General features: G+C 34.1%; 6 protein-coding genes across 12 annotated transcripts in view; 3 read left to right on the top strand and 3 right to left on the bottom strand.

Moving 5' to 3' along the window:
- Positions 1-5012, top strand: part of LOC140772524 (uncharacterized CRM domain-containing protein At3g25440, chloroplastic) — a 5323-nt gene extending 311 nt beyond the window's left edge. The window contains exons 3-5 of one of the 3 annotated variants that reach the window (XM_073114637.1): positions 783-1095; positions 2804-3211; positions 3848-5012. In XM_073114637.1, the coding sequence (XP_072970738.1) occupies positions 783-1095; positions 2804-3211; positions 3848-4390 (1264 nt within the window). In that variant the 3' untranslated portion in view covers positions 4391-5012. Of the gene's footprint in view, positions 1-779; positions 1096-2803; positions 3212-3847 lie in introns of all 3 variants that reach the window. The other 2 variants (XM_073114636.1, XM_073114638.1) reach the window with 2 other exon arrangements.
- Positions 5013-16235: 11223 nt separating this feature from the next.
- On the top strand, positions 16236-36540 carry LOC140771904 (tRNA (guanine(37)-N(1))-methyltransferase). Of its 3 annotated transcripts, XM_073113730.1 has the most exons (13): positions 16236-16442; positions 20827-20924; positions 21572-21676; positions 22739-22801; positions 22972-23045; positions 25168-25693; positions 25797-25880; positions 26465-26638; positions 30973-31079; positions 31819-31893; positions 33398-33455; positions 33536-33585; positions 36182-36540. In XM_073113730.1, exons 1-12 carry the CDS (start codon positions 16330-16332, stop codon positions 33559-33561), a joined length of 1503 nt encoding a protein of 500 aa, XP_072969831.1. In that variant the 5' UTR covers positions 16236-16329; the 3' UTR covers positions 33562-33585; positions 36182-36540. The 3 variants fall into 3 exon arrangements, 1 of the variants encoding a protein (XP_072969831.1); XR_012106234.1 differs by having other exon boundaries at positions 33398-33585; XR_012106235.1 differs by lacking the exon at positions 25797-25880 and having other exon boundaries at positions 33398-33585.
- A 290-nt stretch (positions 36541-36830) lies between these two features.
- LOC140771906 (transcription factor bHLH153-like) lies at positions 36831-39197 on the bottom strand. 2 transcript variants are annotated; one of them, XM_073113732.1, is made up of 6 exons: positions 39028-39197; positions 37864-38009; positions 37704-37769; positions 37557-37622; positions 37431-37478; positions 36831-37279 (listed from the first exon to the last, which is right to left on the bottom strand). In XM_073113732.1, exons 2-6 carry the CDS (start codon positions 37996-37998, stop codon positions 37148-37150), a joined length of 447 nt encoding a protein of 148 aa, XP_072969833.1. In that variant the 5' UTR covers positions 37999-38009; positions 39028-39197; the 3' UTR covers positions 36831-37147. The 2 variants fall into 2 exon arrangements, with proteins under 2 accessions (XP_072969833.1, XP_072969832.1); XM_073113731.1 differs by having other exon boundaries at positions 37864-38013; positions 39028-39194.
- Positions 39198-49816: 10619 nt separating this feature from the next.
- LOC140772290 (mannan endo-1,4-beta-mannosidase 5-like) lies at positions 49817-53950 on the bottom strand. Its single transcript, XM_073114281.1, has 5 exons — positions 53594-53950; positions 53204-53398; positions 53000-53122; positions 51785-51993; positions 49817-50910 (listed from the first exon to the last, which is right to left on the bottom strand). The coding sequence occupies exons 1-5, from the start codon at positions 53918-53920 to the stop codon at positions 50472-50474; spliced, it is 1293 nt and encodes a 430-aa protein (XP_072970382.1). The 5' UTR covers positions 53921-53950; the 3' UTR covers positions 49817-50471.
- Positions 53951-64580: 10630 nt separating this feature from the next.
- LOC140772270 (uncharacterized) lies at positions 64581-65341 on the bottom strand. Its single transcript, XM_073114255.1, has one exon. The coding sequence runs from the start codon at positions 65229-65231 to the stop codon at positions 64731-64733; it is 501 nt and encodes a 166-aa protein (XP_072970356.1). The 5' UTR covers positions 65232-65341; the 3' UTR covers positions 64581-64730.
- Positions 65342-71593: 6252 nt separating this feature from the next.
- LOC140772118 (uncharacterized) overlaps positions 71594-72089 on the top strand; it is a 6747-nt gene continuing 6251 nt past the window's right edge. The window contains exon 1 of one of the 2 annotated variants that reach the window (XR_012106247.1): positions 71594-71962. Coding sequence is in view for 1 of the 2 variants with exons in the window: in XM_073114026.1 (XP_072970127.1) it covers positions 71657-71962 (306 nt within the window). In the remaining variant the exon portion in view is untranslated. The remainder of the gene's footprint in view (positions 71963-72089) is intronic. The other variant, XM_073114026.1, reaches the window with a different exon arrangement.

Here is a 72089-nt window from a genome sequence, read left to right as displayed (position 1 = left end):
TTGCTCCTTTATTGTATTTATTGTTGTGATATGTATGTAATCTGTTTAACGTTTTGATTTTTATGTGGTTATTGGTTTTTTTTTTTGGATCATTCTGGGTTTTGGTTTTCCTTCAATTGTTCTAAAGGTTTATGGGTCTTCCTTTTTTCCTTGCTATTACTTTTGTTGATATGGCAATTGAAGGAATTGAAGCTCAATTTTGGAACTAATTTCTTGCCTTGATGCGAACTACATTTTATTTTCTCACGAGTGGTTTATATGTTTGAAGGTGTTTGTTTAAAACCATCTGTGGTATCCTATGAAGGAACTGCTGTAACCAAGAAAAAGAGATGCTACAATGTTATGTATAAGATTTTCTCAGACTCCTTTTGTCATGTGTGGCGCAGAACATATTAACATATGTGCGACTAATGAAACAAGTGCTTAGTTATTGTCTGAACAGTAACCAAAGAAAGAGGTGCTGAAGCTATATAATAATTGAATTTGATTAGTTAATGGTATGATTATGGTAAAATGCAAAATATGTATTATGTTCTGAAATTTATTTTCGTTGTTGTTTGTTTACACGGTATGAAATAGTTTGAAATATTATGGGACTTATCTGAATAAAAAGCTATTTCTTACTTCTATACTTTCTTTTCAAGTGCCATGTTTCTCTTAGCCTGTATTACTTATCTTAGTGCATGATATTTGAGGCAAAAATCATATTGAGCATTAAAGAGAGTCGTGGATTCCTTGCTTTATATTTCCATGTTCTGGGGAAAATTCTCATTTTGCAGTAGCTCTGATATTTCCTACAAGGTTTACAATCAAGGGCCTGATTTCCCCAATAGCTTGAAGCGCGCCCCTTTTAATGGGTGCTGTTATATACACACGATCCAGTCACTTAGAAGCACTTGTCAGAACGAGGTGGAGCCTCAAGAAAATACTGGAAATATGGCATCAATTGATGATTCTAGTAATGTAAAAGCAAAGAGAAAGAAGTTGAAAGGAAAAAGGGCAGTTGTAAGGTGGTTAAAGTTCTTCAGATGGAAAAAGAAAAAGGAGTATGAAAGAATGACAGCCGAGGAGAAGATTTTGTACAAATTGAAGAAAGTAAGTCAATTCTTGGCTGGGTTAGCCATTTATAATTTGTTGTCAACATTTACTTTCTATTTATTCTATGTATGAGTGATAAGTCAGTAATGTGTCTACTAGATATAATGCCTTGTTTATTTGACCAACAGATGCTTTAGGATGAATCTCTTAGAAAAAAAAAAGGGTAGAAAAAAGAAGAAGGAAAGAATCTTATTTGACACACATACACATGCCATAACTTACTATATGCCTTCATTTCTTGAACTTCCTGCTTTTTGACTGCCGTCCAGTGTTTCATGTTGTTTCCAGCAGGATTCAAATTCTTCTACCATTTTTATTATCAAACAACAAACAATCAGTATTTCTGTCCTCTGCTTGCTTCAGAATTTTTTATTGCCAAAATGGTGTGAGGTAATTTTTTTTTGTTAGCCTGATTAAGAGATTTCTTGGATTTCATCATTTGTATGTTTTCAGTTTATTATATATCTCAGAGCTCATTCCTTCACCTGATACTGAATTGGACAGAGCATTATCTTATTAGCATTTCCTTATCACCTAAGCCTTTCTTTTCCAGCAATGTGTTACCGGCTTGAGCACAAATAAGAAAGTGAGAACCCCAAAAGATTGATAAATTTTTATGTTTACATGTTAACCTAACAGGAACCTTCTGAATTTTTGCCAAATTTCTGGCTGTAACAAACTCAGAAAATAGTGGGATTCATTACAAAAGCTATATCACACTAGGCAGGGAGAATAATCTAATTTCAGCAAAGTCCGCTGGAGGTTGGAATTGTCCAGACAAGAGGAAAATGACATCTTTTGATTTAGTGACTTGCCTTCATCTCTAAGATATGGTTAAGCCGAAAAGAGTGGAATGAAGATTAATTGGAGTCTTATTAATATCTGACATGAAAAACCTTAACAGAAGTGTAGTGAAATATTTTTTGGTAGAGCATATGATGTTTATGTCTCTTCCAAGGAGTTTCTTTTCTCTTCATTGTCCTTTAGGATGTATTTGATCCCAATGTCACAATGTCTTGGATACCCTGCATTGTCATTACCCCACTTTTGAAAAGAGGAATTCATCAAGCCCATACTGGGACATAAAAAATCTAGGGGCTGAAAAGATGGATTTGCCAGTCGCTTGTGCCATGATCAGTTCTACCTCTTCTGCACAGAGAAATTGTCCCCACATGATGATATCCTTTAAAATGCCTAACAGAAAGATGCTAAGCCTTTCACCATAAGGTAGCTCTTCAGATTTGATCATTTCTATTTACCTTGCATCCTTAAATGAGTTTCTTGAGATCACATCTAGTCAGCACTAGACCTTTTTGCACCAAATTCTTTCCTTTTGTTTGTGTCTGGCATCTGCAGTGTTCAGGATTGAGACTATAATGACCACACATACTGAATACTTTTCTTGACTTGTAATAGGTTTTTCATTTCCTGAATGTGCAAGTATGTATTTCTTTATATAAAAGGATCCGGTTCATTTATCTTGATAACATTCGGGAATCATCAATTCTCAGATGTTGTACACATTGTTCATGAACTTATTTGAAACAATTGTTCCATGTTCGTTTTAGATACTGGGTTTCTTTTGTACTAAATGCTGATTCTTCTTTGGTTAATTTGTGATATGCTGCTAGATTTTGTACCTTTGGTAGGCTCTACATAGAAAACTAATACTTTGTGAATATCCCTATTTGTGGTGACCATGAAGGCCCATAGGAAAGAAGAACGAATTGTCAAGGCTTTAAAGAAAATTGAACCATCAGACTCATCGGAAACTACTCATGACCCAGAGATACTTACACCTGAAGAGCACTTTTTCTTTCTCAAGATGGGCCAGAAGTGCAAAAACTATGTGCCTGTTGGAAGGCGTGGTATTTTCCAGGGAGTGATACTGAACATGCATTTGCATTGGAAAAAGCATCAAACATTAAAGGTTGTGGTCAAGACATTCACTCCAGAGGAGGTTAAGGAAATTGCAGCAGAGTTGGCCAGATTAAGTGGAGGAATTGTGCTTGATATTCATGAAGAGAATACTATTATTATGTACAGAGGAAAGAATTATGCACAGCCACCTACAGAGATCATGTCTCCAAAGGTTACACTTTCTAGAAAGAAGGTATTTTTTTTTCTTTTCCTAACATGTTAGCTAAAAGGAATTAATTCAGTGAAGATTTATGTCATTGGGCTTACACATTTCAAATGGACATATTCATACAACATTACGACGGATATGTGTATATGTACTTGAATATATACATATAATTATCTATTTATTGCATGTATCATTTCCCTATAGTTGGGACTAGTGACTTTGACTTCTCTGAGAAAGCCAACCGTCAACTTAATTTCACCCAGTAATGGTTATTCTGTTTCTTTTTTACCTTGACAAGTCCTACAATCTCCACATAAAAAACGTGAGGAGATTTTCTTTCACTGCACAATCAGCAAATATGAGAGTGTGAAAGACCTGATCAATCGTTAAATACAGCTATACCCGTTGATAGAAAGTGGCAATTCCTTGCATTCTCATCTTTTTGTTCTTTGCTTCTTCTAGTTGTGAAACCATCATGGCAATTGGATGGCTCTTCTATTATGCTTCCTCTATTAATTATTTGGGTGGCTATAGGATGGTTAATTACTTCTAGAAGCGGTGAATAGCTTGTGGTCTACTTGTCCTTGATGGTGGTGCCTTATTCTTCTATTCCATTTTTTTAACACTAATATGTAATTTGACTCATAATCTTTTATCCAGGCGCTCGATAAATCAAAGTATAGAGAAGGCCTTCGAGGTGTTCGGAGATATATTCCACGACTTGAACATGACCTTGAAGATCTTCAAGCACAAATGAAACTAGACGGAGAGAATAAATGCAAGATAATAGCCAAAGAAGAAATTGCTAGTGCTGATGATAGAAGAACTGTGTCTGAATGCCAGTTAGAGAGCTTTGAGAAATTTGAGGGTCAAAAAGCTGAAAGGAATACACTTGATGAAGATGGGTCCTCAGCGGATTCCAGCATTTTTTCGGAGTCAGAAGATCTCTCTGACATTTTTGAGACAGATTCTGAAGGGCAGATTCAGGAGGAAACGCGGCGCCCTTTATATTTAGATATAGTGGAGAAGTTTCCATCGAAGAACAATGCAGAGCCAGAGGACTTTGAGGAGCATCTGCGTCAGATAGCTGCTGCCTCAAAGAGGGGCAATTCATCTGAGAAAGAACTAAAAGTGTCCGAGCTAGATGAGATCGACAGAATTTTCTTAAGAGCTAGCTCATTGTTGAAGAAAAGAAAACCTTAATTCTGAAAGAAACAATTGTTTCCTTTCCTTTTTAAAATCATGTAATATTGTTTAATATTGTTAGCTGTTAATCAAGATGTGTGCTCCTATTGCAGGAATTTCTCTCTCGTCTGTATTGTTTAGATAATGTAGCTGCAGTCATTTTCGCAAAACTTCTTGCACAACAATGCATGTTGTTGGCATGTTGCATTCTTTCAAAATCTGCAGCCCAAGAGAATGTAGCATCCTCCACCCACCAGAATTCATGGAGAGATAAGCTTGACGACAAGGATGACCTGAGTCGAGTAGTGTCACAATGACCGCCAGCCACCATGATCAAATCGTTCGACAAGGAAGTTGAAGACATGCTAAACACTTGCACAGTCAGTTGATGCAGTCTCATAAACTATCGAGTACTTGCTGCAATGGAGGGGTTTACCGCCAGGCGAGGCAAGATGGGAGAAGGCTGGACACTCTTGGGAGAGAATATAAACCATCACCTTACCATAGAGTATGTAATTGTTCTTTTTATTAATTAGGAATCTTTCTCTTAAATGTAACTAAGGAATTTCTGTGATCAATCTTGTAATAGCTTTTGAGATCAATGGAGGAAAAGTTTTCTACAATGAGCTTGCTTTTTTTTTTTTTCTCACTGTTGTATTTGAGAAAGTTAACTTAGTTATGTTGAGGGGATGAAAGAAGGGAATTCTTCCTAAGTTTGCTACTTGATGCTACACAAGAAAATGCTTAAGGAATTGTTTTAGTATTGCAACATTACTAGAAGAGTTCATTCTCATGAATGCCCAAGTTTAGGTTTATGTAATGCTTTAGAGGTGGAGCTTATATGGATGAGATATTTTTTTGAGATTGGATTGTTAATAAAATTTACTCTAAGTAGGTTGATGATTCTACTAAGATAAAGAATGAAATCATATGTTTCAAATTGCTTTTGAATTTTAAGGCCTACGAGCACTTTATTATTTTCTAATATGGTTGAGCAGTCAACTGTATGCCCTATTGGATCTAATATAAATCATAATGGGTTATAAATAGGCTAGGTCCTCTCTCGAAACTATAATCCTAATTTGTTTGTCCTATTGAGAGCCGACATCGAAATGGAGAAGGAGAGAAAGACCTACCTATTCTTCGTCTTTGAAGATTAATTAGAGATCAAATATATATAACACACATATTATCCCAACCTTTTTTTTGTGTTCTAGATTTTGTATATGTATTGATCCAAATAATTATTTTACATATGGTTGTGGTATCTAGATGTGTACAGAAACTTTTATTTTCTCAAGATTTATCTTTGTTTAAGTTATTAGATACTTTTTTTTTCGAATCATAAAACATAAATATTAATTTTCGTAGTTGTTAGATATTAATAAGTGAAAACATGATATGTGTGGATGAAGCAATATATGTTTGACTAATTTGACTAGGTTTAGACATATGTATGTATGTCGGATCGATATTATTTTAGATATATTAGAAATTTTATCTAATTATTTACAACTTTATTGCTCTTTAATTTTGACCTATAGATTAATTAAATATGATAAAAAAAAAGTAATTGTTAGAGTTTGAATATAACCAATAAAATGACATAAATAAAACTATACAGGGAGAAGAGGGAGGATAGGAGTGTTGAAGTGAATTTAGGTTTAACTATATAACGAGGGAGTAGTTTTCCCTTCTTCTAATGATATTTGCTTTGGTTTAGTTGTTTAATTTTATCAGACTAAGTATATCAGAATAATTTTATGTCAAAATAGTAAAACATTGAAATGTTAAGTATTTTAAAAGGAAATACTAAAAAGTCTAAGTCTTATTAAGTATTCTAATATAAATACAGAACTACTAAATGAAACACACTTTTTTGTTCAAAATAATTAGTGCATTCTCTTAAATGACCTGCAGAATAATTCTATCAAAACAATATTATGCGAAAGAGTAAAATGCTAAACTTAGTAGCATTTTTGTTTGAAATGCTGAAAAGTTTACATGAAATGCTAAACTTTTGGATGTTTTCTATTCAAAACACTTGTGTAGTTTTTTTTGCAAATGGACTATCCAACTTTTTAGCATTTTATTTTAGAGTAAATGCGCTGAAATTTTTAAGTGTTTTACTATGTAATGAAAATAGATTATCATTTTCAGTGGTTTTAGGTCAAGTTGCTGACCTAGGCAAAAACAAACCTCCATTATTAATAAGTTTGCTTCATAGTCAAGGTAGCACTAGCCAATCAAAAACTCTTTCATATTAATGTTTGGAAATAAATTATTAACATCTTCAGGAGAGTTATTTTCAAAAGTTGCTCATCCAAAATTTAGCAGGTTATGAAACACCCACCACCAAATACGTATGTCTTTCACGTGGGTAAAACCTACGTAGTTTTTACGTGACATGTTGATCAATATTTCTATACAATATACTAGAATACTTAAAATTTCTTCAAATAATACCACAAGAAAAACCACAGGCCATGATAAGCCCCCAAAATATAGATACATATACTTTAATAGAGTAAATGTCCACGTAGAGGCTACAATCTATCTGGCTTATTTACAATAATAAAATAGACAAAAGAGATTATACATAATTTTTCACTAGCTTCTCCATGGATTTGGGGTCATCTACTAATCTGAAGAATATTTTTACCAAACATGGTGAGCACAAAGCCCAGCAAGTATACACCTCTATAGTCTAAAATTAGTGTAAAGAAAGATGCCACATATATATATATGATAATAATAATAATACATCCATGCAATATATTTATCATTTCCAAATCTACAACTCATATGTAATAATAAGGGACACATATTATGTCATCGTATAAATTATCAAATTATTTCTCCTATGCTCCCACAACGCCAAAGCTATAAATTATCATTATAAGCTCATCGAGCTATTCACCACATTATAAATACATACTCATAGATAATCTCATACATCGAGGAGGGATAGACATTTAGCAATAATGTCGCTCGTACATGCTTGACGACGCTGCATATGACTAGTTATCTATGGCCAACAAATTAATGACCCTAGTCGTAAATCCATATCTCCCTCTATAAAATTATCACTACTCACAATAGAATAGTCAAGAGCACTTAGCTCATCAGTGGACAACATGACTCTGCGTTATCGGTTACCGCTAGGTCTACGATCCTTACCTTTCAATCATAGTTTTAGATCACCAGTGTCTAGTTTCTAACAAGACAATGTGATTGCTTGAATGTCACTCAGACTAATGACCTTAGGCATAGACCATTTAGTTTGTAAGCACCATATAATGAATTCTACCCTTAACCCCGGGCTATGTTAGTGGAGGGCACTATATAGTCAGAACTTAACTATGTAATAATACGTGCGAGTGGTGCAATGATCAACGTCATCAATTAATGATGTGCACATACTCAGATATGTACCAACAATCCATAAATAACTATGAAGCTGTAAAGTAAATATAATTATGCAGTAAATAAATATTTGCACACGTATAATATGCTTGTCATGAATTCATAAAGCCAAATATCAATTTAATATTACACTATTCCTAGACTACGAAAGATTCACTTGCTTGACATTATTTTCAAGTTAATCAACTCCAACTATGCCAACGATCATCCTTGCATAGTACGGAGTCCACCTTGATAATAAAAATAATAAAATATAAGTACTATAGTCATGACACTAATTAATTAAATAATCCTATTGACATCCGCAATAGTTTTGGATAGGTCCACCTAATAATTCTTATATTTATTAATCAAATAGAGTATTTAAGTTGTACTAAACTAATAGATCCTAGAAGGGCAAAATTAGAATTTAAGACAATAAACTATAAATAATCACATTAGAGGCATGAATTGGTTCAAATGCATATGTAAATGGAAATAAGTGTCTAACACTTATTTTAGACAGAAAAACTTCATATATTCTAGTATAATGTCACTGTGATAAGATGAATTTATTTTGGAAGTTTAAATGGTGAACAGATGTCTTAGCCATCATAATACTCACTAGTACACTAAGAGATATTTGTAATAGAAAAATTAAGAAATGAGAACCCAGTAGCATAAAAGGTCTTATTTACTTAGTGGAAACAAGAAAATAACATAGGAAGTTGTGTACCATAGTACAACATATTAAATTATATGATGTCAAAGGGAATTATTGTGTACAATTTGAAAGTCATGGATATGAATATTTACATACAATAACGTACGAACACTTCTACACTACCAAAGCAAAAGAAATTAAAGTTAACCTATCTGCAGTTTGCCAGGCATGAACTTATTACATCTTAATTAACCTTAGGAATCAAAAGCTAAGACACGACAAAATATAAAGAATAGGATACTAGGAAGTGTCATTCCAAACATACTATGAGGGAAGGATTATGATATTATAGATGTTTAACATTCTCAAGAGATTTTGACAGATTTAAGTGTATTAAGGATATTTAAAAGATTGTTACACTATATGAATAAAATAACATTGGAATGTCATCGCTGAAAGGAAACAACTCCTTCAAAATGGGAATAGCATAAGATTGAGTTTAAACTTTTTGAAGGCAACCCCGGCCAAAATCATTACATCGAGGCAACTTATAGCAAGCACAAGGATCCCCCTCAGCCGCGGTAACACGTAGTCTCCATATCGAGCTCAAGTGAGACAATGCGAAGAGCACAACTAGCTCGCAGCTCGCGCTACTCTCTACCTCCTCCTTCCTTACTACCATCCCACTTTTTTTCTACCCTAAACACCATCCTGCCTCCTTTGATCAATGAAGTCCTTGATCTTGAACTACATTAGAGGTGATGGATGCGTCGGAGGAGAAGCTCTCAAGCAAACGATCAATCTCAGAGAGGAACCCATTGTTGACATTGAGAGAGAGAGAAGATGGCGGTTGAGGGGTGAAACCAAAAGGAAGAAGAGGTGCAAGGAAGAAATTAGGTGATGTTGGTGAGCACGTTGTGATGCCCCCATCAAAATTTTAGTTAGAACTGAAGTGTCATAATAGTTCAAGAGCATCAGCGATGCAGTAGCAAAGCCTGACTCAAAGGACATTGCAGTATTTTGACCAGACTTGATCTTATCCACTACTGGATATGCCTCAAGCTTATCTACTATTGTATTGATAAGGACAAAAGATGACACCTTTTGATCTTATCTATTCCCTTCTAAATATCTAGGAAAGATATTTGTTAAGCTAATTTAGTAGCTAAGTTTTATTTTCTATATAAAGGGCTTGAATCCACTACTTATATTTCATCTAAAATTTGAGTAAATGAAAAGAAGTGAGACTTTATCAAGATAACTCTTCTTTAAGTGTTAGTAAATGCTTTATCTCTTTCTTACTTCTATACTGATTTTAGTTCAAGACTTACTTCATCTTGCAAAAAAGTTAGAGCGTCGTGTAGGTTTGCCAAAATGTTCAAAGATGTTAAGTTCATGACAACGTGCTCACTTAGAGCTTTTTCTTATTTTTGATTTTTTAACGGGGTGTTACAGGTTATTAATTATAAATTCTCACACTAAAAGATATGACTGACTCTCTATCTTCCTTGACAAGCATTCTTGCAGTGCCTTGTAAGAGGCCCTTAAATCGTCCAAAACCTCTTGGTGGAGACAATTCTGTCCAACCACATGCTTCTGCTGTCATTTTCTCAGAGGCAGTTAATATTGCCAAACTACCTTTCCATAAGGTAGTAAACGAGATTTTTTTTGTCTCAACATGCAAGGGTATCCTTGCCATCTAAAAGCAATGTTTTGAAAGGTGGCCGCGGATAGCGGGCGATCACCCCACCGCCTAGCACCAAGGTGGAAGGCAGGTGACAAGGCAATCTAGTATTTTTATATTAAAATAAATAAATAAATAGAATTATATATAATATATCTATAATTTTTAATACTAATTTAATATATATAAAATTTGTAATAATGCACTATGCCACAATATCAAATAATATAATCATAATTCATAATTCACAGCTATAACAAGTTCACAAATATCACAACTAAATATCCAAAACAAATAACATGATCAAAGAATAAAATTTATCAAATTAATAACAAGTTCCCAAGAATCACAAAGTCACAACCAAATATTTAAAATAAATAACATGATCAAAGATTTAGAATTATTAAATTTATAACAAATTCACAATCATCACATCCAAATATTTAAGTATCTAACAAGTTCACAATCATCATAAGAATCACATTTATAACAAGTTCACAATTATTATAAGAATCACATTCATAATAAGTTCACATTCAAAATTAGAATTCTAGTCTTCTTCACAATCTTCGGGTGGAGCTTCATTTGTCAATAAATTATCATCCAAATCATCATCAAGCTCTAGCTCAATATCATCATCATCCTCTGTTTTCTCATCTAACTGGATCAATTGCTCATCTAGAGAAGTGGAAGGAGTGCTACTAGTAGTAACTTGAGCAACTCTAGCACTCCTCCTTGATGATAAAAATTCTTTCATTTGATGCTTCTGTCACCATCTCCCAAGTTAACCCTTTACTTGGGAAGACCTTTTGCTCTTGAGGATCATTATCCAATCAATTGCATTATTTCTCTTTTGAAGCCACATGATCTTTTTCTTTTGCTATTTTTTGATCTTTCATCCTTACATTAAATTGTACATAGACTAGATCATTCAATCTCTTCACTTCGAATCTATTTTTTCTTTGAATGAATCTAAAAACAAAGACCGAATTAATATAAGTCAATTATAATTTAGAATTGACAACTTAATCAATACTATGATACATTACCCATTCAAATGAGCTCCAATTTCTTTCACACTCGGACGAGCTACATGTCAAATTAAGAATCTTAACTGTCATGTTTTTTAGGTGAGGGACGCCAGCTCCATATACACTCCACCAATGAGCTAATAACCATACAAATTAAAAAGTAATTTAGTAACATATTAACATACAAATTAGGAAGGTATATGTTAAACTATTAAATATACTTGGGTTGAATTCATCATTATTAATGTGGTCTCTCAAAAATTGTAATGTGCACTTGAATGAACAAATCTTGCCAATCTTGCTAGTGGTCTCTCAAAAATTCTAATAGCATTTTTATATGCTTTCATCTCCATATTTGTAATGTGCACTTGAATGAACAAATTTGGATAAAAGTTCTCAATACAATTATCCATTACATTTATATCACTCTTAATTTCATTACAATCTTTATAAAAGTAGTGTGGATTTAAATAATATGCAGCAACATAGAGATGTGTATCAATTTTTCTATTTATGTAGTGATCAATTGCATTGAGGAAAGACTTGGATGAAGTCTTATTATTACTGAAAATATTTTTAATTTTCTTCTTAACATCCTTCAACCCACCATATATAAATCCCATTAGTGGCTTTCTTTCATCTATCAATAACTCGAAGTAACTTCACCAAGGGAGTGAAAATTTTAACTGTTAATGACACTTGCCTCCAAAATTGATTATTGAGAATAGAATAGTAATCTCTCTTACCTTTAGCAATGTTTAACCATTTGCATGTTGAATATTCATCAGAAGTAAACATAAGTCTTAATTTTTCTTTCTTCTCCAAAAGACTCTGTAATGTGAGAAAAGAAGTGGCAAATATTGTAAACCCGGGTCTCACGATCTCTCTCTTTCTGTGTGAATTGGCCCATCATACTTAATGTCTTATGATGTCCATAAATGAATACCGTGACATCTTTTCCATGTTCAATTGCATCTTTAATCCCTCCTTCTTTGGATATCCTCACCAACATTAAATCTATATGATGGGCGGCACAAGATGTCCAATATATACGAAGATATTTATCTTTTAGCAACCGTGCAGCTACTAAATTAGTAGTAGCATTATCGGTCATAATTTGGAGAACATTCTCCTCTCCCATTTCTTTGATACCATCAACAATAATACTATAGATGTATTCACCTATGTATGAGTCTTTAGAGTAATCAACATAACGCAGAAAACTAAAGGGTGGAAGGGTGAAAGAGAAGGAGAAAGGGAAGAAGAAGAAAAAAAATCTCAGCGGGCAAGGATCATCTAAAGGGATACCTCAGTTGCCACCTTGCCAATTGCCGCTCGAAGCTATGAAGGTGAAGGCTGTGCTCGCTGCTCAGTGAAGGGAATGGCTGTGCTCGGCTGCTCACTTGCCAGCGCCGCTTGGAACCTCGATGAGACTGCGAGTAAGGAGAGAACGATGGGATTTTTAGGGCTCGAAGAGATATTGAGAGAGAGGAGGCTTCGGGAGATCGAGAGTGAGGAGAACGATGCGTTAGTTATTTAAACGATTAATGGGTTAGCCCCAAGATCCAACCCAATATTGATTTAAACCCAAAACCATTGGGCTCTCCTACAAAATGATTTAGCGGGTCGTCCAGCTCGCTACATGCCTTGGCGGACCGCCACGCCATTTGGCAGCCTGCCAAGAAGGCCTAGGCAGCCTAGCCGCCAAGCTGATGCCGCCTAGGCTATTTGTAGGGCAGCCGGCATGCTACCCCCTCCATGGAGGGCCGCCTTGGCCGTTATTTAAAACATTGTCTAAAAGTAATAAAATTGTCCCCTAAGGGGGACCAAAATGTGGAAAGAAATACTCTCATGCCAACCTCATAGGCCCAACTTTTTTAGGGATCCCAAAATATACAAGGGACATTTTCGACCTCCTCAGGTTGTAGATCTCTTCTCCAAAGACTACCAAAATCTTCTACTAACAAGGTGGATTTCAAAGGTTTTTTTTTTACATTTAAATTTTTCTTTGAGGCAAACATGATTTCATATGCTAATTGGTGGTACTTGGACTTCTCGATGGCCAGTCCTTAACCTTATGCCTTGAAGGCATAACTTGGAATCTCTTATTGAAAAGATCTAGATTACCCTAGTTTGGGTTCAAATTTATTGGTAATAGTACGACTATCAAACTCTGGACTGACCATTGAGTCTATTCAATCCCTCTTAATAAACAGAATACTTTCATAAATATTTCTTCTTATCATGACTTAAACTATATTTTAATCTTACCAAAAATAGGGTATAATAAGAAAAGTAACTATTCAAACTTTTGGGTCTGCACTATGTAAAAGAATTTTGCCATCCACCTTCTTCTAGGTGATAAATCTGATTATTGCATATGGTATCCTTATCTGATAGGTATAGCGACTGTCAAATCTATTTATTATTTTCTAAGAAGTAGCAATAGCTCTTTTTAGTCCTAGTGGAATAGTTGGATGATTCTTTGGGGTTGAGTATCCATCTAAAATTTAAAAAAAAAAATTATAGATGTTGTGCTTGGGCTGCCTGTTATGGATAGCCTTTGTAGCCTTCACTTGGGACCTGAAATAAATTGTTTGAATTGTGGGTTGGCTAATGAATCTAGTGCCTACCTCTTCTATCATTGTAATTTTGCATCTTAGCTAGTGGGGCCTAATTATATCTAACTATGATCCCTGTTAGTGATAGCATAAGAAGTGGTTGGGGCTAGCCATGGGTCTATCTGAGAAAAATTAGCTTTATTTTGAGGTTTGGTTGGCACCGCTCACTGGTCTCTCTAGGAATAAAGGAATGAGATCCTTTTTAATGCAACCTATAAAAACATTTGTGAGATATGGGCTAAAGCATTAAATCTCATCTATGAATATTTTAATCAAATTTATGTCAAGCGATAGAAACCAATCTCATTCGATCTTCAATTCAGATGAGACCTTCGTTCTAGGATCAAAGTCTATATTAATAAATCCTTTTTGGGATCCAATAAGGCTGGAGGGATTGGTTTTGCAGCTCAGAATTCTTATAATTCACCACTTATTATAGGGATTTAATGTAGATGCTTCAAGTTTGTGCAAGAAATAGAGGCTTGTAGTAAGGGAGATTTTTTGTCTTGAAAATTTTCAATATCCCTAACTTTATACTGTTAAACCAAATGGGAAGACTGGAAACCAGCACGATCTACAATTTTTTGAGCCCAGAAGGCGGGGATTGGTGGGGTGGGTGGAGGTTCCTGTGGAAAATTAGAGTGGTACCTAGGGTTCGACTATTCTATTAGAAACTAGTCTGGCAGAGAATCCCCACGACGTCCTACCTTGCGAGCCTTAATACAGGTATTAAAGATAAGTGCATGGGGGTGTGGAGGTATGTGGAGGAGGTGATGAAGTGCACGAGGGTGTTAGTTGATGTGGTGGACTAGAATGGCTCGCCAAGACCTGGCAAGGGTTGAGCTATAGTGACAGGTAGGAAAAGGAAGTGATAGTAACAATAATATGGGGCATATGGAAGCACCGCAACAGAGTCACATTTGGTGGGGATAATCTATAAGCCAAGATGGTGGCTATACAGGCGATACACCTAACTGAGGAGTATGGAGAGGATCAAAGAAAAAGCATGGTAAGAAGGAAGCGCGCCCAAGCCAAGTGGCAGCCTCCGAAGCCAGGCAGAGTCAAGCTAAACTCTTAGGGGGCCTGAGTGGCAAATAGCTGTCAGGGTTGCGTTGGGGCGGTGTTGAGGATAGATGAGGGGAGCCTTGTAGAAATTGCGTGGAAGCCAATGTCGGCAGACTCGACGCTGATGAGTGAAGCTTGGGCGCTACGCATAGGGCTGCAGATGGTTGCGGCGGCCCGTGGTTATCGTTGTTTAGAGGTGGAGAATGACTCCTCCCTTATTGTCCAATTTGCTCTAGGAAGACCGAGTGCCCATGGAGGATCAAGACGATCATCACTGGATGTATAAGGTTAGGTGAGTGTTTTACGGAGTTCAGTATGACTCATGTATACCAGGAAGGGAATAGGGTGGCAAATTGGGCTACCATCTAGGGCTTGTATGTGTCTAGATTCCGGTCGGTGGGCTTGGATGAGGATCTCGCTACCGACTTGTGTAACCTCCTCTATTCTAACAACGCGGTGGCTACAACCAACTGTGCTGTTTAATTTCAGCTGGACACAGCTTTTTTTTATCGAAAAGAAACTTTATACTGTTAAACGCTCTAAATGAAATATTTTTAGCTAAGAAACTTGGACTATTAACACCTTAGTACGGGACATTTATTTTTCTTACCAACTTTACACAAATTGTAAAGTCTCTCGTATTTACAAGCTCACCAATTGGTGTAAAACTTTTAGTTTTGGATGTTGGAAGTGTTTTTTTTCAGAGTTTTTGACCAAATTATTGTTACAATATATATATTTTCTAAAGTATGTCAGTGTTCAAACTATTTTCAAACTAGTACAATAGTGAAATTATTGTCTTAGACAATAATTTTAGTGAATTGATTAATTTTCTAATATATTAAAACACTGTAAGGAAAATTGTTGTCTTAGACAACGAATTTTTTTCCCATTGCTTTTATATTAACCGCTTTTAGAGAAAACGGTTTATATATAAATCACTTTCATGAAAAACATTTAATAAACTATTATATAACAAATTTGAAATTAAAATTTAGAGGAGTTATGATCTTTATTTTGCGATTCTAAACGCAATTGGTTAAGCGGTATCACTACATATTTCATCTAATAGATATATTCTATATCTTCACAATGATATATTTTATGTCTAAAATAGATAATCCAACGCAGAGTTACGATAATCTAAAAATTTTCTTTATATTTTACTTTATTAAAAAAATAATTAATTTACTAAGAATTATTGTTTGAGATAGTGATTTTAATATTATACTAATTTATAGAATAGTTTTATTCGGTATTCTACTTTGGAAAATTTGTTCTACAAACTCTCCTTGCAGCCGTCTTGATGCGGTGCTCTCTGCCTACGTGGATTTAATTTAATCTAATTTTTATTATAAAAAAAGAAGCAAAATTCAGCAGGTTGGTAATATTCCGCTTCGGCCCTCGCGTGAGAGAAAAACCCTAAACCCCCTTGCTTCTCTTCCCTAATCTTTACTCCCGATTCCCAAGAAGAGGGCAAGATCGCAATGGAAAAAGGCGGGGTGGTATTGGACGAGAGCAAATTCGAGCAAAAGCTGCCGCTTTTGTCCATTCGGATCCCCCGAGAGCACTCGAGCGCCGTCACTCGCCTCCTCCACGGGTAACCCGTTTGAGTACTCACCGATCTTGTAGATGATTATAGTTCGTAGATTTGAATGGAACTTGGATAGATTGATACGAGAAGCTATTTGTTTGCTACAGTGTAGATAGGGGAATTTAATGAGAATGTGGATTTTACAAATGATTTCCAATTTTAATTGGGAAGCTGCACTTACCATAATGACTCGTTTATGATTTTTTAATTTGTTTAACAGTACAATGATGAGGATTACGTAGAACCTTATATCCCGTGATATATTTAGAAAAATGAAACATATCTTAAACGGATATATAGTAACTAAAGGAATATATCCAGAAATGTTATCACCTGGTAGATATCAAGTTATCACCTTCATGAAGTATTAAAAGAACAAGAGCTAGTTAGTATTGTGGAGAGGAACCTTACAATCAGGAGGTTTTGAAGTAAGGTCTTGGAGTAGCATGTGAAGTGCAACTCTAGTGAAATTAATTTCAGAATTTAAGATAAGTTGAAGTTGGTAGTTAGTTTTGACTGAAAAACAATCTCCACCAACAATCTAGAGGTTTTAAAGTAAGGACTTGGAGTAGCATGTGAAGTGCAACTCTAATGTATCTAATTTTAAAATTGAAGATAAGTTGAAGTTGGTAGTTAGTTTTGAGTGGAAAACAATCTGCTCACTTAGCTTGGATTAGTTATTCAACAATAAGGCAAGATTAATGATGATATTTTGCGTAGAACTTCTATGTATAACGACATAATGTGAGTTCGTTTGAGGTAATTTGAGATCATGGACCAGCAATTTGCCTCAAAGTTGGGAATCCAACAAGGGTAACATGATGTAGCTGTGGGAGGATAGTCAAATTGATTTGTCATGACATAATAATTTGCTAATGCCAAGTAGAAGGTAATCTTATATTTGAGAGTAAGATGTAAAAATCAGATGCTCTAGACATTTGTGATCAAACTCAAAGCCTCATCAGGATGAACCTCCTTGGGCCATTAGGGCCCTCTTGGATTGTAAAAATCTTTGTTCCTTTCTTGACTTTGTTGTTTGGATAATCTAGCTGCTGATTGGGCAGCTAAGGCAGGAAGGAATGACAATTGCCATTTTTTTTATGTGGGGATGGGAATATACTGTTCCTATTGACCTCAATAGGTTTCTTTGTTTTGACACATTAGGGGCTATATTACCTCATAAACCTCATAAATGTAACTAAATAGCTGACCTCCTAGCTCCTTTTTAATCACAAAAAAAAAAAAGAAAAAAAGAAAAGAGAAAAGAAACTCAATCATACTGTCCGAACTCTAGATAAGAGAAGTTGAAGTTGCTACTAGGGACAAATGGAGGCAATGAAAGTTACATGATGTCAAATAGCCATGGTCATATGTATTAGTTAAAAAGGATTATGCCTATAGTACAATCAATTTTTACTAATTTCTATTTAATATTCTGTTTCTATTGTTCTCTTAACACAAGAATGGTTGTATTCTTATAAATGTATCCTACTTGGACTGCGGTAGTGTAAATTATGTATCTTGATTTTTTCTGAATTAAACATGACTCTATTAGTTAAAATTATCAAGTTCGCACCATGTTTTCATGGATGAGACAAGAGAGAAGTTGGTAGTTATAAGATGTAATGGCAAGATTCTAAGTACCGGCGTCAATATTGATCGTTAGAGGAAATATATGTATCGGCCATTTTGATTTTGGATAATTTTTTTAATTGCTTAAATGATATAAAACATAGAAATATCTTAGAAGTTGAAGAATATAAAGATAAGAAAATTTAGATTACTCAGATATAGTAGTAACAACCATGGATGGCCGTGCTGGTCCGTATTTGTCATGCCAATAATGGCACGACACTTGGCACGGGGTGTGCTAGTGGCACACCTCTATGCCTACCGGCAAGCGTGCCAAGCCATGCCGGTCCAACATGGTTGTGTGTTGTCCGGCACGGTCATGTGTCGGTCGTTGTGCCATGTGAAGTCTTTTTTAAAAAGTTTTCTTATTTTTATTGATTATTATTAAATCAACTGATCAATTGATCATTTTGAAGGCTTAGATAAAATTGATGATAATAAAACTAGAGATGGTGATCATAACAAACATTAGATAGTGATGATGGAGATGAGACATACGCTTCTATTATACAATCTTCTCAGAGAAGTATTATTTTATTATTTTTACAAAGAACTTAAGTCTGTAGGTAATAGAACATAAGGAGAGGTGCATCCATAGAATAATATGAGTTTATTATAATTACCATCATATCAATCACATCCATTATAGTTAGAATATCCTTATTATACTCTACATCCACAATCTACATATGTTTATGATGTGTTTGTGCTTATCCAGTGCCCATTCATTCCCGTGTATGTTCATTCTCCATATTATATCATATGAGAATTATAAAATTTTTATTTGTATGAAAACTATGTGAGATATTACAATGAGTAATATTATTAGTGAATGAGTTTGAAGAATATCGATAGTATTTAATGCAATATTCTTGTGTTACTTTTTTGTCGATAAATAAAGTCTTTGATCCTCCTCATTATTTTACGTTTAACTAGATATTAATTTTAATTATTAAACTATTATCAATTAATATTATGTATTCAATTATATTATGGAGTATTTAATTATATTATAATGAGTTCAATTATTAATGTTAGTTTTAATGAATGACTTCAATCATAGTATGTGTTGAATAATATTTATATTTAACTGTTGCTTTATCTTTAAGGAGAATGGTAACCCTACGATTAACAAGTTTATTTTTATTTATTAATTTATCTATTTATTTCATTGTAATAGAAATACATGTCCTATCGAGATAGAATTTGTAACTTGCTATCCATTTGCATAGCAGACAAAGATTTATCTCTGATCTACTCACATTGGATTTAGTGCTCAGATAGTTTAGCCAATAGTAGATCAAAAAATATTGAACAATGATGTGGGTGGGGTTTTCCGAGGAATACAAATAACCTTCGTTTTTTTTAAAAAAAATAGGTCATCTACAAAAATAATCTAAAGATAAAGCATTATAATGTAGGTTTTGAACTTTTAATACTTATATTTAAATCAAAAACTAAAAATTGACATATCGAAGACCCCAAAACATCTTTAAATATTCTAAAAAGTTTATTAAAAATATTACAAATGCGTGCCAATGGCACGTAGGGCGTGCCGCTTGGCACTAGAGCAGCACGCCTCGTGCCGACCGCCACGCATCGTGTTGATAGTGGCACTGCCATCATTGGTAACAGCATAATATAAAGAATGAAAATACTAATAACAATAATAACAATATTTATGGATGCATTCAGGAAATTAATGTGTTAATCACCATCATCACCTCTACAATAGAGATGGTAGAAAGCCTCCTGTAGATGAGATTGACAACCATTTTTAACAACAGAGGTGAGTGTAGGTATGTCAAAAAGAAAACAAATAAAAATGGTGGAGTGTAAGAAGAAAATAAATAGCAACAAAAAGAAAAAGAGGTGAAAATATAAAAAAATCATAAATAGTGGTGCTCAAGACATCAAGAGATCAATAATTGTTATCTCTAGTTGTATTTTGGTTAGATACAAATTACAATGCATTTCATATGTGGTCCGCATAAAAGAACCAAAAAAATCAAAATTTTGTGTTTACCACCAATATGACAGATAGTGGGTTGAAACTAAGGAAAAACTAGTTTCGGCCCAGTTTTGAATTGGGTAAGTGTCGATATTGATATGTATTTGCCGGACTATGTATCCATAGCGGCCGATACTTCGAATTATGTGTAATGTACAAGATCAACCAAGGTAGTTGGGGAGGAATTGGTCTGCTGGATTTTGGAGGTAGATATAGTTAATTAGGAGGTTTGATAAATTGGGGATGGTTAAGCGGGTAAAAATGGAGAGAAAACACGAGAGATGCAGCTCTCTATCTCTCTCCCCCCCTATCTCTCTCTTCCTTATACCTTTTCTCTTCATTCCATTACCATTTAAAGTACAGTCATTTAAGGTAATGACCAGTATATGTTTATAAAGACTAAAGATCAGGTCCTACATAGTAGCTTGATGAAATAATAAGTTTAAGAGATAAAGCAGAAACTCAGAAAGTCCTCAAAAGTCATGATTATCAAAGTCTACATAGGTGAAACTTAAAAGTTGAAATATATATGAGATTTGTTTTCCAACATTTTGTTGCCTTCATCCTGAATATGAACATGGACAACATTCTCATTTTTGCTACTGATTATTCTTGTGCATGGCACATATTAGAACTCTAGAAGAGCCCATCAAAATGTGCTTCTTATATTTAAAACTTTAGTTTTTTATTTATGTTTTACTAGTACTTGGTTTGTGTATATTCTTAAACTTGTTTTTGTATCTCCAGCTGCTTGCTGGACAAGCCTCGCATCAAACCAATAACAGAAGATCCAGAGCACCCAAAAAATCGACTTGTTCTATTATCAGAGAGGATTCAAAGCCCTGGTATGTGTGTCGTATATGGCTGAAAAGATTTTCGTAAGGCGGGAGTTTCTCTTGAGCTTCAGTTGATCCTATCAAGTATCCGATGTACTTGATATTCAGCGAAAATGATTTTTGATCCATCACCTGCACTTTTAATTGTTCCATACTTTCCCCTCTTCTGAGAAGCTAAAAGCCTATCACACTCTTCCAAAAAGAAAAAGGAAATGAAATTCTGTATGATGATTGTTCGCTCTGCTCTGTTCCCAAAAAAATTCTGGATGATGATATGACAAGCAAACAAACACCCAATTTACCAGAAGAAGATACTGAATAACACTTGCTGTTTGTGCCTATATCTCCTTTGACAGTTAAGAGCATACTTGTTTTCTTGCTATCTCATGAGAATTGATTGAAGTAATAGGTGTTCCCCTTTGCCTCTTCCTTTTTTGTCTTTCTTCAGTTATGTTATTTCTTTTTTCTGTTCTTTGTTCTTTCCAATTAACATACACTCAAAATAATAATAATAAAAAAGAGAAGAAAAAACTGAAAGGAATGGAAATTTGATATAGTATGAATTCATTAGCCTCTTGATTCTAAACTATGTATGAAGTTTGTACACTTCTTTTTATCCTGTACTTATTTGTTGTTAGTTTATACAAATGAAACAGACTTGTCTGAGATCCCAGATCAAGCTGTTCATTCACTGAAGAGGTTGTGCAACATTGAAGTTCTGCCCTATTCATTGACCCTGGGGTACTCATACTGGGGTGCAGGTTAGTTTTGCTCTTCTTTCTCCTCAACAGCTTTTCAGATGTTGATTGATTTCTGTACTCTTGTGTGTTTAGTTGTAAGTCCTTCCTTAAATGCTTTGTTATATAACAAGAAACATATTAGAATAACAGGAGATTGATTCCCAGACCTTCATCCTTGTTGAATTAGCCTTACAGTATTATGACATAGTTAACTGTAATTTAGTGTAATGACAATGACCATAACTCAGTTTCTGCACTTTCATCTTAGTTAAATTGACCTTGGTGTTTCACCTGGTTACCATTAAGGCTTAGCTGCATGTTAGTGACTCACACTTCCTATAGTTACTGAGTTTCAGTCATCCTATTTGCTTACATATAAATGGTTACCTCGAGGCTTGCTGGGCAATTTCATGCAATTCCACACTGGAAAACCTTCTACTGTATGCTAACCCAGTTGCATTCTTGATGATTTTTTATTGTATCTTACTAAGTTCTGTTATTAGGTGCATATGTTGATTATTAGTTGCATGTTTCCCAAAAAATATAAGTGGAGTTTTTGTAGATGCAAGATATCCAATTATCTTACTATTTTGTCATGAATTCTGCTCAGTGAGACCTCAATCTTTAGGACACATTGAGGAATATTTCTCGCCACTTGCCACTGCCTTCAAGATGAGCAGTTTTAATTTCTTTTAAAAAACAGAACTGTTAGTTGTAGGTTATCCATGTGGAAAGAGTCGAAAATCTACTTTATGTCTGGAAAAGGATAAAACTTCTGCAGTGCTGCCATTCTTGTTTGTGATAAATTATATGCAAATTATGTGCATCCCTTGATAATAGAATGCATGCTGAGCTGGGGCTGGCTGTTTGCCAATTTATTCAGGTCCAGTATAATAGTTCTTCTTTTGTTGTCTATACAAAATTATTAATCCAAAATTTTAGCTTTATTAGCAAAAGCAGGACCTTTTTATCATCCTTAGTATCATGGTCTATCAATCTTAAAAATTACTAGTTTTAATATATATGTTTCAAATGGCATATGTATCATCTGATGTGGTTCACCCATAACTTTCTTTCTTATAGATCATATTTTGAAGCAAATTCTGCCTGCTGGGTTGGAGGTACCTTCTTCTTTTGAAACAGTAGTTAAGTATTTGTATTCTTTGTTGCATACTGCTCCATACTTCTGTTATTTCCATTTTAATCTAGCAACAGAAGATGAAATGTTTTCCCTGAAAAGTTTATGTATGTCTTCCTACTCAACATCTAGATGCAAATTCCAAATTTACTGACGATTATGGGCTGTTGATCTGCAGGCCATATTGCTCATCTAAACATAGCTGATGACTTGCTTCCATACAAAGATGTCATAGCAAAGGTTATCTATGATGTAAGTCTGCTTCTGACTATTTCTCTTTCTTGGTCCCACCCTCTCCCCTCTACCCTCTTGCTTGGATGTTCAATTGTTCATCCATAGATGACATATGTGAGCAAATACAGATGCGCAAACATACAATGACAATTGCACATAATCATACAATAAATTTTATCTGGCACCTATATATCTTTTCAGAGAATGATATATATGATTAAACAGTGAAGAGTTGAGAGAAGGGGACTGCCATTGGAAGCACATTAAATTTGGTTAAAAATAACATGTATGACTAGTCCTGTATGATTAATATGTTGACAATCTCGATTTTGAAATTTGAACCAACGATGGTCGTGCCGACTAGCACAGCGCATGCTAGTCGGCACTTACCGTGCCAGCGGCATACTGGCACGTTGCACGAGGGATGCCACACGACACCCCTCCTAGTAGCTTCGCTACTCGTCATCAAGCTCGTCATGGAGCTCGTCGTCACCACTAGTCGCCGCTCACACCCACGTCGGGTGCCCTAGTCCGAGGAGGAAGAAATAGCGAGGTGGTCAGTTGAATAAAAATTTAAGTTGTGAATCCAATGAATTCGAAGGCAAGGTCAATGGTAAGCAGTGAAGGGTGAATGTGAGTAGTCTCCTTTTACCCTTATCTTTTTTCTCTCCCTTTTTTATGGCATGGCTAGCAAGTGTCGCGGTGTGCTGTGCCGTGCCAGCTTGAACAGCTCAAGTTGACTCAATAGGATGATAAAACCAATAGGCATTGGTCATACAAATTAGAGTTTGATAATGTATGATGCTAACACTTTTCATGATGCATGCTAATATGATATTTTTGAGTTTACTTATTGACTGTTTTTCTGGAAAAGCATGTCAATTATCAACTTCTTTTGTTGGTCTTCAGATGCTTGTTAAATGTTCTTATATTCTCTCTTTTTTCTTCTCTTCTTCTATGAGATACTTCTCTTTCAATGTTCAAATGATTGATATGCATGGAAGTAATGCTTATTGCATTGTGAATTCATTTATTTTCTGTAAGGTTCTAAATTTTTTGGTCATGATCAATACATAAAGGTGAAAACAGATCGGATATGGATCAGATAATACTCAACCCACATCTAGATCCATATTTTTTATCCGGATACTAATTCAAATACGGATATTTGACGGATAATAAAAATTAAAACCATATCCTAAGAAAACAGATGCAGATAATTTTCGAATACAAATCGGATCTTAAACGGATTATGGCTTTCCAATTTTCAATTCTCTTTGCTCCTAATACTTTAATTTTTTTCATGGCTCATTTTTGCTATCGGCTATCAAATTAAAAGACTAATTTTGCAATCTAATTGTTAGCATATCTAGAAACTCTCCCCTACTATTATTAAAAAAACACATCACACCCTTGTGCAGTGCAAAGATCAAATTATCCACAACCAATTTTGGACTTCCACTTTGAGTCAACCAAACCATTTTAAATGGAAGTTGTGCTTACCAATAATACTTGCATCAAAGCAAAACTTAACTCTTAGGTACAAAACAAGGTGATTAAACATAGGTTCAGTATATTAATTATAACACCCAAATCGATGGTGATGGCGACGGAGGAGGAGTTGAAGATGGTGATCGGTCGATCGAGTGATGGCGAGGAGAGATTTCGGTGGAGGTGGCTGTCGGTTTGGGAAAGAGATGGAGGGAGTTAGGTTAGAATCGGTGAGCTGATGGTTTGGTAACTTAGGTTATTGAATTGGTAGGGGTATTTATATTAGCGGTTAATTGGATATCCGTTATTTGAATCCGAATACATCAGTTACACCCGTATTTGTATCCGGATCTGACTTTATCTAAAAAGACGATCCGTATCCGGATCCGGATCTAGATATTTAACTAAAAGCCTATTCGTATCCGTATCCGGATCGGGATCGGATAGGATTTTTTCATCCATATCCGATCTGATCCTGATTGGGTAACAGGTCGGGTCGGACTTAAGCGACCTGTTTTCACCACTATCAGTACAATATCTAGGAGCCTTTACTTTTACATCTCAAGATGATCTTCTCTATCATCATTTAACATATCTGAGAGTTTCAAAATGACTCAATTATTTTGTCTTTTCTGGCTTCTTTGTGCAGAAAAATCAGCCAAGAATCAAAACCGTGGTGAATAAAGTTGGTACCATAACAAATGAATTCCGAGTACCAAAGTTTGAGATTTTGGCTGGAGAAGATAATATGGTGACTGAAGTTAAGCAATATGGGGCAAAATTTAGACTCGATTATAGTTTGGTCTATTGGAATTCAAGACTCGAACATGAACACATACGACTGGTTTCTCTGTTTCAGAAAGGAGAAGTTATTTCTGACATGTTTGCTGGTATTGGTCCCTTTTCAATTCCAGCAGCACAGAAAGGGTGCATTGTGTATGCAAATGACTTGAATCCTGATAGTGTTCAATACCTGAGGACTAACACGAAGATCAACAATGTAGAGGACCTTGTTTATGCATATAACATGGATGCTAGAGCATTCATGTATCATCTGATGTCAGTGTCTGATTTAGAGATTAAGTCATCAACTCAGCTTGCTGATACCAACATGTTTGAAGAAAACATGCCGCAAGCTCATGAAGAATCAGAATCAGAAAATGGATGTCTCAATGGTATTATGTTGCCTAGATCTGCAATTGGTGCATCAGTTTTTTCTACTTTGGCATACTGCAGCATTAATCTTATATTGATAGTCAATATACTAACATTTGCTAGATACTGGGGAAGACAATAAAAACTGTTCAAATGATTCAGTAGCAAATGTTGCTGTTAAAAGGCAAGCAGAGTTCTTTGAAGAAGGTAATTCTGATGAGCATGCTTGTCTAACAGTTTATTACTGCAGTCCTATAAGTCTGATATAAGTTCTCCACAGTATAAGTTGTATAATTAGTTGAAAATGTTGTAAGCATGAGTAAAGGCGATACTTTTGGAGGCAGCGGTCATAAAGATTGGTGAAATTGAGATGTCGTCCATCACATTAGTTAGTCTGTGATGCCCAATTAAGCTTGTTCTGAAATGGATTTTGGGGCATACTCAAGAGATGAGAATGTTAGGAAACCTAATTTGGCTGATTTTGGAGAGAACCGTTATCACAATTTCTCAATAAAATCTCTAGTGAACAGAGCCTTCTGGCACCTATGTAAGGAGTCTTCTTGTGTTGAATTTTAATTATTTATGCTTGCAGTAAGCAAGGAATTTCATGTATATTTGAAAGCAGACTGCTGCTTGCTCCCTCCTTAATCTGAGAATTATGCAAGTCAAAGCAACCTGTCATCAAAGACTTATATTAGGAGTAGTTATTGTATGTGTCTGGCAATTATATATGGTCTTTATTGTCCTTTTTCAAAACTTCATTTTGATTATGTTCTCTTTAAAGTTTACAGTGTTGCCTTCTGTGACAAATGGTAGCACCAAAGATGCTGATAATAATGCATCAAACAAGAGAAACAGAAACACCAACAAGAGAGTTAAAGTCTGTAGACCATCCGAAAGGAAGGCCTGGGAGCGAATCGATCATGTAATAATGAACCTCCCTGCTTCTGCTTTGCAGTTTCTTGGTAAGTTCTTGTTCCTCAATTCATATCCTCTGCTTAACTAAGATTTTAGTCACATCCATATCTGAATTGGGTTTATCGTTTTCACAGCTATGAATCTACTAATTCTTTCAGTCCTATAACTTTAAATTTGTAGCTAATTTTATCAGACTGCATCACTTGTCTGCATCTTGAAATCAAATTAGTGACATTAGCAGAAGGCAATTAATTTACTTATATGATTTCACAGTAAACTATATTCTTCTCATTGTAGGTCAAGCCAGCTTTGATACATAACATAAAGTACCTAGCATTATTTAGTGAGTTAGTTCTAAATCAAGGGATAATCTGACCTGCAAATTCTGTAAATCCATAGATGTTGCAGCTATCTTGCAGTAAAAGTTGATACATGTACTTTCAACTTTCCCTTGCAAAGATTAAATTTTCTTAAATATCTTTTGGGGGCATCTTTCAAATTATAATCATCTTTCAGAATGTTAATTTACGTAAATATGATGTATAGGAAGATCCTAGTACTGCACTTGTCCTGGCTACTTTTATCAATTTAAATGACGGCATGAAATAAGTATGTGGTAACGAAGAATTTAATAATTGAAATGCTGCTATATGCCTTATGACCTCTCTGTGAATTTTGTGTGAACATTATTACTTTTTATTGAGAGACATATACAAATGAATTGTTAATTCATTCTTCTGAAAAGAATTTAAAATTTCAAAGCAACTCTTATAAGTTTCTAAACTGGAATGTGCTAGATTTCTGCTAAAACATAGTGGCTATACATTTCAGAAATGGCTTTGAGATCTCATTTCGTTGTGCTTTTTGTGGTTACATATAGATTTCTCTTTGGAACAAAAGAGTGAAAGACTTTTAAGTGTTAGTTGTTATGGCTTCTGTTCATCTCTGTATTTGTATATTTAACCTATTTTGTGAGGTTCCCGTAAATGACTATATGCCAATGTATTCCCAATGTTCATTGTTGTATGATGACTCATGAAATCTATGGATGTCTCATCAATTCCACCTAGTGGTTTGCTACATTTTTTTGTATTGAATATAAACTGCTTCAATATTGAAAATAAACTAATGGACCCTGTCACTTTTTACGCCTAACCTCTAAACCATATTACTTAGTTAAAGCAACATAAAAAATGGCACTTTTTTCCACCATTACTACTTGGAGTCTTTCAATTCTATCTCCTTGGCTTTTAATGGCACCATAATTGCCTTAACTATTTGTGTCTTTGATAATATCTAATGGTTTTTGTAATGTTTCTGCCCGACGAGCACGTGTACACCCATGCGCTCACACATGTGCAATGCACGTGATAGGGCGGATAGGACCGTCATACAAAGATACGTCTGTACTCGCATAATTCATCTCTGAGATAAATCATACTATCAACCAAATAAACATATTAAGATATGAATATCCAAGTTCACAATAATATACACTAAACTACTAATCTTGCAGGGATCATACAGGCTAGGGCAAACCATCAAAATATAACTAAAATAACTAATACACGAGTAAAATATAATTCAACCTGTATTATACAAATTATCGTCTAATATAATAGAGTACAAATATATCCAAATAACGGACAACTCAACTTCTATATAAACTATCTTTTATATCATCTCATGTCTAACTCACCTCATTTTCGACCTACAATGTCTCTTCAAGATATATCAAGTCGCTATTAGGTACCATATATCTAGGGGGTTAGAAAAAAAAAATAGAATCATAAGTTAAAGGCTTAGTGAATAAACCTTATTTGAATCAGTAATGTAAAATAGAGAGTAAATCATGTATTGAATAATATGAATCAGAAAGGAGTATGATGTAATGTATGAGCATGTATATATATCCTCACTACTATATATAAATGTAATCAGTATTATTCCATTAATGGGTGTATTATATCCTCAATCAAATATTTCTTTTGATGAAATCATAATATAGCATCACAAAATATAACAACATATGATACATAACAATCATGATCAAGTGATAATAACTCATTAATAATGAAGCATGTCAACCACTCAATAATCATGTGTGTTAGAATGAGATATAATTTACTTATCTCTGACTATCACAATCATTAGTCTCAACTTCAATTATTATCCACCAAGTTGGACTATGGTACCCGACCCCAAAATCGATACTTCTCTTACTATTATGAGACAATTTCAACGCATATCCTGCCATATATTAAGAGTATCTTTAAAGATAATCATACCCTGCTATACGCTAAAGGTATCTTAATAATAATCATATCTTATCATACACTAAGGGTTTATCAATGATAGCTGTACCTTATCATACGTTAAAAATATGTTCTAATATCAGTCCAGACTAGATATTGTTTCAATAATCATATCACATAGATATATATATGTATACATATAATTTATGATTTTTTTTTCAAATGATAGATCTGTAACAAGTCATGCATATCATGAATTAAGATGGTAAAAAAGCCAAAGGAAATATGATACAATGTAGTCTCCAATTATATATTCATCACATGCTTACTCATGTTACAAATCAACTCGACCAATAAAATATGCCCACCTCTAATAATTTCTAAATTATCTTCAAACTCATGCCTGAGATCAACCTAATAAATAATAATAAAAATATGCTCATCAGAATCATCTTTATGTATATGATCATATAATCATGCTGGAAGCCAAAGCAGAAATGCATATATATAAATATATAAAATATCTTGATATAGGAGAATTGTCTAGAGTATAAGACTACTCACTTTTTGATCAGAAAACACAACATACGTATCCTTCACGTCTGTCAATCAAGTGGTCAATTCATCGCTAGTAGGATTCATGGGATCTTAAATAAGGGGTTCGAAATTTTAGAAATATTTAAGTTAATATAAAGTTAGCCGTTTATCCAATCTGAATAAGTGTAAAATATGATGATTTATTTGATTTAGAATTACTTCTTTTACTTTTATTAAGTAACTAAATTTACATTATAGATAAAATTTTGATACTATGGATATATTATTATTATAAAGTATTAGTTAGGAAATAAAGATAAAAATAGTTGTTCTCTTTTTAAATGAAAAGATAAAAGGCTAAATATATATGATTATAAATAAAAATATAAGTGTATTTAATTTTGTGATTCTTACCTCTTGCTTGACTAATGTGGAATTATATATAAATTAGTCTTGACTTAATTATATAAAATAAATAAATGAGCCTAGGCAGTGGTAGGCTGGCGGCGGTGGTGGCAAGTCGGTGTGGGCAAGAGGGAGAGAGAAAGAGAGAGAGATAGACTGAGAAAGAGAGAGAGAAGCTGCGATGGCGTTGGGGCCCATTGCGGCTAGCTGGCGCTGGCCGGTTGGCCAGGCCAGCCGCTGGGGGCAGGTGGTGCTCCCATGGCCCACCAAGGTTCCATGTGCACAAAGCCGACCACATTGTGATCAATGACATCATGCTCATGCAAGTTGAGTAACTGTAAATTATGGAATAAAATTATGAAACTCGTAAAAGTACAAGTGTATAATATCTACGAATTACATAAGAAAATCGTGAAATAGAAAATGTAAGTGTTCAATAACTGCGAAACTCACTAAAATAAAAGTGTTCAATAACCGTGAAACTCACTAAAATAAAAGTGTTCAATAACTGTGAATTACGTAATAAAACTACGAAACAGAAAATATAAGTGTTCAATAACTACGAATTACGTAATAAAACTATGAAACTCACAAAAATACAAATGTTTAATAACTGCAAATGCGTAATGAAAGTGTGAAACTTAAAAAAAAAAAAGAGTGTGGAAGGAAAAAACTTTAACTAGTAACATAAGAATTATGTTCAATAATCGCAAACTAGTAATTGGCTAGAAGAAGAAAGATAATTTTTAATTAATATAGAGTATTTCCATATTCAATCAGTTGTTCTTTTTAGCTGGACGAATGAGAAGAAGAGAATCTTAGATTATTATAGAATGTCATGTCTAATCGAGTGTAAGATGTATTTAATGCAGGTAGTAAATAACTTGTACAATTCTCTCTTCTCTTTATATGAGTTGAGGGCAAAATTGGAAGAAAATAATAAAAAATCTCTACCTGAGAACTTTGCACATAGTTTCTAAACACAAGCATGACCAAGGCATTTGCATCTGCTACATGAAAGGGCAAGATATTTGGCACCTCCAGAAATGAATTCCTCTCAAGAGACCTTCCTATGTGTAATTAGTTCTCTATATTACATTTATCATCTACAATTCTCTCTTATCCTAAAGTTTTCACATTTGGGTTATTATATATTGCTAAATCACCACATGCATAACTTGCAGATGTTTTCAGCGGTCTTATCCAGAAGAAATACTGGAAGGGGGTTTTACCTTGGATTCACTGTTACTGTTTCATGCGTTCAAATGAAACGGAGGAATCAATATTGACTGTGAGTCCATTTTTCTACATATATTATGTTATATCTGCTGTGTGGTGATCAATTTTGTTAAATTGCACAACAATAATTTCAATGCATTTGCCAATCTTAAACTTTTTATTGTCTTTCTGTGTAAATAGGAGTCATTGCATGTCATTTCCACACTTGACAAGGCTATTGATTTAGTATATATACAGTTGAATGGCCGACAAAGTTCAACATTTGCACCCTGTTTGGAATCACTAAATCAGTAGTAATCAATTGATTTGGAATTCTAGTTTCACTAAATCTGTTGTTTGGAATCACTAAGTGATGATAGTTCCATTTATTTCAGTATATATAATGAAATCCGATGATTATGATTTGAGGTTGGATCTCAATGGAATTTATTTGGCACTTAAACTTTTCCAAATATCAAAACCAACCATTATTTGATTACATTCTTATTGAAGCCCATGGGTAAAATAGGAAGAATGAACATAATAAAATGAATCACTACCTCATTGCAAACAACAACATTAGATGGATTTCGCAGTTTCATTATTTCCAAACATTGGAATGCAATTCCAAATGAAATCAATTGAATTCCTACTGGAATGGGTTCCAAACGCACCTTAATGGCTTGTCAATTGTATATTGTATTTGAATGAAGTCTTTATTATATGTTTATTTCTGTGGTTCCTCTTTTGTGCATATATGTTGTATTACCATCTCACCATGGGATTGCTGAAGGACTCCACTTTTTCTGTAGGAGGCAGAGTTGGCTTTAAATGCTAGGATACTAGATCCAATTTTCCATCGAGTTCGAGATGTTGCACCTAACAAGGTATGATTGTCTTTCTTTATTCCAAGTTTTTGCATATATTTAGCTACCAATAGCCAATCACCATGGTGGAAGTTACATTTCCAGTCAGCCCACATATGATCTTAGTAACCTAGGCATGGAGCTTGTTTAAACTTTCAAGTTAAAATAGTTCTCTGCATCATGTCTCTAAGCCAAATTCTCGTATAAGCTTTGTTATCTACTCTCTGCATAAGAACTTTCGTGGCTTATCACCTTCCAACTTCATATGCATAAGTCAATTCTAGGAAAATTCTACCACACACACACATTCCAGCCCAGCTGTTCCCAGAATTAGGTGACTTCCAGCTTGATGAGCTTGCTCAGTTCTTGGTCAATTTTTACGCTTAAATAGAGGTAGGTGAGCCTTATCAAGGTCTCCAAGCTAGGTGCTTGTCTCATGATTCAGAAGTGTAAATAGGATACTTGCACATAACTTCTGCTTCATTTAAACTGGACTGTGTAAATTTTACATAACTTTATGACATGTTTTGCTTCCAGGAGCTGATCAAATTAGATTTCATGAGCTGAAGCTTTGTTTTTGGTGTTCTGTTCTAGCTTCTACAGAAGTAATTTGAGCAAATTGCAGTTCCTATTGCTTACAACAATTGTTTAGACATTTGCATAGTTTGGTTCCATTAACTTGATAGACAGTCAACTAGGGTTGGGTCAGTTTGGATCAAACTATCTTTCATCAAATTGCATTTATCTCATTTTCCTGAGCTGTATACGGCTGGCGGAAACTGTCCCAGTTGACTGCTGAGTTACACCCACAGGTCACCATTCAATTTGCTTTTAATGGTTGACCATTTTGTTGCCTTCTGAATTTTGTGCTATAACCTAGATCTGGAACAAAATATTCTGTAAACATTATGTCATGCTGATAAACAGTGACCTAAAAAGCAGTCTAAGATGCATAGAAATATAGTGTGGTATCATAAAACTGAGTAATGTTTATTATGACTTGTATTAGGCTCTTTTGGGGCATATTACGTAACTACTGAATAGGATGTTACAGAGGCTATGTGACCTGAATAGTTCTGTTGTTGACATAAATAATTATTTAGACATCATAAAACTGGGATTGGTGTTCTTGTGATCGACGCTTGCTCGAACTCTGGGGGATGCAGATATTGAATCTAGTTCTGTGGTTTGCTTTTCTGTGCTGACCCAGCTGTTTGTGAGAAATTTAAAAAGAATTGTATGATCCAAACATGCCAGTTATGCAACTATGACTTCAACAGACTAGATCGCAGAAATTCATTTAACTTGGAGGAATTATTATTTTCATGAATTTTGTCTGTGGTTCTTTTATTATTGCTTTTTAGTTCTGCTACCATAGTCACTGAGTAATTTTATCAGCAGAACTGCTATTAGCTTTGATAGGAATGTTTGTGCAATCTGCCTTTATACATTATTGAAGTACAATATTATTACTTGTTTTATTAATCTGCTTTACCAGCTATACAATTTGTTTTATTACTTGCAGGCTATGTTTTGTTTGAGCTTCAAGTTGCCTGCCGAATGCTTTAAGGAGGAAGCTCAAGGTGTCCTGGAATCTGTTGATACCATGTTATAGCATCTAACAAGGTGAAAAGTTGAAAGCACTCCTAATTGTTGTGCTCAGGAGTCAGGACTACGTATTTCAAATGACTTGGGAAGAAATGCTGTATCCAGGTAGTTACAAGCACTTCTTACCCAAATTTTCATGGCCTTGCACTTGTCTTTTTCTTCTGTAATATTTCTGAATATTTGATGGACAATTACATGATACTTTGGTAAGTATCTCTGAAAATTTTAGTTTTTAAAACAAAATTAACCATACTTCATAATTTGGGGTGAAATGGGTCGAATATTATTTGATCCATCTTGGTTCATATTTGAATGATGTGGCATTACATATTAGAGTTCTTATCTAATCTATATTCAAAGACTCAGATATGGTTACAAAATCGAAAGTTCTTTTAGATTTGGATAATGTAGAATGTATCATGATAGTGATTTTGATATGGATGTCCAATTATAAGCAAGATTTTGAAACTCGGTATTGGGATCAATTGTTAGAAAAAAAATCGTTAGAAAAAATGATACTTATCGACTATATTGGTTGTATCGATCGTATTAACTGTCCGTATTGAATCAAACTATTTTTAATTATATAAAATTCTAAATATTATTTAAAACATAGAAAAATTTCTAAATATTTATAAAATAATAATAATAAATTAAGAAAATAAAAATTAGTCATATATAAAACCTAAAAACTAAAGAAAAAACTCACTTAAAACTTTATTAAATTTTGCTAAATTTAACAAATTTCTATACTCGCAAATTACTACTCAAATCAATAGTGACCGTAAAAAAAGAGGAGTTAAAAAGTGGGTGAGAAAAAGAAAAATGAATAATGAGAGGAAAAAAAACACCTACCCGAGTTCACCAAAGTGTAGAGTAACCGGTGAGGCTTACCGAATTAGCCGTTGAATGAATTCGGTGAAGTGTGAGAGTGCAAGGAGAGTGTAACAAAAAGAGGGTAAAAACAAAAATTCGAAAAAAAGACAGTTAAAGACATCAATTATTAATGTCTCCTAAGTTAGATACATTTTAAATTTGATCTGAATGTTAAAAAAATTTAGTTTCAGCTGATATTGTCGAGCTTTCGCCGATACAACCGAGTTTTATACTATTGAGTTTTGGCCGATATGATCAAAACTGGCCGATCCCAGACTGGTTTCGGGTCCTGATCGGGATCGGTCGATTTTGGATCTATGGTTAAGCATATGTACCAAATAATCTACTGTAAAAGATTCTCAAGTCCAACCCATTCAAACATAGACCTTCTCATCTTCCAGCCATAATAATCTTTGTTTAAGTGTTGCTTCATGTGTTTGTGTTGTATATTAGTCCCAAGACCAGAGTGAGGGCAGATGGAAGAGAGTTTTTGCATTGTCAACGATCTAGTTGTCAATGTCCGAATTGCTGCAAGAGAATGTGGATCTGCCACTGCGCACCAAATATCCAAAATCTGTTTGTGATTGATTTATATTCAGATCCGTTTCAGATCTGGTATATATCTGATTTATAGCAGTATCCATTTTGAACAATAAGTTAAGTTTAAGTATCATCCAACATCCATATCCATATCCAGTGTACAAATATCAATATGGATGCATATCTGATCCTTCACTCCTACTGAAATTGCTACAATCCATAACCATTGAACCAAGAAAATAGATTCTTTTTGGTATTCATGGAACAAGATGGATGTATCAGAATGAGCCTCCTGGTTTTATTCCACAATCAAATTAGTGTCAGGCTATTCTTTGCATGATTGCTTCAATAGTAAAAGAGGAATACATGATTCTACATCCAAAAGTTTAGGGAAATTTTGAGCTTGCTTATTAAGGTTCTAAGTATTACTTTCGGGATAGGATTCAACCGTTTGAAAAAGAACGATACGGCTGTATCGGTCGTCCATTTCAGACCATTCAAATCAGAGATCGGCAGTCAGTTTTAGCTTATACAGATTGGAATTGGCCGAAACTTTTTATATTGTCAATTAAGAAAATAAATTAGTACATGAAAATAGCAGGAAAATCTGGAAATTAGTTGAGGTTCCCAAAAATGATATGACAAGTTCCGCCATATTTAGAAATGTGCTTTTTAGGGTTGGTTAGTGGTTCCCCATAAGAGTATACATAATCATTATGTGCAGAAATGAAAGGAATTTGTATATTATCTGGATACAAGGATGGTCAGCAGGCCCACATCAACCATTTCTTTGCTTCTTAGAAGATCCCTCAGAATGTTATACTGGAGGAGTAAGATGTGCTGTTCATTTTTCCTTTGGCTATCTTTTGACCTCCACATTTCTTTTTCTCTTATGAATGTAGTTATTTTAACTCTCTGATTTCGTGGATCATCAACTTCTTTTATCAACGATATTTTCTGGATCAAATTATAATCTATTGGTGGATCAATTATCCTTGCAGCATTGACCTGCTCAAACCATATTCATGCAACAGAAAAATTATCAGTCAATCTGTGAGGGAAGTTATTCAGCATGTTTATCTATTTATTGCTTAACAGTATTTACATTTATGCCTGAGTAGTTTTTTCTGGTAGATGACAAGAAACCAGATCAAGAGGGGGTCCTTATTTCATTGACATACATTCAATAAGATAGTTAAAAGAAATCAATCTTCTGTAATGTATTTTGATTTTCTTATACATGTTCTATTTTTCAGTCAGGGAGTTGATATTTTTATCTTGGCAGGCGCAAATATTCAGGATGGTGGTGTTGAAGATGATTTAAAATACAGCAACTGTGGTGTAGAGGACTTCAAAAATATCCACCAGCATATTTACAGATAATTCAGTTGGCATGTTAAAATTCTGTTACAGCTATCATTTGCAGTAAAGCCAGTTTCCAGTAAATGCACTGTATTCTCCTAAATTACGCATTAGGACACTAAGATCTTTCTGGGTAGAGAAACAACTTTTTCTTTATAGAAAGGACTGATTGTTAACATCAGAACAATGTGCGATAACTTGTAACATTTCTGAAAATGTATGATTAACTTGAGTTGTCACATTATACACTGACATATTCTAATATTTTATTTTCTAGCAAAATGTTCTTAAGTGTAGTAGACTTTAACAGGCACACACCCATAAACACATGCTGTTGCACCTACTGGATTCTTGTGATGTGGTTTTATATTGAAAAGTATTGCAGGGGTTGTAAACCACAAGTATGATGAGCAAAATCCTAGGTTTGACGATCAAGTTTGGTTTGCTTATAATCAGTTGGGCTTAATTTTGAGCTTACTTTTAAGTTGAGCTGAAAAAGAGAAGATGAGCAAGTCAATCAGGATACCATTAGAGGCCGGGCTCACTTCAGTTTTTGAAGCCCTATTGAAGCAGATTATAAATAGTAACCAGGATATCATTAGACTTGCTTCATTCCAGAGGCTTACAGTATATATATATATGCCAATTAGGGCACTAATATATATGTAGATTTTGCATAAAGAGACATGAGCCAGCCCAAAGTCAACAAATTTCATGTTAGGATAGAAGATGAATTGGGTTAGGATCTTATCAAAGAACTCTCTTCCTACTTCCTAGTGCTTGTTGTAGCTTCTTCTATAGTATTGCTCTTCTCCCCTCATATATCAGATAGATTTGATACTCTAGCAAAAGATTTAATCCATTTGATCCCTGTTTTGCATTTAGTAAGTCAACGTTGCACTTGCTTCTTAGAATTGACCGGCGCCCATAGATCGGCGCCGTTGCTCCGAGCTATGTTGATTGTTGAGGCTACCGGCACGAGGCAGAGGCCGCGGCTTCGGAGGCTGTAATGCTCACTCTCCTGATTTGCATTAGAGATTCTAAGTAAGTGAAGACACTCAGGTAGAACTTGGTGGTGTTCATTTGATTAGGAAATTATGTTGCAATGAGAAATGTATTAAAAAAAATGATCTTTTCTGCTTGAGATTGTAGTTGAATGAGAAGGATCTCACCTCAACCTTTCCAGTCATTGTGGCCCGGAGATACGGAGCACTGAGAACCTGAAATCACAACAGTTCCACAATGAGAGATCAAAGAGAGAAGCAAAGAGAAGAATCTTAGACAAGAGCCACAAGAACCTGGAGTTGATCATGGAGGAATTTAATGTACCCAGATGCTTCCTGAAGAACTGAAGCAGTATCTGACTGCAATAATGGTAAAAGAAGGTGTTAATTAACAATCGAAAGAAAGGAGACGAGTGTTGCTACTTGTGAGAGTGCATTTACTTTTCCAAAAGGAGACACCAATTGCTGCAGTGCTGCAACTCTCTCTCCAATCTTATCCTTCTTCTCCTGCTTGTTAAATTCCAATGCTCATCAGATCTTATGGGTGTTCTATTCTGAGTTCTTAAGACTTGTTCATTGAAAGATAAGAGAGTAAGCAAACCTTAGGAGAAGTAGTGCCTCCTGCACTAGTCTTCATCCTCTTGGTTGTCTCACAACCATAATTGGATGTGCTGCTATGGAAATAGCTATCGTAATTTCTTCGCTTCTGATCGATAATCTCCGTCGTCATCATCATCTTCTTTCTTCCTTACTAACGAAAACAAACAAAGAAACATTTGTTATCTAAGATGAGAGAGTTTATCTGGGCCATATGCATAATTAAGTAAATCATTAGACCAATAGACAAACCAACAAGGTAATTATCAAACCCTAATCCACACCGAAGATCGTAAACTTTACGACGATCTTAATATCTTATAGCTGTTAGTTTCAGATCACAGCTAACAGCATTGGATTACTAGTTTGAATTGGTCAGCCAGTGGCATCAATGATCTTGAGGTAAGGCATGAGGTCAGCTTGCATGTTGTTTCCTCACCAAACACCCTAAAATTTCTCTTGCCTTTAAACATCTTCTGTTCACTGCTTTAGTCTGTTGGAAGTCTACTTTATTGTGCAGTTTGTCTGTGTCTGTTCTCTTTAGTAGCATCTGCATCCATCTCACTCTTCTACTACATTCTCCACTACTTTATCCTCCACCAACCATTGAAAATTAAAATAAATATAGACTTGCATATAATATCTCTTTGTTTAGCAGAATATGTCCACCTAAACAAAAGTTAATTAATCCACCATTGCTTCACTAATTTATCCTCCTCTACTACTATAACATAGCATGAGTTGAATTGAGCCTATCTGTCCATTAGAAGAATATAAGAATCTCCATTAATTTACTTCAAATCTATATCTGCTTAATCTTCTGAAGAAATGGAAACTAAATGGTGCATTCAAACATGAGAGCTTTTAACTATCTGAGTATAATTTCATTAGTTTTTTTCAAAAAAATTTAAACTTTTATAAGCTTAAATTTGAAGCCAGAAGGATTATAAAAAAGAAAAGAAAAGAAAAGAAAAGAAAAAGTGATTCTAATTCTACTCCATTTGTTAATCCTATTTACATAGTATTCTACTTTGGTACGTAACCCATCTACCACCTTATGCTTATCCAAGCCACGGATAAGCCTCCTCTCTCTCACCTATTCGGCTATTCCGACCTACCTCAGGAGAAAAGGGAAGGAGATGGATGGATGGATGGATGGATAACTTACCCGAATAAGCTGGGATCAAGCGAACAATCAACACTGGAACTTATCTCGACTGGATATCCCACTCGGATAACATGTCCGATCCGTACAGATATCTCCAGAACCCGCTATCCACCCGGAATATAGAGCGAGTTATCCAGAGAGAGAGAGAGAGAGAGAGAGAGAGAGAGGAGAGAGGGTTTAAGGATGGGAGGAGAGAGAGTGGGAAAGGATTTATAGAGGGATAAATAGAGGATAAAATAATATATGACAGCTAATATCCAACCCACGAGAAAAAGAGGGGCCCACAGACAGTGGTGACGCCACGGTTACTTATTCACAGTGGTTTGTTTCCTGGCTTTATTCGCCCGGAATTTTTATTCTCGGATAGTTCGGAAGCTTCCCGCTGTAAAATTCGGGATATCCCGGTTTTGGGGAATAGCTTCACATTTGTACAGTCCTGGGTAGTTTCTTTTTCCTATTAAATTATTAAATCACATGTATTAATAGTTGGGGAAAGTGATATAGAACATCATTCCCTCAATAAATAAATAAATAAATAATTAATTAATTAAATAGTTACAAAGCCCCCTTTATTACAAATAAAATTTTATTAAAAAAATAGCTAACTAATTAAATAGACAAAAATACCCTTACTTTTTTTTCTCTCTCTCTTATTATAAGTAGATTTTAAAGTAATTAGAGAAGATTAGTCTAGAGTTTATTATTTTGAGAAGAAGATTAAAGGATTATTTATTTATTTAGGTTACAAAATGTTATTTTCTATCTGTTGTTATAGTAATAGAACAAATTAAGTCTTTTATAGGTTTCAATTTGTGGATGGTTTAGGCTAATTAATTATGCATAACCAAAGTTTAATAGCTTTCTTTTTCCCAAGTAGTAGTATAGAGAACTGTAGATCAACAATATCTACTTACAATTTTTTAGTGAGTGAATTCCTTTGATATTGAGAGATATATATATTGGTTATGAATAATTAATTGGTCAAAAGTTAAATATAAGTTTAATCATAATTTTGAGTACTGCTAAGAGATTACCATTTTCCTTATTTTAGAACAGAAATTAAATATCAAATTATCTCTATTCCAAATTAGAAATACTATTTAAATTATTTGACACAAAAGCCTAATTATAATTTTATCCTTAATTTGATTCAATTTTAAAATTTTCCTCTCTCTCTCTCCTATTTTATTGCATACTTACAAGTTTGTTTTGCATACATACATTAAATAAGAATATTTAAATTTAAATTTATATATCAAAAGGATATTTTAGTTAATTTGTACTACTTATTTGTACTTTATGCTCACCTTATATCACTTCAAAGATAATTATTACAGTAATATTCTAGATTATATAATAAAATCACATAAAAGAAAACATTAAATATCCTATATCATAGTACAAAAGGGTCTACATTAAGATCTAGGAATCTTAATATTCTTTATAAAATCAGTGACACATATTTAACATTCTAAATTTTATTACAAAAAGGGTTGTCCAATTATGATCCACAGTATATTAGGAATATTTGATGAATATTTATTTTAAAATTAGCCATGATGGTGAAAGATTTCAATAACACTTTAATATTTTAGAGAATACAACAACAATTATGATATTAAATCATTTGTATGAAAATAATAGGCTGATTTCTTTTGTTTTACAACATTACTTATTAATTATTTTATAACTACCCAAACTATTTTTGTTACTTAGAGAATCTATAGATAGTAATTAAGGGATTTCTAACAATTGTAATCCCATAATATATAGCTTGATTTGGTCAGTTTTGCCAGTGTAAAATAAAAAATAAGTGATTTTTTAAAAATAAAGAACCATCTAAGTTTTACATGCAAATGACCTTAATTGGGGAAGCTTTGGAATCCAAAGTAGGGATCCAAAGCATCATCATAGAGATTGATTCTTCTATTAATCTTACTCCTTTCTTGGTGATTGATGAGTCCTCCTTCTAATATAAAATAAAATAAATTATAGGATACTCAGTCCGTGGTTTAGCTCGATTTCAACTTTCCGTGGTTTAGCTCGATTTCAACTTTCTCCTATCTATTTTAAACTTAAGCACTTAACATTTTTATGATTTTCATCCGCATAAGCTACTAATGTTGATGTAAGAAAAAACTTAACTACTATTTCTATTAGAAATACTAAAAGTAGTTCGATTATTTAACAACTTATAAACAATATTGATTTCAATTTTTTGCACCGTAAATTTTTGATGAAAAATCTAATGGCCGCAACCAAATCGGTTAATCCAAGAAAAATAAGAAACTAATTACACTCCTTAGATTTTTCTCTACCATATAAATCTCCTTATCTAAAAAAATTCTTATTTTAGATGGTATTCTCCATGGACAATACAAATATGTATAGAGATTGATTCTTCTATTAATTTTACTCATTTAAATAAATAAATAAATTATATGATACTCAGTCCGTGGTTTAGATCGATTTCAACTTTCTCCTATGTATTTTAAACTTAAGCACTTAACATTTTTATGATTTTCATCCGTGTAAGCTATTAGCGCTGATGTAAGAAAAACTTAACTATTATTTCTATCAAAAATATTAAAAGTAGTTCAATTATTTAACAACTTATAAACAATATTCATTTTAATTTTTTGCACCGTAAACTTTTGATGGAAAATCTAATGGTCGCAACCAAATAGGTTAATCGAAGAAAAAAAGGAAACTAATTACACTCCTTAGATTTTTTTTTTTTTCTTACCATATAAATCTCCTTGTGGACAATACAAATATGTATAGAAAAATTATATAAAGAACATTTTCCACATACACTCTTCAAAAACAAATATTTCCTTAGTTGAAAGGTCTAAGTAAATAATATATATTTTTTAGTTCATGTGGTTATATAAATAAATTAAGGAAAAAAAATAGTTCAGGATACGCAGGGAAAAAAGAAGAAGAAGAAGGGCAATTGGGTAAAACCACTCCAATGACTGCCAGGGGTCCCTATCATGACGTCACGCAGGGTTGGAAAAAAGTATATAATATATATATATATATATATATATATATATATATATCTAGATTGATAGATTTTGGCGGGAGAAGAGATCGCTTCCGATGGGCCACCACCACCGACCGGCTTCTTCTTCTTCTACTACTATCAGGTGATTGGCTGCAGGTGCGCCGGGTCCCACCGCTAACTCCAGGTAATCAAAAGTCCACACGCGTCCGGAGATTTTTCCCGTCCTCCCTCTCCACACCCTTCCCCCCACCGTGGGGTCCACGCGTTTCCTTCCCTCCTCCTTTTATCTATTATTTATTTATTATTTATTATTTATTTATTCTTTTCCTATTTTCCTTTTTTAAAATTTAATTTTAATAATTTTATTTTCCACCGCTAAAATCCTTTGGATGGCTTTCACTAAGAGTTCTTATAATATTCGTGTCATTTTCTCGGCTATTTGCTTCAACGTGGAAAAGAACTTAATTTATATATCTAAATTATATGAGAATCAAATCAACTAGAATTATATATGATTTAATTTTAGAGAAAATTAAAAGAAAACTTAAATCATCTTAGTTTGTAATTTTATTTCAACGGAATTTTATAAATTACTTGCGAAGAAAAGTATAACGGTAGATAAATAGCTTTAATCTAAAGAAGAAAATACGAAGAGTAAAAGAGCACGATCAATTTAGTGACACATTTGATTATATGTAGGTACATGAGAATCAAACTAAAGAGTTCAATTGCAATTAGAATTATATATAAAATTTTAGAGAAATTAAAAGAAAACTTAAATCATCTTAGTTTGTAATTTTATTTCAACGAAATTTTTTAAATTGCTTGCAAAGAAAAGTATAACGGTAGATAAATAACTTTAACCTAAAGAAGAAAAGATATACGTCGACACAGCTAAAAGAATTTGTTGAATGAGCACAATCAATTTATTGACACACATCTTAGTAGATACAAATCTTATTCAATTTACTACTTTTATTGTCCGAGAGAACAATTGCTTATAAATTTTTTGGATTAATTATATATATATATATACATAGTTTTTTTTTTTTGATAATTTCTTTTAACAAAAGTAGACTAATGCATAATTAATAGGAATCTGTGCATACTTGCATGTAATTATCTTTAGCCTTTTTCTTGTAATATGAGAAGCTCAAGAGTCTTCTTTTATGCAATTCACAACCTTATTCAACTCCTAAATTGGAATCCCTGCAATCTTAAAACCCTTTCGAGAAATTAATTCGGATATCATATTAGATAACTAATTAATCTAAAAATTTCAACCGTTAAATAGCGAATGCTCTATGCTTAAATGCTTGCTATCTTTTAGTTACACCTTGTTCCCAATTATAATAATTATGAATCACAACAGTGTGTCTCTACTAGGACTGTTCTTCTTGATATATTTTCTTTAAAATTCTTAGGATTGCGAAGTTTACTGTTATAACCAAGTGAAGAAGAAATTATGTAAAATAGCCGTCGCTCGGTTCTCTTGTTGCGTTGTTCATCGATTTTGCTAAAAGATTGAAAAAGAAAACAAAAAAAACAACACACAAATTGCGGTACTAATTAGTGGTCCTACCATAACAATCAAGTGGATCATTTGGATGTTTATTATCTACATTTTACTTTGTCCTTTAATGATCACTCATCATGGCTAATGATCTCCTGCCCTACCTAATTGATTTCATGCTCATATCTTTTCCCCGTAAATTTCGGTTGAAGAACTTCCAAACTGTCACCCAAAGGACAAGATTTGGCTTAAATTTGTTCGAGTCCAACGTGTGACAGGAACATCTCACCTAACTCTAATTTAGATTCAATTAAGATTTAAGATGGTTCACCATAATGTGTCATTGAATGATTAGGGCAAACCTTGGCTGGATCCCCTCAATAATTGCTAGACTATTTCTTTATTCTTTGGGTTCAAATGAATCGGACCCATTTCCAAGTTTTCTTGATCATAACCTGTCTTAAATGAATTTGTCAACACTAGATGATAAAGTTGATGAAATAAATTTCTCTCTTTTGTTAATTTATATTATTTTTAAAGCCCGCAAGTTAACGAGCAATACAAAGAGATAACCTAGTCACCGAACCCTACTTTTTTCTTTTGTAAGAGAAGTGAAAATTTAATAGTGTCTCGGTTAAACTCATATAAAAGTAGACTTAATTAAATGAATAGGTATTTTCAACTCAAAATAAGCTGTTTTGATATCGTGTTAACTCACTAATCATCTATTTAAGAAAAATTAGATTGAACTTTTCACTAGGTACTAAGGCTCAAATTCAATCAAAATACCTCAAAGCGCAAATCACCGGTAGTTCTTAAGGAAAACAAATAAGATTATATGCATGTTTCAATTCTATCAGCTTCTATCATATTAATTATCCAAAGACATTATATGTCAAGGATATTTGGAGTTTGATCTCTAATGACACTTTTTTAGACAATGATAATAATTGTGAAAATTACTTTTTATACTTGGAAATGAGTTATATATATATATATATATAAATCAAGCTGGCTCGAGCTTGTTTCGGCTCGATCGAGCTCGGCTCGAGAATAAGATGACTTGATCTTTAAATAGACTCAAAAAAAAATTTCGAGCTAAGGTTAATCATAATCCGACTCAATAAAACTCAAAATAATTAGTATATAAATAATATGAGTTCACTTTCTATACTATATTATACTGTTGTTATGTTATAAAATTTGCTTAAGTGGATTATTATATATTATGATATTATAGAGTTTAGTTCTAAATTCTAATTTAATCATATCTTTTCTAAATACATGAATAATTTTTATTAATTTATATATTTAAATTAGGCCTTATTTTAAGTTTAATTCTGGCCTAAATCAAACTTAATTTAATTTGGCTAAAAATTTGATTTGAATTGATTAAGATTTAAAATTATTTATTGATAGGCTTATTTAAGCTCGAGCTCAAGATTAGCTCAATAGTGTCTTGATTTGCAATAATTTTAATTTAAGATTGATCACAAATTAAGGCTTTATGCTGAAGGTCAAAGTGTATACAGGGATACCATTGACTGTACTTAAAATTACCTGTGGTAATGAATGCATTTTCATAACAAAAAAAATGAAAGATAAAAGGAAGAATTAAGATGGGCAATGCTAAAATACCCTAATACTAGAAGAAGAAGAAGAAAATTCAAGTTCTCTAGCCTCATACCTATCAGAGACTGACACCCTTCCAATTTCTCTTCTCCATTTCAGTGCTGTCTTTAAATCAATGCCTTTCTCTCTTTCCATTCATTATTGTCCTCTGATGATGCATACATGGAAGTTTGAAAGCCACAAGCTACAGAGAAGCAGTACAAATAATGGCAATGGCATGCTGGAATGGTGGTGATTGTATCTTTCAGCTATTAGAAGCAATTTTGTTGACAAGACTCTTGGATGATCATCTTTAGATTATAACTACAATCCTGATTCTTTTGTTAGAATTTGAAGGCTATTAACTATCATTTACACCATCCTATTATAAATATTTATTATTCAACTTTACTAAATTACACTTTTAATGCCTTAAAAGACACACTTCTTAGTTAATTTTAACCTAACAACTATTGACCTGATGGATCACACCTATTGCTTTTGAAAATAAAAAATAAATAAATTACCTCTCGTTTTCAACTTAAAATTTGATTTGATTTGGTTTATTAAAAAATATTAATGTCGCGGAGTTTTTGAGACATTAAGAGTAAAATAGCGACGGTCAAATATTATATGATAGGGTATGAATGATAATAAATGCAAAACACCTTAACACCTTATTGCTTTTCATAAATTTCCCTAGAATTAATATGAACCTTGGTCCACACACAGCTAAGTGATCATTTATTATGACCCAGATACAAACCATTGGAAGAACAATTAAGTTTTCTGTCAGGCTGGGTCTGCTACTGTTATATTGATCTTTCTTGGATATCTTTCTTGTGTCCCATAAGAGCTAGCTACCTCAAATGCCCACTGCAGGCATAACTTTGCATTTGTTGCACCTTAGAGCTACTGAACACTCCCAGAACCTGGTAGTGTTATACATTGTATCATAAATGTATCCAACCACCCAATGTGTGGTCAACTCCAGAAGAGATGAATGTGTTGCATTTGCATCAGAAAAGCCAGCACCACTGAAGCATTTTGTGTGTGTGTGTGTGTGTTTCTGGGGTGCACTAATTAGAGGAAGAGAATTGTTGTATTTTAAAAGTATATTACATTCTTGGTTGGCAGTAAAAACATCACAGTTAACTAGTCTTAAAACTCAAGTTGCAGGTTGCAAAGTCTGAACAAGGTAATTTGCAGAACATCTTCACACAAAAAAGGGAACAGAAGAACAATGCATCACTTCAATTTAGATGAATAGTTTAGTAGGAAGGAACAACTTCTAATTGTTGCAATGAGACATAGCATGCACAGAGTGTCAGTTACCTTATTGCTGACATTTTACAGAACATCATCTGAACATCACTTCACTGTATGTTATGACAATCAAATGAGCCTACTTCCTGGGCTTATGCCGTCAAGTTTGCGTATCAACAATTGCTCATTCCAATGAGTCATAGAATTTCCGTTAACTATAAATCGCTGCTAGTCTTAGCCCCAAAGAGCTACTTGATGTCCCCTGCGAGCGGCAAGCCATGTCAATTCCTCACCTCTGAAGATGTAGAGCCTGAAGCTTTTCACTCTTCAAAATTATGCATAAGCTAAAGGAATGTATCATATATTATTTCTACAACTATGATAACAATGGCTGGCAAAACAACTTGCAGTAATTCATATTATTACTACTGCCATCTCCACCAGCTCCATCTCATTCACATCATTAAATTCTTTGAAACAAATCAGGGCACTTACTTCACTTCTTGTATAAACTAATCAAGAATAAACTCTTTAACATTTATTCTTTTGGGTAGCATTTTGTTCTCCAGAAGTTAATATGGGTTATGTCCAACTCAAGTGCTTCTTCTCTGCAAAGCAGAAGAGATAGAAAACAAATCAAAAATAAAGATTAAGTAGATTGAAAAAGAAGAATGTTTAAAAGAACTAACCAAGATTGAGATGTAGAATGTTCCAAGTGGACGTTGCTAACAGAGATTTCAGTGCTATAAGCTAGTGTGCTATTCTAGATCTCTTGGAGGAATACAATAGTCGGCGTTAGGGTTTGCATTCCGCCATTGGACTAGTCTTTGATCCATGGAGTGCATATAAACTAACACCAAGTGAAATGCAAGTGTATAATTCAATTTAGTGTAAGAGGAGCAAAAAAATGATCACTTTTAACAAAGAAGAAGAAGATCCTAATTCAGCAATCAAGAGCATATATTAAATCAATTTCCAAACAATCATAAAGCGATGCTTAAAAAAGATATTATATTCACAAACCTTCCACATTACCAATGAATCAGAAAGTGATTGAAAAATCTTGTCATGATGACACAATCACTTGATACTCAAGAAAACATGCATGAATCCAACATGTCAAGCTACGAATCAACAAAATCCACATGTTGGAACATTAAGAACAAACATATTCGATTTCTTCTTCTGATGCCATATGGATCGGGTATCGGCCGACCATTGAAATCAGTTACTAGACTAGTTTCGGTCATGGATTGCCCTATCCGACTAGGGATTCACCGAAACTTAGATCCATTCTTGGAATCATATTATGAGAGATTATTAGATATATCGCCTCGGGATTAGCTAGACTTTTCACCATCATACTGAACATTTCAGCTTCCATGGCGGCGTTATATGCTTTGGTTATCGTCTACCATGTGTTTGCAAAGGAGTTGGCACCACATAATCCTCTGGCAAAGTTCCTCTGCATCAAAGGGATTGTCTTCTTCTTCTTTTGGCAGGTACTAATGTCCATTAATTCCTCAGTTTCCTTCTGTTGGCATGGCCAGTTGTTTACATCTTCTCATCATCTATCATGATCTTCTTACATTCATCTAGTGTTTGATTATTAATTGGATTTCAAGATCTAAATGAGCATATTAAGTTAAAAGATGAAGTGATCCTTGGCAAACATCACTAAGAACAAACACTGTCATGCACTATTGAAAGCTATTTCCATAGTAAGCATAAATAGAAAGAGCATGAGATTTCCACTTGCAAATAAGGGAGTTGTTAATGATTAACTATTTTAGAACCTTGGATAATTATTTCGAAAGGTGTCAAAGCTAAAATTCTTTGTCAAAATAAGTTTTATTAGATCATCAAAGAAGACTTGAGATGTTTAACTCCCCTGTGAGACTGGAAGCAAAATATCTTTCACCCCAACTTTAACTAGCTTGAACTAAACAAATCTTACAACATTAAAAACAAGAACAAAATATGAGATGTTAATTGATTCCATAAACAAGTAAATGGAGCTGTTGATGCCTTGATGATCAAATACAACATATCTACTGCAGAACAACACTCCTTTTGTTGTACAACAGATGTATGGCATATATGTTGTGCAAAATACTCAAATGGGTGAGGAAAGCATAAGCAAAAAATCTTTCACCCTCAAACAAATCCAAATAGAATAGCAATAATTTGAGAGCAAACCAAATATTAGTAAAGCTAATATTAATATCAATATGAGATTCCAAATACAAGATGCTCGTTGTAGAGAACTTTAAATACCCAAGGTAATCACAGATATAAACACCAAATCAATGCAAACCATAAAAAGAAAATAGGGAGAGACACGATTTACCGGTGATGTGCCTACGTCCACGGGCGAAGCAATCTTCAATCCACTGTGCAAATCTTCAAATACAAAGAGTTTACAATTCTAATCTCTCTCTAAACAATAGTGGCTCTCCCCTACAAGCTTTTCTCTCTTACAAAATGCCCACACAAAATTCTAAAATCCAACATTTCTATTTATAGAGCCGGTTCAGATTGGGTTTTTCCGTGTCGCGTTCGAACGCCCTCGGAGGCCCGTTCGAACACGCCCATATTAAAGCAACAGAATCAAAGGGGCGTTCAAACGCCCGTAGGGCCCGTTCGAACGCACCCATATCAAAGTAGCAGAACTAAAGAGGCGTTCGAACACCCGCGGGACCCGTTCAAACGCGCCCAATGCAAATACAGACCGGTGTTCGAACGCCTATAGAAACAGCTACTCTCGGGTTGGCTCGCGTTCGAATACGGTTGAGGCCATTCGAATGCCTACATCACAGACTGCTCTCTGTTTGGAGCCCATGTTCGAACGCCCTTAGGGCCTGTTCAGAAATACTGATATTTACTGAATTTTTTTCTGAAACTGAATTTAAGCCAATTTTTAATAATATACAGTGATTTGTTCGAAGAGAGTAATAAGGCCAGCGAGTTTTTGACTAAACTAGCTATTTTTTATATTTTATTTTGTCTATCTAAGACTATTCCTCATATTTAACAATTATTTATGACTAATATTTAAAATAATTCATTTATACAATAAGACTTAGACAGCTCGGTGGAAGTTATCCCAATAGATCAATCATGTTACTAGTTATTTTTGTCTCCTAGTCCAAGTAGAACTCTTGGGTCTTGATAAGATCATGATGCCACACACTATTGGACAAAGGAACCTGATATGATTGGCATGAGGAGATTTAACTTCACATCTAATCTAATTAAAGGAGAGCTGTGTTGATCGGAAAGATGAGAAGAACTGGAGGAATAGAGAGACAGAGGTGAACGTGTGAACTTTGAGCAGTCAAAATATTTGCAAAAAAATTATTTCCTTGCAGAATCAAAGGATTAAGAGACAGATCAAGGTGATATTATTCTAATCTCTTAAGTATTTTCTTTCTTATTTGCTAGACTTGTTCATCAGTGCTTAACTACTCCAGAGGTCCTCTGTATTGAGAATAGTATTTTATGCAGGACTATCAAAGTCCATTGTGGAAGAATCTCTTGAGGAATTGGCAATGATATATCTGATCCATGGATAATACCATGAAAAATGGATAGAAATTTTGGACCGCTACTTAGTATCAGCAATGGGTCCAAAAAAAGTATCTAAAAAAAGTGAAATTTTGAGGGGTTGTAGAAGGGATTTTGGCTCCGGTTTTAAGACCTAGTGTCGAACCACCACGTAAATCTTGTCGTTTCTGCCAGCACAACAAGTAGTATCAGAGCTCCAGGTTATTTTGAAGTATAAGGATTTGAGTTAAGTGTTCTCAAATTCTAAGGAGATGACAATATTCTCGAGTGCGAAATTCGAGGTGGAACAGTTTGATAAAATATAATGTACTTAAATTGAGAAAATAATTTTTCCAATTACTTATGAAGGAAGGTACAAATATCATTGAATTAATATAATCATTTCATAAACAAATAGATAATAAAGTTGGACGTACGTAAGAATCAATTAATCACTTCCTAATTAATATGGATCTAAACACGTACTTCCATCTTATCCTAACCATGCTGGCCACCCTTGCTGGCTTCTTGCTCATCTCCGCCGCCGCCGCCACTCTCTTCTCCCGCCGGCGGCCCGCCCAAGTTGTGCGCCAACGCCGACATCAGGCGCGATTGCCTTGAGATCACTCCCGCGGTGGAGGTGTCCTGCGACAAGATGATCTCGTAGCCGTCGTGGTACGACTCCATCCCCTCCGCCATGACCTGCCAGACCAGGCTGCCGCCCATCGACCCGCCGCCGGCCCTCGCGAGGCCGTATACGCCTCTGTAGACTGCGGCCAAGTAGGAGTCGACGCTGTCGCCTGGTGGGTCCTTCTTCGACTTCCCGAACTCCGCCAAGAGCAGTGGCTTCCGGTGGATCTTCCGCGCGTCCTCCCAGTGGCTCCACATCCACCGCAGGACGAACGCCTTCTGCGATCGATCGCTTTGCCCGGAGAGCCTGGAGAATTAAGGAGATCTTTCATTCAGTGTTTAGGGACATTACCCCATATTTATACCCCTAAGACACTATCTAACCTAATTAATGCTGACCAAATTTAATTTTCTAGAGTGCCCTTGAGGAGAATGTTCTTCAACTTTGACTTTTGTTGTAATATTTTCAATGAGAAATTTTATTCTTTCCAATTTATCCCTTGTGGTAACTATTTTTTTCAATATATTTAATCAAAGATTCTTATTAAAAAATAAAGTTACAAACAGGTCTTTGATAGATGAGTACTGGGCCACCCTTAGCCGCCTTGAGAAGTGTAAAATCTTCCATACGAGGAGAGAGGGAAACATGGTTGTTGATTGGGCAGCAAACCAGGGTAAGACATCGTCCAGGCAGATTATACTGGGGCCTGGTGTAGAGCTCCCTGTGGAGCTCCATGGGTTATTGGGTTCTGACCAACCCGAAATGGGTGTAAGCTAATTAACTTGTAGCTGCCTGCAGCTTCTTTTATATATAAAAAAAAAAGTTCTCCAATGCATCTAAAATTAATAATACCGATCGAATCCTAGATAATAAAGATATGGACAAATATATTAAACAGATTAATAATTTTATCATCTGAAATTCAATCGATATTATTTAATTTCTTATAATTTTATTTTTAATGAGTATTTTTAATTTCTAAACAAAAGTAATAGTTATAGTTCGAATATAATCATATAAAGGGAGTAAAGTAAGTGACTCAAATGAAACTATACGAGGTAAAGTGAATTTAAGCCCACTGATTAGTGTTTAGTAGTTTGTTCTAATTAATTATAACTTACAAGATGTATATATATATATTATATAAAGTAAGTAAGTAAGATGACAAATATATATATACCATATGTCAGGGTATGCATGGATGGTGGCAAAATCTATGTCTTTGATGAGATTGGCACGTATGTAGTCGGTGCCAACTTGGTAACCTGGAGGATTGAATTGCTTCTTAGCTGGGGTGGTGGAATCGCAGTAGAATCCTTCCATTCCAATCTCTAGCATGTGTTTGCTGTCTATAGATTTTGTGTAACTTGCCATCTCTTGCACCCAATCCTGTTAATTAATTGCAACAAATCAAGATTAATTAATTAACTTCTAATTAGGTCGTCATCATATGCATGGCTGAGGAACTTGTTTGATTGATACACGTAATTATTTATCAACTAACACTTACTTCCACGCAAGTAGCTAGCTTCACATCTTTGTGGGCCTCTCTCTCTCACTCACTCTCTCTCTCTCTCTCTATATATATATATACAAATAGGTTTTTATATTTTTTTAGTACAATTGGTTTTGAAAACATTTTAGAAATTAATCATAATTACCGCTAAGTTCTTTAAACTATTATAATTGCCACTAATTTTTTTTGTTTAACTCTTTCAAGATTATTATTATGGTTAGTTTTTAACGGAATGACTAAATTACCATTCTTTTTCAAAGTTTAGAGTGCGTAAATTATGCATCACCGATTCTTTTCTTATCGTAAATGAAAATAGTTTTTCTGTTTGAAGCATTTTTATACAACTTATATAAGAACAAAATAGTTTTATCCTATTTTAAGCTTAGTTTTAATTGTGATTAGTTAGATTTAATTGATGTAATGATATATTATGAAAGACCTCAATGATTTCAACGGTAATTATGATATTTTAAAATTAAGTTTTCAATAGCGATTAGGGCTTTTTAGACAATTATAACCGAATTTTTTTACCATAACATAATTGCCATTGAAATCTTTCGAATGTTTCAAACTTACTAGTATGGTTAATTTTTGAAGGAACAAGTGGTTGTTAAAATTAACAAATATTTATATAACTAAAATATCATTCTTTCTTAAAGTTTAGATAGAGAGAATTTTCTCTTCTTATACTATGATATAAGGTAACATTAGATAGCTTTGGAGCTATTTTAAATAACTTATAGTAATTAGTTAGATTTAAGGTTTGCAATCATGTAAAAATAGTCTAAGAAAATATTATATTCTATGTTCCAACATGCATGTCAAAAGAGAGGAGTTGCAAACTAAGACTTGCATCAATGAAAACTAAAACACACTAACATTAATAGTTCTTCCGGAGTAATCCGAGTGGCAACGTGGCTCATTGATAAGCTCCCATGCCATGATAGTTGGATCATCTCTATATGCCATCTTAGTGATCGTATTCACCCTTGTTAACACACTCTGCCAGAAGAAGATTTATATAATAGATTAGAATATGAATAATCTACATGAATATGGATGTATATATGTATATATACACACCTTTACGTGACTCTTGTAATAGTTCTTGACGATTGGATTTGTATAGAAATCGTCTTCGTTGTTCACGGCTTCACCTGCCTCGCGAGCCCAATCTACGTACTGTGATCTACCTCCAAAGTCTTTATAATTGTTCACCAAGCTCAAGATTAAGCGAACTCCATTCTTTTGAGCCTCCGAGATCATGAAGTCAAGGCCCTATAATCATACAAAAGTTATGTCGCTAATTAAACTTTATAGAACCCTAGTGATGATGAACCACATGCACTTAATTTCTTTCCTAAGTGCTTAATTATAGAAAGATGGGTCTGATCCTTTGGAGAAGTTTGATGAAGAAAAACTATCATTCTCTACCAGCTTAAGGTATAAAAGTATCAATTAACTGGTGATCACCTGAAACACTTGCTCGTCGTAGACACCCGGCGAGACCTGGAGAGCCCTATAGCCGCCGTCGTTGAATGCCCACGTCCGGCACACGGTGAGGCCATTGGCCACCGCTTCACGGAACACCTCGGAGACCTTGGTCCGGTCAGCGGCGTCAGCCGCAAATTGAATCATCCAGTAGGAGTTGAACCCATTGAAGAGGAAAGGCTGGCCCTTGAGCACAAACCTAATCCCTTGTGCCTTAACAAATGGATCATCTCCAAGTACTGCTTCCGCACAGGCCATTGCTAGGAGAAGTACAAGGCCAAACAAAGTGCAGAAGAGGCTCTTGATCATGGTGATGGATTGATGTGGTTTGCTACGATATCAAAGCTATTGTTTCTGGGGATGGAGATCTTTATACAGAGTTGGATATATATATAGATTTCTTCAAGGAGCAGCAAGAGATAGGTAAGAAGATGGCATGCACGCTTCTAAAAATTTAGCGTAGGGTTTTGGGAGAGTGGGGATTGAAGGGTGGAAAAAGGTGGGAGGGGGGAGTTCGTTTGCTGCGAATTGAAAAGCGTGCAAATATAAAATTGAGAGATAAAGAGATATGATGCCGATGTATGGATGACGATGATGTTGATGATGATAATGGTGGTGCTGCTGCTGCTGGTGGTGGTGGAGGCCATATGGGGCGTTTTGTGATGTCATAGAGGATTAAACGGCTAACTGTTATTCTGAACATATAATATATGCAACGAACTTGTACTACTTTTTGGTCCCTTGTACCTTTCTCTCTCTTGAAGTCGCTTCTGCACACTATGCTTGGTTTGCATAAGTTTTACGCTTTTCCGTAACTCAAAAGAGGTCAGGGAATCCACTCCAATCTTAAATAATTATTATAAATAAAATTATTTTGTAATTTAGTGGCATAATTTAATAGCTCGATTTGCTTAATGGCGTAACAATGCGGTTGACTTAGAGGTGCAACTTGGCAGCGCGAAGACGGCTTGGAGTAGGTCTCAGCGGCATTTAGTTCGGAGCAATTGTTCGGCGATGCATATGACTTGAGACCTAGACTATATAGCTTATTATAATGGCAAAAATTTAATAGAATCTAAGTGTCTTTGCATCTAGAGAGGGCGGAACCATTTTATAGCTTATATCTAGCCTTTGGATTCATGAATAATAAAAAATAGTAATTGAAGGGCATTTTCAATGCATAATCTTTCTCTCTAGAATCTAAAGGTTCTTTTAAAAACTACTTGAAATATGCACTAAAAACTCTAAATGATTATTTCGTTTCTTATATTTAGAAATATGCCTACTAAGAGATATATGTTTTTTCGATGTTGTCTAGATAAATATTTAACTTGTTTAGTTGATTATATTTTATAATGTTGTATTTGGTAAATACATGTTTGGTTAGTTACATTTTATAATGACATATTTAGTAAGCATAAGTTAGGGTTGAGGATGCAAATTAGAGGAGAGGAGAGAGACAAGATTAGGTTGGGTTGGCATAGAAATAGGGGTGAAAACGGGTCGGATTAACTCCGACCCGACCCGCTATTCGTCTAGACTCAGATCGGATTTGGATAAAAAATTTCTATCCGATTCGGATTCGGATTTGGATACGGATAGAATTTTTGAAAAAAATTCGAATACGTATTCGGATACGGGTTGGATATATTTTTCGGATTCGGATACGGATATTGGATATCTGTTTACCCGTATATTTTTTAAAATGATTTACAGTTTTTAGTTTGCTTATTTAAATAGTAAATATTAATATTATTACTAATAATACGTTATATATTATTTATAGAGATTAATTTCTCTAATTTTATATATTTGACATACAAAAAAATTATTTATTGTAAAACTCTTAATAATTTTATGTTAATTATATTTAAATAAAATATTATAATCATTTTTAATTTAATTAATATCCGTTTAAGATCCGATCCTTTATCCGAAAATTATCCGTATCCGTTTAGTTAGCATATGGTTTTAAATTTTGCTATCCGTCCAATATTCGTATCCAAACTAAAAATACGGATCCGGATATGGGTTGAGCAAAATGATAGGACGGGATGAGTCTGGATTGGGTTGGGATCGAAATGAGAGAAGAAAGATGGGTCAAATTGGGATGCCTAGATATAGTCTTTTGACATCCATTTAATCTAAGTTAATCCCTAAAGACTGTATCTAAGTCTATTTAATTTGTTTAATTTTTTGGATTTGCTGCACCAAACCAAATAATATATTTTTTTGGATTAGATACTATATTTATTAATTAATGTAATATTTAGAAAAGCTCTCAACCAAACACAGCCCTAAGAGTTTTCAATTTTGTCACTCTAACCCATTTTCAATTTCATTTTATAGATGATGTATATTTCGATTTTCCTTTCAAAGTTTATCATTAGCTATTGTGATCAACTATGCTAATATATATACATGCATACAATTATCCATATTATAAACAATACTTAAAATTACAATCTAATATATTATATGCCAATAATTTATATTTAATAAACAAACCTGAAATATTTAGCATAATGATCTAATCTTATGTCTTATGTCTTATGATTAAGCGTAGATAGAATATGTGGCGTGTTCTAAAATATTACAGATTAATTAAAGCATAAAACAGTCTGTCTTCACACTAATTAGATCACATAATCAGTGATTAGCGTAATGATAGCATTTAAAATTATAATGAAGTCACGGATCAAAAACCCGAATAAGATAAAAGCTATCAAAGTGTTGAGTGTGGATAGACAGGTCAATTAAAAAAATAATCGTGAAAATATCGAAATAATTTTAAGAAAATAAATGAGCATTCAAGCTACATGGTTTATCAAATTCGAAAAAAAAATAAGAAAATTTGCATTAAACAACATGCCTTTTTAGCAAATTTTATGCCAAACAGTTATGTTATATATATATATATATATATATATGTTGATTTAAATCCTCTCTAGGGTAATTAGGCCTCTTTAATATGATCAACACGTGATTTTTATTGGCCAAAGTAAAACACAATTAAAACTCGCTAGATAAATATTCGGGTTATTTGCATCAAGAATCCACTTCGTTCTTGATTTTACGAGGTAGGGTTATTTTTTGTTTCCTTTACACTTAAGGCTTTTTCTTTATTTTATTTTTCTAACTTTGCACTTCTATCATTTAGTATCTTATTAAATATTAAAAGGACATTATAAGAAAGAGAAATGATTCTATCATCTCCGTCTTCTTCATCTTCTACTTCATAAGTTGTTGCTAGTTATTATTATTATTCTTTTTTCTTCTTATGTTGTTGCTACTCCTTATATTTAATGTATAGAAAAAATAACGAAAGTTGTTAGAAAATAACAAAAGTTGTTATTATATTTATAAAAGTTATTAATATATTTTCTTCTTCTTCTTAATCTACTACTTTTTTCTACTTCTATCCTTAATTGTTATTTTTCTTGTACACAAGTCTATCTAATTGCTCTTTAATTAATAAAGAGTTAGGGTTCTTTTGACTCTTTTTTGAGTAGATTTGGAGTTCAAACTAAGAAGTTATGACTAAAAGGGTGATGGAAGGTTAGAATCAGACTAAGAAGTTATCTAACGTTGTGACGGTCGTCGGAGGGTTGCAGACGATCGTGGGATGGTGGGGATCGATTGTAGGATAGGGTGTCTCATGGAGAAAGAGGGTGGCTAGGGTTTGGAGGTGGAGTTAGAGTTTTTAGGCTACATCTACTCTTAGGAAAGTAAAGACTATCTAATTGTTATGATAAAATGATAAAAGTAAGGTAAATGATTAAATAAACTTGATATTTATTTTACACATAAAAATAACCTATGAACACTTCTATTTATAGGAGTAGAGTCATAGTAGATCAGATCTAATTTGTCCTATTATGCTTACATTCGCTTTAATTTAAAATTAAAAATAATAAACAAAAATTAATTCATCCTATTATGCTTATATTCGCTTTAGTTTAAAATTAAAAATTAAAAATAAAAAATAACTAACTAGATTTGACTCAAATCGACTTTACTTGATTTGACCTAACTCGACCCTCGTGGTTGAATCATGACAACATCAACATGATAGTAATCAGTGTAGCCACTCGAGCGATGATTAATATCGACAAGGGGCAAAAACGGGTTGATTTAAGTTCGACTCGACCCGCTATCAGATTTAGATCAGATTGGATATGGATAAAAATAATAGTATTCGATCTGGATCCGAATACGGATACGAGTATAGTAAAAATGTCTAAATCCGGATCTAGATACCGATAGTCTATTAAGAAAATATCTGGATTCGGATATGGATATGGGTATAACTAATATTATCGGATACGGATTCGGATAATGGATATCCATTTACCCGTTATTTAAATACCCAACTCATCTAATGACACCCTAGCCCTACCCTTTCCATCTCCCCCAAATCCCAATTGAGCTTGTAGCTGCCTCCACCCTAAATCTATAATCTCTTCTCGGCATCTGCGTCATCACCTATCACCGAATGCCATCACCTCTCAAGTCGCGGCGTCACCAACCTCGCCTCCTCTAGTCCCTCCCCAAGCTTGGTGGCTTGCCAACCTAAGCTTTCGTCACCATCGCATCTCTGTCGTGACCAAGCTCTATCTCCTCTCTCCTCGAGCTCACCTTGATCAAGCTCCATCACCATCACCACTCCATTGTCGTCACCAAGCTTCGCCTCCTTCGTCCTCGAGCTCGCTGTGACCAAGCTCCACGCCATCACCACTCCATCATCGTCACCAAGCTCTGCATCCTCCCTCCTCGAGCTCGCCAACATCACCACTCCCTCACCATCATCAAGATCCGTAGCCATCACCACTCCATCGCCATCACCAAGCTCCGTCACTACACTAATTTATAGGTAATTTGAGTTAAATTATCTATTTATAGGTGCTTTGATTTATAGATCAGAATTAAATTATCTAATTTTGCTGGTTATTTAGCAGTTTATATATTTTAATCTTCTATTTTACTTCCTTAATTAGCAATTGGTTTATTTCATTGTTTTGGGTTCAGTGCAATTATCATTCTTATTTGTAAGTTTACATCAGATTCTAATAGTAAAATTGTAAGGCTACATTCTTCTTTATTAATCTATGTGTCTGTTAAATTGTGTTTGTGTTAATTTAATTTTCTTGAAGCTCATGCTAACTTTTGTCAGGACTTTGTATTTAAATACGTGTTAATTTAATTTTCTAAAAGTTAATGTGAATGAAGTGATTGTATGATGAAGTTAATTAAAGTTTGTAAAGTTCTATTAGTATCAATAGTCAATTGAAGTGATTTATTATTTTTTTGTGTTAATTGTGTCTAAAGGAAAGGTCATAATCCGTTTAAGATACGATATGTATCTGTTTTAGATCCCACCTGTATATGAAAATTCACATGAAGGCAAGAAACTCTAATGCCACATGTAGTTAAAGTTAGATTTGGTGCATGAAAAGGGCAAATTGACATAACAATGATAAACTTAGATGACTTCCAACTCATCGTCAGTTTAGAGCTCCTTATTGCTACCAAAGTCACAATGCCACATGTTAGAGCGGTGAAGATCTTGGATGAAGCAATGTCATGTGCGGTGAGGACTAACGAATACCAAAATGAGCAAAACACTAATGACAAAAAGTGTGACTGGGACAGTCGCACATTAGATGGGGGAGAATGTGATGCTCTATTAAGATTTTGGTCGAAACCATATTAGCAAAGATGTCCAAAGGCCAAAGCGACGTTGTAGCAAAACTAGACTTAAGAGAAACTGTGGTAAATATGCAATATTGATACTTATCGACTATTGTATTATTAAACAAATTAGTGGCAGCTATTTTTGTTAACTTTGGGGAAAACCAAAGCCTCACTTATAGCCTTATCTAATTAGATGAGATATTTATAACCTTAATGTCGTCTTAAACATTCTAAATATCTAGAGAAGATATTTAGGAGCTTTGATCTCATCTCTAGCATTCTAAATATTTTACAGAAGATATTTAGAAAAGTTAGTAGCTAAGTTTCGTGGTCTCTATATGAAGGCTTGGACACTTGTAAATATGGATCTAAAGATAGTGAATTAAAATAAAAGTGAGAGTTTTATACAAAATGTTGTTCTTCTCAAACTTGATGAAGTCTCTTATCTTTTTTTGCTTCTACACTATCTTTTCTTCGAGGCTTACATCATCTTGCGAAAAAGATAAAATGTCATGCATATTGACGAACTGGTCGAAAAGGTCAAGTTTGTGACAAGTTGCTCTTTGACCGATCATATATTCTCCTTAGCATGTTATTTCGTCATTAAAATGAAGAGAAATACATGTATTTATTGCAAATTGCAAGTTAGATTTTACCAAATATTTATGAAATTAATACTCTATTATTAGATTGCTTAACTAAATTTAAATAAATCAAACTCATAGTTTGAGTTAACTCTTAGGCTCGGGTTAGGTTAGGTTAGGAAAATGCCAATATGAACATAATCTATTTATTAAATGGATCACAAAGATTATAAATGGGTTTATCGGATATCATAAATTATTTAAATTTATATAAGTTATTCGGGTTATAAGCCAATTTTGTGTATTATAAATGGATTAGTTGGGTATAATTGATAACCATGTTAGTTAGATCATAAATAAGTTATTGTGTCATAAATTGATTGACAAGTCGATCATAAATAGGTAAAAAGAATTGAGATAATAAACACGAATATGACCTATTTAATAATTAAATCAGGTGGGCCAAATTGCTTATGACCCAAAACTCGATTAATTTAAATCCAAACCCACTTAAAACTTTCGAATTTGTATCTAATTATCGAGTTAGGTCAAAAATTGCCACCCGGATTTGAGAATGCCCCCAATTTTCTCCCTCCTTTCTAACTCTGAGATTTGGACCAAAGAATGAATGTTTATCATTCACCATGCTCTAAAAAAATAAAGAAAAATAGGAACATTTTAGGCATGGTGTAAAAAGTATTTTCTTTTAATGCCGTTTGCTAAATATTTGGTTTAAAAAACGTACGGAATCATTTGCACATATTAAATAAAATTATAGGGTCTAAACTACAAATTTCCCTAAAATAAAATTAAAAAAAAATTCTCCTTTCCTTTAATAAATCCAAAAAATAGCTACTGAATATAACTTTCTCTTATTTATTTATTTATGAATAATAAATGGATGGAGCATTTATCCCACAAGGAATAAATAAAGAAATTGAATAGAAGACGACTACCTTGAGTCCAAATGTTAGAATTAGTATACACAATTGCTCATGAGATAAGGCGTCTCTATCTACGAATAGTGGGTTTGATAGCAGCTTATTCTCAATGTATATGTTGACCTTATCAGGATAAAGGATTAACCCCATGATATATGCATATGAAAACAAATGATTCTATGAAGGCAAAATAGTTTATTAAGAAATATCAATAATACAGGGTGTAAATGAAAAATGTATGTCTGTTTATAATCTTTCTTCTCCCTCTTTATGTATACCTCTCTGACTAATGACCGGGGCCTTTAGGGCTCGGCCCGGAGACCAGTCGTGCCACCCAACACGCCATCGTCGACCTCCTCGCCTTGTGATAAACACTCGAGTAATGCATGTCATCAAAATACGCAGCCATCTTATCCTTCCTTGCTTGCTCGCTATATGACTCATGCAAATGCGCTGACATCTGTCTAGCATCACCTCTGATAATAAACATAAAAATAATTAATATCAAGAGAACGAAGAGCAGGACTCCTGAGCTTTGGGGATGCATATTCATGAAGATGAAGATGGCCTCTCTCTTCTCTCCTCTCTTCTCTCCTCTCTTCTCTCTTGCTTGCTAGGTAGGAATTTTGAATGAAGTATGTGGTTTCGCCACGGCATGTTAAAGTGTATAAATATGGAGCAGTGGGTGCTTGTAACGTGGGAAGACGGTGGATTCTCTGCATCCTGAACTGCAAAAAATTTCGTGCAATCGGTCTAACTGGTAGCCTCTGATTGGCTGCCAGAGTTGTTTATTTTCTAAGAGAAATTTTCAGATAACACCCTGTATTATACTGTTTTTATGATTGATTGGCTAAACTTTATATTCAGGGTGTTGGTAATGATAAAATCACTAAAATCTAGGGTGTTGGTCAAAAAATTTCCTTCCAAAATTTTCTTTTTCTCTCTCCAATCTTGTTGCTCAGAAAACAAGGTGGCTCTTATTTTGTTGCATGGGAATTAGCAGCAGTAATTAAGAAAGATGTTGGCAGAAATGGAGGCATGGAGTAATATTTTGGAAGCCATTGCGTTCTTCTTGTCGTTAAAACCTAATTAAGCTTTGGAGAATGAGCAAAGCTGTGGGGATTGAGATGCTGCTGATTGTGGAGTTCAAGTGTTTCCCAGTTTGGGGAGACTCCCCAAGGTTTTAGCTTTGCGAGGAGGACAAGTAATTAGGCACTAAGTACGAGAGGCCAGAACACTAATGACGCCTTTCATGCCGTGATATAATGCACAAGAGCAGTGATCTTCTTCTTCTCACCTCCTTAGGGTTAGGGCTGTCAAAATAATCGAGACGGCTCAAAAATAAGTTGAGCCGAACTTGATCATTAAAGCTAGGCTCGAAATTAAATTCGAGCCAAGCTTGATCCCGAGCCGGCTTGATAAGACTCGAATATATATATATGAGTAATATTAAACTAATATGAACCATCAGAACAAAACCCTTTCACCCATTTAGAATTTCAACCATTATTTTCTGACACAATTATCTTTATTGTTTATGATATATATTTTGGTTGCTTGTAGTTTTTTTGACACAATTATCTTTATTACTAGTAGTTTATATTTTGATTGTTTATAGTTTTCTAACTCATTTATCTTTATTGTTTGTAATTTATATTTTGGTAATATTTATATCTTTATAGTTGAATTACATTTTATTTCAAGCTTGATTCAAGCCTTAATTAATTCAGGCTCAAAAATGGTTTAAAATTGATAAGGGTTGAAATTACTAATTGAGCAGCTCGTTTAAGCTCGAAATTAGCTCTGATTAAAATAATTTCAATTCAAGCTTGATCAAAAAGACAGATTTGAAATTAATTTCAATCCAAGCTTGATTAGAGTCAGGCTCGATTAAGCTCAGCTCGTTTACACCCCTACACCTCCTTGCATTAATGAAGAAGGAAATTTATTACCTAATGGCTTTTGTAATCTTCCAATTGGGATTTAAAAACCGAGTCTAAGGAGAATGGAACAAAGAGATATTATCTTTCTTTTATTCTTTTCTTCTTTATATTTGTATCTTTAACTCTCTACTAGATCTCTCAAAGAGTAGTTTTAGTATTGAAATGTGTGCTTTAAATTATGTTGAGGGAGTCCAAGTAGGTTTTCCTTTCGTAGAAGGAAAGAACTTGAAAAGAAACTAACAACAGTCACAAAGAATCCTATATAAATTAGGACTCCTACATCCTCTTAGAACCTCTAGGAATTTTAACAACAACTTAGTGGGGTCGACTCCCATAAGTCTTCGGTGTATTAATAATATATAATTTAGAGACTAATCTAACTCCGTAGTGTTCAACGTGCATCATGGCTTAATTTCTGCCAAGATCTCAACTCCATCTTTACTCTCGAAGGCGAAAAGAAATCAAACATAACTTAACTTTTGAATTGCAACTACCTTGGTCAGTATATTCTCCTATCTTCAAGAAATGAGTAGATAAAATGATACTCAAATGTCTATATGTTAAATTCTTTGCGGAAATAAATTACACCCCGGCTTGCAATCCCTTTTAGATATCTAAAAATCCATTTGACTGCTTCCCATTATGTCTTGCATGGATTGTCTATAGATGTATCTCAAAAACTCCCATGGTGAAGGAGTTTGGTATATCTATACACATAATGTTATGCCATTAGTGAGGGGTGGTTGACAATTTTGTACTCTCCTAATATTTGAAATGTTATTATTTGAAATTTTGAGTACATTGAACTCAAATTACCGCTAGTTTCTGCATATTTTGGGAGATAATTTTGGTTCATTCATGACTTCTTTGTGGCAGATTCAAGCATTCAGAATATCTTATACTTTAATCTTCTCTCTAATAAATGCTAATTTGTACCCAGGGATAGAAATTAAACTACTTAATATATATATATAGAGAGAGAGAGAGAGAGAAGAAAAGTTGATGACTTTTTGCACACAACTTTTGCGGAATAAGCTATAATAAATGAGATCTTATATATAGTAAGTGAAACTATTGGTTTAGCTTGCTTAGAGCTGGAGAAACATTAAGAAGAAGATTATTTTATACATTTATTTTAAAAAGCTATTTTCTTTTTGCAAGAAATATTTTTTTAAGAAAAATAACAATAAATCATTAAATACAAAATAATTCTATTTTTCTACACTAAAAATAAAGTAACACACATGTTTTGGCTTATAGAGAGTCAATTTGTAGAATGAAAATTGCTTGTAGTAGTAAAATTACTTTATTATAATTTGGTCGATATCTCTCTAACTGCACTCCTTTCTTTGTAGGTGCTCACTGCGGATTATATCCGTCAGTCATGATAGCTGAGACAGTAGCAATTAGGGTCATCATCAAATCAGACTCTTTTCTTCTTGTCAACATTTTGAATGGTGCAACTAAGCTTACTTGGTCATTAGAGGCTATAGTGTCAGACATCAATTTTCTTACTTGCAATTACCAAAATTATAAAGTTAATACTGATAGAACTAATGGTTATGGTTGTACTTGGGATGTGAATTTTCCTTTTGATCTTCTACGGTTATTGATCTCCGACTTTAACGGAGCTTTTTATAACCGTGGTGTTAGCTTATAAAATTTTTATTTTTACTTTTTTTTGTAAAAAAAAGAGTAATTTGATCGATATCAATTAGTCAAAATAACATAAACGAGAGTTATAAAGAAAATATAGAGGTTGGGTTGCAAAATCATCATTATAAAATAGATAAAATATATAAAGTAATTCATAAAATGCAGTCAAAATATATTATAAAAAATGACTGACAACTCTGATATTTATAATCAAGCCATCGACAAACATTTCCATTTGGAAGGCTTATACTTACAACTGCCCCTAGCTTTAATTTAATTTACAACCCTACCCTTAATCTCCTCACCCCAAGCTAAAATACACGGCGGCGGCGACCCCGGCAGCGTAGATCCCCATCACCCTCCCCACCACCCCGTTCCCCACGCGCGCCGCCAATCCGATGCCGGCGATCCCGGCAACTCCGATCGGAACTCGTCGGATCACCGCCGCTCCGGCGCCTGAGAGCACGGCGTCGCGAAAGAGCTCCGCCGCGAACGCCTTGAACTCATCCGATCCCAGCCCCTCTTCCGCCGCGTCCGAGGAGGCGCTGGCGACGCGGCGATACGCGGCGTCGACTTGGGTCCGGGAGGGAGGCGAGGGGACCCAGCGGCGGATAAGGGGGATCGCATCGGAGAGCGCCACGTGAAGGCGGAGGGCGGCGGGGTGGAGCTGGTAGGGGCGGAGGAGGGGGAAGGCGTGCTCGGCGGCGGCGAGGGAGTCGGCGAAGGCGGTGTCGCAGGCGGTGGCGAAGGAAGGGGAGGAGAGGAGGGTGGTCTCGACTCGCTTGGATGGGTTCTGCCCCATGGAATGTGGGAGAGGAAGTGGAAATAGAGTTTGCTTGTTGGAATCGATGAAAGTGGGGGAGGAAGTGGGAATCTTTTCGAATAGGAATAAGTATTGGGCCTATAATGGGCTGGATTATTATGATCCGTAAGGACTGAAGAGATGGGAAGATAATGTGATTGAAAAAATGAGAACCAATTAATATTAGAGAGGTTGAAAGAGTCACTTTCTAATTTACTTCAATTAAATAAAATTACTTTTCTACCCTCACTTCTTAATAACCATACATCCATATATTGATAGTCCTAACCTAACAGTAGACATGACCATTAGGTGGGCCGAGCCGAGTTCGAGCTAGGCTAGAATATTCTAGCCCGTTACCGCTCACTAGCTCATTAGATATTAGGCTTAGGTTAGGTATAATGGCTCTAACATAATGTGTTAAATATAAAAAATATTATATTTTATTAGGCCGAGTTTAATGGGCTTATATGAAGAAATTTTAGTTATCTTTCATAAGAACATACTTATATAGTGATATAGTTTATTAAATATTCAATGTGAAACTAAAAAAATTATAGGAATATGCATGTATTATGGGTTGAGTTATAGATGAAAGAAGTGGATCGGGCTTTTGGGCCGGGTTGGGCTGGCAAAGGCTTAGCTTATGCTGCCCACTACCATCTCGGGCTCGGATCGGGTCGGGCCGGGTTTAGACGAGTCGAGCCAAATGATCATGGCTACCTAACCTCCTTATTTCAGATATCTCTATTCCATGTTTGGTTGGCATAAATAATTTAGCGTAACTTATTCACTTATTCCAAAACCCAAATGACCTATTTGCCCTCTTGGTGTTATATTAGAATATGATGATATATTATGGTTTAGATTTAGTTAAATAATGTAATGTGACTATAATATATTTAGTAATATATTACAATATATTTGTAGTGAAAAAAAAATTCGATATGGGATGTGTGATTCTATTTGTAATAGTATTTATATTGTATAAATTAGGATAAACTAAGTTAACATTTTTTTGGCCAAATATTGTAAAAATAATCATAAGAAGGTAATATAATAATTATAAAAGAAATCCCTATTTTATTCTAATTCTAATTTTTTTCTTATTTAGCAACCAAACGGGTTTGTAATAACTCTATTTTATTAATTACATTTATAAAAACACAATAAAAGTCAACTAGTACTACTATTTTTTATTTTTCTAATAAAAATTTGTGTTCAACACCTATGTTAGGCAGTGATGGCAGTGCCGTGCCACTATCGGCACCACACGTGCCAGCCAGTGGCACACATTTATAATATTTTTAATAAATTTTTTAGGATATTTAGAGATATTTTAGGGTCTTTAGTATGTTAATCTTAGATTTTTTATCTAAATATATATATTAAAATTTACAATCTATATTACAATGTTTTATCTTTAGATTATTTTTATAAATAACCTATTTTATTAAAGATAAAACAACAGTTAAATATAAATATTATTCAACACAGAATATGATTGAATACATTTATTAAAACTAATATTAATGATTAAACACTCCATAATATAATTGAACACATAATAATATTCAATACATAATTGATCATTTAATACATAATTGATCATTTAATACATAATTGATAATAGTTCAATATTTAAAACTAATATCTAGTTGAATGTAGAATGACGAGGAGGATCCAAGACTCATTTGTCGGCACAAGAATAACACGAGATGTTGTGTTAAATACTGTCGATATTCTTCAAAACTCATCCACTTATAATATTGCTCATTGTAACGTCTCACATAATCTTCATATAAATAAGAATTTTATAATTCTTCAATGATATGATATGGATATTGAATATGCACGGGAACGATCGGCACCAGCACCGGCACAGGCACACCATAAGCATATGCAGATTATGGATATGGAGTATAACAATAGTGTTGTGGCTCTGGTGGGTGTGATTGATATGATGGTAATGATGATGAACTCATATTATCCTATGAGCGCACCTCTCCTAATGTCCTGCTATCTATAGACTCGAGTCATTCCCTCATCTGACTTTAATAATATTGAGCTTGAGATGGTCCCTTTCCTTTCTTCTATCTTTAATAAATTCGACTTTGTGGTTGTCTAGGTCTAGCCCCATGGTCTTCATCTTGGGTGGCATATGTGAAGTTTTTCTCCTCTGTAAAAGTAATACCTCTCTGAGAAGGTTGTGTAGCAGGGACATATGTCTCATCTCCATCATCGCCACTAGACTAAGTCTCGTCATCATCACCATCACCACTACCACCACCATCATCATTATCATCATCATCATCATCTCTAGTCTCATCATCATCAATTTTATCTAAGTCTTCTAAAGGATCAATTAATCGTGAAGATGATCTAATTCGACTAATTGCCGGTCGTGAAGATCCAGCTTGACTAGTAGCTTGTCGTCCTCGTTCAATACCTAAATGACCACCACAAGCTCGACCTCTGGAGGTCTGACTCCTTATTTGGCTTTGATGAGCTTGACCTAACATGAGACGGTCAAACTCCTGATCTGAGTTTTCTTGTTGTTCCATATGAGTATCCCTACGTCCAGATTGTACTTCCCTAGTAGACTGAGTCCCTCCTACATGCTCTGTAGCCCAAGCTTCTACATTTGTCACTCCAACATCTTCAGCAATAAATCTATATGGTCGAGGAGGATCTCCCTCTTCATCAAGCAATGGGTCCTCCTGATTCTCAACTGCCTGCATCCACTCCATTATAGGATTATCCTCATACTAAGAGAAACCAATGTCCAGGTGATCAAAATCTCCCTCATCTCTCTCTTGATCCTTAGTTATGTGTTGTAGACGTAACCTCATATTATAGTGGACATATACCATTTTCTATAAGCGTGCATATGAAAGACGATTTCTGGTTTTCGTATGAATCAATGCAAAAGTTGACCAATTACGCTCACATCCACTAGATGAAGTTGTCTGAGAAAGGATGCAAACAGCAACCTTCTTAAGATTAGACGCAGATCCTCCATACTGCAAAACCACTCAGCTGTGCCATTAAAATTCACCCAAGAGTTAGTAGTGGTTTAAAAGATTATTATTGAGTAGAATTTTCTATTTAAGTAATTACCGAGATCAGTGTTATATTGCCCGTTGATTGCAGATGCTTCTCCAAAACTTTCATTGCCCTCTCTAAATGTGTGTCCCTTGTTTATAACTAGAGTGGTAGCATTAGAATCGCTCTACAGTCTGAAAATATAATTTTATAGTGCACGAAGCAACTCATATTCAATGGCAAGGTTATATCAATATTGATATGATGGATTCAAGTAATAACCTGCCAATATTTTAAGAATAACAATTGTAATTAGACATTCATTAATCATTAGCATACTAAAAGAAAATATACTTTTATGCAATGCATAATTGCATATACCTGCCATGTGTAAATCTTTGCCCATCTGTAAATCCCATCCCTTGTTGAACTGAACATACCCAAGATAGAGGCTTGTCTATTGTGAACACTATCACGCCTACTCCTACTGCCACTACCACTGCCGACACCCTCCTCGAAGTGAGAAGTCCCAAATTGTCTCATATGCCTATGCACATCTTTTTGCTGCCATTGTTCCTCTCATGAGGCTCATATCCCAACCTGAAGATCTGGATCCATATCATCTCCCTCCTCATACTCATCAACTGTGTGGTACTCAGCTGTTCGTCTATCAATATCAGCTTGCTTCTGCTTTGTAGCTTTTTTGGCTGCCAAAACACTGTCTAGATCAGCTTTCATTGTTCTCTGAACCTCTTGTGGCACCTTCTTACATTTAGACACTTCTGGGAAGCCATCGACTATATGCTTCTTCAAACGACTTACCCGTCCATCCTTTCCGATTGTCTTACAATAGTCACACTGTCAATGAAATCTATTCCCTCCCACTATATTCTCATGTCTCCACTTAATATCGAGTTCTTGAGTAGGTTTTGAGTCAGCCACAAATAAAATTAAATTAAAATGAAAAATTTTGAGTAGACAATAATTTATGCTAATTTTCCCCTTTTTGAGAATTTTAGAATTTTTTGTTAATTTTTCTATTTCTAATTATGTAGAAAGTTTAGGTAAAATTATAAATTTTGAGTTCAAATCAACTCACATAAAATAAATCTAATATGTTCTTATACCAATTATTATCTAATTTTAATTAATTTGACATATTAATTTTGGATTTTTAAAAATTGGGCAACATTTTTGGGAAAATCTAATTATGCAGAAATTTTAGATAAAATTATAAATTTTGAGTTCAAATCAATTCATATAAAGTAAATCTAACATGCTCTTATACCAATTATATCTAATTTCAATTAATTTAACATATTAATTTCAGATTTTTTAAAATTAGGCAACATTTTTGGAGAAATCTAATAATGCAAAAATTTTAGATAAAATTATAAATTTTGAGTTCAAATCAACTCATATGAAGTAAATCTAACATGTTTTTATACCAATTGTTATCTAATTTTAATTAATTTAATTTTGGATTTTTAAAAATTAGGCAATACTTTTGGGAAAATCTAATTATGCATAAATTTTAGATAAAATTATAAAATTTAAGTTCAAATCAACTCATATGAAGTAAATCTAACATGTTCATATACAAATTTTAACCAAATTTAATTAAGAGAATAAAAGAGAAACTTACCTCACAATCACACAAGCTATGAGAAAATTCTTGGAGAAGATTACCACGGAAGCTCAAATAAGATCACCTAATTAGAAGTTGTGAGAAAATTAAAAGAGAAAAAGATAGAATAAAAAGGGCTACTGTTGTAGTAGTTGAGAGAGAAGTGTTAAATACACACGAGCGTTTTAGAAATATTTAATGGATGAAGATAAGAAAAAGATAAAAAAAAATATTAAATGACAAAACATGATTTGATTGAAATTAAAGAAATGATAAACGAAAATTAGTCATTACTTGTCATTCCAATTTTAAATAATGACAAATGAGTTGTCATTCAAAAAATGACAAATGAGTTTTCATTTCAAATATGACAAATGATAAAAGTTAATTGATGATGATTGATGGAAATAAGAAAAAGTTAAAAAAAATGGGTTCCACATGTCATCATGTTTGTTAAGAAAATAAGTAAGGTGATCAAGGTTGATAGAAATAAGAAAAAGTTAAAAAAAAATGGGTTCCATATGTCATCATGTTTGTTAAAAAAAATAAGAAAGGGTGATCAAGATTGATTGAAATAAAAAAAAATTAAAAAAAATGTCTCTACATTGGCACATGACCGGCATGAGGCCGTGCTGGACGACACATACGAGGGTATGCCACTGTCACACCTCGTGCCAAGTTATGTAATTGACAAATTATATTTTAAAACATAATTTTATATTCATATAATACGTCTAGATTTTATGTATGAGTATTGTTTTAATACAATTCTAAGGCTTTATAACCCCATCATTTTCAATTAAGCTATAGCTTTAGTTTTTCAAGAAATAGAGTCTAATTTGAGTGTTTATATTGCTCAATTTACATCTAATAATTATTTAAATTAGAACTTACATGTATACCCTCAAAACCTATCTAAACTTAATCTAAAAATAAAATTAGATTGTAGTGTTGTGACAGGCTTTTATCATGAAAAATACTTTGTCCACGTACACTTTGTTATATATATATTAAATTCTACGGTGTTATTTTAAAATAAATAAATAATTTTGTGAATGATATAAGACACATTTTCATAATTATAATTAATTGTTAGTTATTTAACTAGCATGTTTTTAATTGCATCTTTTAATCTTATAACTACCATAACTACTTTTTAGTTATCTAATTACTAGCACTTTTTAGTTAGTATCTTTTTATTTTCTATAAATAGAAGATGGTGCTACTATTTTAAATCATCTAAAAGACGTTAGTAATTGCTGTTATAATTAACACCTTAAGAACATATTATTTTTGTAATTTCCAATCGTAATAAATAGGTATCAAATTTGTTCAAGAGATATATTTACATTCTATTACCATTACAAGAGCCTAGTTATGTGATTGTATTTTTCTCCACTTTTCAGTTTTCCAACACATTTACAAGCGTTCTACAAAATATAATGGTTTAGTATTATTTTATATACTTATTGAGATGGTGGTAAGATGGATAGAAAAAAAAAATAGTAGATAAAATGCCACGTCATTATTTAAAAAAAATATTTGTATCTCTACATTCAAGATATATAGCTACTAGGCTATTATTTAAAGTAATTGTATTACCGAAATCATTTATAGAAATAAATTCACCCAACGGAGTCTGCGCCGATAAGTGTGAAGTTCATCAATCGCTGCCGACTTCGCCTCATTTCATGCGACTCCTGCTGTTCACGGTTCCAATTCCATTCGAGGAATCGAATCCACTCCTACTCCCATGGCCTCCCTCCACTGCCGCCTTCCGCATCTCCATCTCCCATCGACTCCTCCCGCCCTTCTTCGCCTTCCTCCCTCCGCAATCCGTTGCGGATTACGAGGTGGGCTGAGGAAGCAACTATGGAGAGGCCGAGTCCTCACCACGGAGGCAATCCAAGCCGTCCAAGCCATTAAACTCGCCGCCAAATCCTCGCCGGTTAGGACCGAGGAGGTCTTCCAGTCTCGGCTCGGGCGGCTTCTCAAAGCCGACTTAATCGCGGTGCTCGGGGAGCTCAGAAGGCAGAACGAGTGGGAACTTGCTCTTCAGGTGATTATTTTGGGGTTATAATGTTATTGGTTCTTTATTTTGTTAGTTTTACAGTGCTTGGAATTTATGGGGTGGAGTTCCTAAGAAGGAAATAATGTGAATTGAGTTAAAAATGTTGGAACTTGTG

The sequence above is a fragment of the Typha angustifolia genome, chromosome 12 (assembly GCF_048772165.1).
Source record: "Typha angustifolia cultivar Huaian chromosome 12, ASM4877216v1, whole genome shotgun sequence".
In the NCBI taxonomy this organism is placed as follows: domain Eukaryota; kingdom Viridiplantae; phylum Streptophyta; class Magnoliopsida; order Poales; family Typhaceae; genus Typha; species Typha angustifolia.
Note: the sequence above shows the minus strand (reverse complement) of the source record. Positions and strands in the feature narration are given on the sequence as shown.

What these genes read in the sequence shown, in the direction of transcription:
- LOC140771904 (XM_073113730.1), top strand. Translation starts at nt 16,330, where the DNA reads ATGGAAAAAGGCGGGGTGGTATTGGACGAGAGCAAATTCGAGCAAAAG. An exon ending in AGAGAGGATTCAAAGCCCTG is followed by an intron (nt 20,925 to 21,571) that starts GTATGTGTGTCG and finishes CAAATGAAACAG; the next exon opens with ACTTGTCTGAGATCCCAGAT. An exon ending in CTTTAAGGAGGAAGCTCAAG is followed by an intron (nt 33,456 to 33,535) that starts GTGTCCTGGAAT and finishes TGTTGTGCTCAG; the next exon opens with GAGTCAGGACTACGTATTTC.
- LOC140771906 (XM_073113732.1), bottom strand. Translation starts at nt 37,998, where the DNA reads ATGATGATGACGACGGAGATTATCGATCAGAAGCGAAGAAATTACGAT. An exon ending in TGGTGTCTCCTTTTGGAAAA is followed by an intron (nt 37,623 to 37,703) that starts GTAAATGCACTC and finishes CCATTATTGCAG; the next exon opens with TCAGATACTGCTTCAGTTCT. An exon ending in TCCTCCATGATCAACTCCAG is followed by an intron (nt 37,479 to 37,556) that starts GTTCTTGTGGCT and finishes TTGTGATTTCAG; the next exon opens with GTTCTCAGTGCTCCGTATCT.
- LOC140772290 (XM_073114281.1), bottom strand. Translation starts at nt 53,920, where the DNA reads ATGATCAAGAGCCTCTTCTGCACTTTGTTTGGCCTTGTACTTCTCCTA. An exon ending in ATTACAAGAGTCACGTAAAG is followed by an intron (nt 53,123 to 53,203) that starts GTGTGTATATAT and finishes TTCTTCTGGCAG; the next exon opens with AGTGTGTTAACAAGGGTGAA. An exon ending in CATGCATACCCTGACATATG is followed by an intron (nt 50,911 to 51,784) that starts GTATATATATAT and finishes TTAATTCTCCAG; the next exon opens with GCTCTCCGGGCAAAGCGATC.
- LOC140772270 (XM_073114255.1), bottom strand. Translation starts at nt 65,231, where the DNA reads ATGGGGCAGAACCCATCCAAGCGAGTCGAGACCACCCTCCTCTCCTCC.